At 32.5% G+C, this 72089-nt stretch overlaps 5 protein-coding genes across 9 annotated transcripts; 4 read left to right on the plus strand and 1 right to left on the minus strand.

Moving 5' to 3' along the window:
- The first annotated feature begins 2690 nt into the window (after positions 1-2690).
- LOC112274351 (uncharacterized) lies at positions 2691-4722 on the plus strand. 4 transcript variants are annotated; one of them, XM_090245920.1, is made up of 4 exons: positions 2691-3149; positions 3501-3992; positions 4151-4252; positions 4583-4722. In XM_090245920.1, the coding sequence occupies exons 2-3, from the start codon at positions 3773-3775 to the stop codon at positions 4249-4251; spliced, it is 321 nt and encodes a 106-aa protein (XP_090102046.1). In that variant the 5' UTR covers positions 2691-3149; positions 3501-3772; the 3' UTR covers position 4252; positions 4583-4722. The 4 variants fall into 4 exon arrangements, with proteins under 4 accessions (XP_090102046.1, XP_090102045.1, XP_090102047.1 ...); XM_090245919.1 differs by lacking the exon at positions 4583-4722 and having other exon boundaries at positions 4151-4387; XM_090245921.1 differs by lacking the exons at positions 4151-4252; positions 4583-4722 and having other exon boundaries at positions 3501-3761.
- LOC141044357 (uncharacterized) lies at positions 4715-6421 on the plus strand. Its single transcript, XM_024503777.3, has 4 exons — positions 4715-4903; positions 4996-5182; positions 5417-5564; positions 5752-6421. The coding sequence occupies exons 2-4, from the start codon at positions 5168-5170 to the stop codon at positions 6084-6086; spliced, it is 498 nt and encodes a 165-aa protein (XP_024359545.1). The 5' UTR covers positions 4715-4903; positions 4996-5167; the 3' UTR covers positions 6087-6421.
- Positions 6422-25123: 18702 nt separating this feature from the next.
- LOC112274183 (mitogen-activated protein kinase kinase kinase NPK1) lies at positions 25124-29923 on the plus strand. Of its 2 annotated transcripts, none has more exons than XM_024503421.3 (2): positions 25124-27941; positions 28579-29923. In XM_024503421.3, exon 1 carries the CDS (start codon positions 26177-26179, stop codon positions 27569-27571), a length of 1395 nt encoding a protein of 464 aa, XP_024359189.2. In that variant the 5' UTR covers positions 25124-26176; the 3' UTR covers positions 27572-27941; positions 28579-29923. The 2 variants fall into 2 exon arrangements, with proteins under 2 accessions (XP_024359189.2, XP_073385811.1); XM_073529710.2 differs by having other exon boundaries at positions 25124-27760.
- Positions 29924-39978: 10055 nt separating this feature from the next.
- Positions 39979-43462, minus strand: LOC112274414 (uncharacterized). Its single transcript, XM_024503897.3, has 7 exons — positions 42721-43462; positions 41546-41877; positions 41094-41424; positions 40797-40945; positions 40570-40663; positions 40368-40439; positions 39979-40193 (listed from the first exon to the last, which is right to left on the minus strand). The coding sequence occupies exons 1-7, from the start codon at positions 43291-43293 to the stop codon at positions 40149-40151; spliced, it is 1596 nt and encodes a 531-aa protein (XP_024359665.1). The 5' UTR covers positions 43294-43462; the 3' UTR covers positions 39979-40148.
- An 18496-nt stretch (positions 43463-61958) lies between these two features.
- On the plus strand, positions 61959-65230 carry LOC112273910 (AUGMIN subunit 7). The gene is made up of 9 exons (XM_024502964.3): positions 61959-62222; positions 62312-62397; positions 62516-62577; positions 62816-62907; positions 63054-63179; positions 63570-63660; positions 64282-64389; positions 64545-64643; positions 64804-65230. The coding sequence occupies exons 1-9, from the start codon at positions 62086-62088 to the stop codon at positions 65035-65037; spliced, it is 1035 nt and encodes a 344-aa protein (XP_024358732.1). The 5' UTR covers positions 61959-62085; the 3' UTR covers positions 65038-65230.
- The last annotated feature ends 6859 nt before the right edge of the window (positions 65231-72089 follow it).

Raw genomic sequence — 72089 nt, forward strand, 5'->3', positions numbered from 1 at the left:
CAATAAAGTTTTTTTACAATATTTATTATTATCATGGATTGCTTGAAGATATTATATTGGTTAAAGAGATTCAATTTATATTAAGATTATAAAGAACTCTTTTCAAGATTTTAAAAGTAGACATGAAGCTATCTTTAATCTTTCATTTTTAAATTGATGGATAAATAGAGCTTGTAAAGTAAATTTTAGAGCAGTATTTAAGATATATTATCAACTACCAACAAGATAATTGGACAATTCTTTTGCCATTGGCAGAGTTTGCTTATAATAATATATTACATTTTTCTATGTAATAAATACCTTTCTCTGTTAATTATAATTATCATCTATAATTTGATATTTTTGACTTATCAAAAGTTAATAATCTTTTAAGAAAAGATTTAGTGAATCATTTATCTAAGCTACCTAAAATAATAAAGGTACAACTATAAGAAGCTTAAGAATAACAAAAGACCAAGATGGATACCTATTAGAAGGAGCAACCTCAATTCTATGTTGGCAATAAGGTATAATTGCTTCATTACAATATTAAGACTAGCCATTCTTATAACAAGTTGGATTATTGTAAGGTTAGACCATTTCTTATTTGTAAATAAGTGAATCATGTTGCTTATTGATTATATCTACTAAAGTCTATGAAAATCCATCCCAAATTTTACATATCTTTTTTCAAATAATATAAGATAGTGAATAACTCAAATAGAAGACAAATGCCACTTCTTCCTATAAAAGTGGATAATAATCAAGTATTTGTGATAGAAGTCTTAGATTTAAGACAATACTAAAATAGTTTAAAATATCTTATTTATTGGTGTAGATATAATATTAGTGAATACATATGGAAGTTAAGAAAAAATCTTGCAAATACAATAAAGAAGATTGAGTCTTATTATTGACGACATTGATTAAAATCAAGATGAAAGATAGATTTTTTTTATTATAAAAGAAACAAGATCAAAAAAAGATAGCATTCTACCTTCTATCCTTATTTCTATTTTTGTATATTTATAGCACTAAGGAGATGAAAAACCAAAAATTAGTAAATTCAACTTAAGAATTATCATTTATTAACTTATTTGATTAGATATTGTGATTGTTACAATCTTTAAGACAACATAATCAAGTTGAAGATCCTTAAGAATAACATGTCCTTCCTTGAGTAGATGGTAAGATACAATGCATTTGGTATCATGACCTTCAAAGAGACTCCTAATGTTTGGTGATTTTATTAGAGGTAAGAAAGACTCATGATGGTATTTCAAATGTGTTTTTTGAAAGAATTTATGAATGCTTCAACAACGATCAAATAATACAATAGTCTTCTTGCGATAGTGTGGAATATTATTGATAGCTGAGATGACCTATCAACCATCTTCAAAGACAGCAAAGATCAGACTATTTAGCAAATATAATTCTCTAGATATTAAACTTCTTCAATCTATGATGACCACTCTTTGTAGAACTTATTCTTAGAAAAAAAGTATTATCATGGACATACATATTTATTTCAATAATTACCTATATGATTAAATAAAAGTAGATAAAAATAGATTAATTTCATAATATCTTCTAGAGAAGCTTCAAAGATGCACATTTGATTTTACACATGTTTGTAGGTTAGAAACTTAGTTAATAAGTTAGCCATGAATGACATGTCTTGGTAGGTTGTAGAACAAGCTAACTGTGTGGTATACATATAGAAAACTTATCTTGCAAGTTAAGACATGTATCTCAAAATTTGAATACATGTTGGAGGTCCTATAGAATGTTGTCATATAGCTCCTAGTTAGATAGTATATATAGTAGCAAGAGTGAGGTCTTCTTCACTCTTATCAATACATTTCTAGTCTTTGCTCTTATTTCAAGACTTTTCAATCTTCTTGTTATTGGTAATAGCCATTTTAGTTTAATATTATCCATATAGACAAAATTCATCATATTAATATAAAAATAAAAATGAAAAATTACCACAATCTTTTATCATTAGTGGAATGAAAAAATTCAGTAGAATTATGAGAATAAAATTATGTGACAATTTGATTCACTTAACTTTTAATTATAAAATGTCCTTCAAAAAGTGACTTCATAAATAAAAATGAGTTTTTATTTATGCAGAATGAAAATTCTAAATAATCACCATATTGAAAATGTCGCATTTCAACTCCATTCAAACAAATTTCATGCAAAATTGGCCTATTCTTTGTTTGTAATGAAAATTTAGAAATATTTTTTTTATTTTATGTTTCAAATTTTTATTAAAATATTGGTAATAGCAATAGTAAATCTAACCATGTAGATGTAAAGTAAAATTCAACTTCAACAACTTTTGTTTATATATCACCTCCAGATTCTTCTTTTGAGTTGTATTTTACAATGGATCCTCACAAATCTTCAAAAACACAGAATTCCTGTAACCTCAACAGGTTAAAATTGAGCCCAGCTTTTTATCAATGCAATAACGGGCGTTCCAAGATACGGTCCCTATTTTAGGACTCGTTTGGCTAAGTGATATTTTGAACGTGGTTTGGGTTTGGTTTGGTGGGTATTGGACAGTTTTTATCTGGGTATCGCGGTGCTCGTCGAGGTTTCGAGTTAGGGTCTACGTCTCATTTGCTCCAACTCAGCGACTCCTTTCTGACGATTGGGACGTGAGGTGCTGGACATTTATGCCGGTAGACATTCTGGACGTTGATGTAGATAAGTTTGCTGCACATCGATGCGGGTGCAATGGTACTTGAAGCTGGTGGAAACGGTGATGAGGACTTGTGCTCTGAGAGTAGCGTGGAGAAATCATCGTCTAGGGGCATTAGGGGGTCGTGTTTCTCGGATCGGGCTCGCCTCGTTGGTCGCCTATTAAATTGGGTCGTGGAGAAGAATGGCTGACGGCATTGGAAATTCGGAAGAGCAGATACGAAGCGTGGACGACCAGATTCGAAGCGTGCACGAGTAGATAAGAATAGTGGAAGAGAAGATAGAATGATTGGAAGAGGAGATCAACAGATGCCCTAGCGATGAGGAGAGGAAGCTATTGCGGGGCAAGGAAGCGTAACTTGGGGGCGAGAAAGCGCAACTCCGGGATAGGGAATCGCAACTTGGGGGCGAGAATGCGCAACTCCGGGACGAGAAAGTGCAAATCCTGCAACGACGAGGTCACTCCTATCACTCGTCACTTGTCATTGAAGGCCCATCTCCTCAGGTTCTTTGTCTTTTAATGTTTCCGAGGGGCTGTCGGATTCTTGGGGGAAGTTTAATTTCATAGTTGTGGAATTAGGGATGGCATAGGATTGGATAGTTCACTTCATTAACCTCAATTGTCCCGTAGCCGGTTCTTTGTTGCCAAACTAGGTGTTCTGGGCTATGTTTATTTGTTATTGTGAGTCGTTTGGAGGCGATCCGTCCATAGAGTTGTCCTAGAACCCGTTTGGATCCTCCTCAGTTTGGTGATGCTTGTAAAGGTGCGTGTATATCAAGTTCAATCTTAGATTGTGTTGTGCATGCAGGCCTGGGCACAGAATATGACTGGCTGGTGCAGAAGGTCGTGCCGCCGACTCGCTCTTCACGGGCTGGCGTTTATCCAAGCAGCTCGAGCCATACATAGATGTGGTTACCTGTTAAAGTAGAGCATTGGGATGTAATGAACGAGGTCGAAGAATTTCTAGAAATCGCATATTGAAGGAAGCGTGTGTATCGAATCACTGTCACCGCTCACACTCAGGACACTAGACTGGAGCAAAAGCAAGAGAATCCTCTTATCAATTTTATCCTGGAGGAAATGGTATCTCTTATGCAAAAGAAGGAGCTGCAGTTTAACTTTCACTACAAGCGGGAATTCACAATCCTTAGCAAGAGTAAAGGGAGAAATGACGGATTAGGATCAAGTGAGGGTGCGAGTTCAAGTGCCATGGTTGACGTTTATTCCGGAGGCCCTAGAGCAGATTTCGTAATCACTTTAAGGAAGAAGAATGCCTTGGTCTTCGAGGTCAAGAATGAAGGTCTGGGAAGTGACGGAGTCGACCCCTAGTTTCTCCACCGAGTTTGGACAGACTGCTCTTGCAGATCAAGTTCTATCTGGCCCTATCCCATATTTTCAAAGTGTGTTCCAATTCTTACATTGTTGCAAGAATTTTGACTGAGGTTCCAATAATCGCAGGAGAGGGCAGGTGCGGATTTGCCGTTTTTGGCATCATGCCATCTCATGGTGAAAGGATCATCCGTTGTATTTGTCAGTTGTATGAGTACATGGTTTTGTAAGGTTCTTTTAAACCCCTGATTATCTCGGTAATTTTTCCTCTTGGCTAGATTAGCTTGGAGCTCAGCGTTTATCTGCTTAGCCTTTGCTTTTTCAGCTCCTAATAAACAAGAAACCCTTTTTTTAACAAGCTGCATTCTACTGCCTGTTGATCCTGGTTCTAAGTTGACTCACTCAAGATGATCTTCTTCTCTTCTTCTTACTTGTATCTCCCTTCATCCTCCTAGTGGGATTTTCTCGTACCGTCTTGGTTTTCCGATCTTCGTTTGGCAAAACGACAACATGGAATTCGTGGCACTTCTCATTTTGCTATCCCTTTTCTCTGAGTTGCAGGTGTAAGGTGGGTTATAATGTTCTAACCGATGCAAGAAATTGGTATCTCTTCAAACGGGATAATGCCGGCTGCCTTAAAATATCATATGGTATTAAGACGAGCGCTGAGCCCCCGCGTGTGCTTGCTGCTTTGTCATATTTGGTGCACGCTGCTGCACTGGATAACTCTGAGTTTGGTGACCCAACGGGGAATGGCCAATTTCCCTTAGTTCATGAAGCTGCCCCCTCTGAACATTCCGATGAAAGTAGTGATCATGACATCAATGATTGAACCTTTACAGCACGTGTGAGCCAAAATATCTCTTCCTCTGATAAACGAAGGTAACTTGTCCAGCCAGCTATTCAAGTTTGTTCCATGAAGTCGGACACATAGTCAAGAACAAATGGTGAAATGATAGCAATTGTATTTGCAGGTCTGAAAGACATCGCTGAGGTGGGGCTCAGCTGGCTTTGGAAGATTTCTCCGCTGAGGACCTGAACCTGAAAAAGGCGGGTGGTGTCATAAATAGTGAGGGGTGGAGTGGATGCGTTGTAAATGGCTGTTTGCATGGCCAACCTGTTGCATTGAAGTTTGCCTACTTAGGCATGGAACATGCCGAGGTGAGTCGAAGTTGTGTCATGTGGAAATGTTGCGTTCACATCTCAAAGTGGCTGCTACTTCATCTAATCCGGGGACTGAGGTGGAGAGGTCCTGTTTGTGACAGCTTTACTGACAGATAGTCTTTGGTAGATGCAACGTGGAGCATGCTGGTGTTCAAGTGCACATGCAGTTTGCTGCACTTACCTGTTTGTGATCTTTCTCTGCCCAGCCCATCTTTGGCCGTGCTTGTGCAGGCTCTCCTAAAGGAGGTGGTTGCCTATACGAAGATCGAGAAGCTTTGGGGGATTTTTGTTCCTCGATTAATAGGATATGGAACCACAAATAACGGTCGGGTTGTATTTATCGCGACTGAATTGATTGACGGTGTTGAGCTTGGAGAAGGTAGGATTTCTTGCAAAACTCTCAGATGCGGAGCATCCTACACTCCGTATTCTGGTCTTGAGGGTTTCTCGTAGCTTGGGTATGGTGATTCTATGAAGTATTTTTTTGAAGGGCCAATACCTTTGACCACCTGCAATCTGCTGGCAGAATTGTCATTTATTTGCCTTCTGTGGTGATTATGTTTCAGTGGCGGTGACCCGGGAGGTGGAGACTGCAGCGCTTGAAGCGCTTGCTGCAGTCCATGCATGCGAGTTGCTTCATAGAGATGTTTCCTTAAGTAACATTATGGTTGTGTGGGGAACGAAGCCTACTGTCCGCATCTTGGATTTTGGCTTCTCGTGGATTACCAGCAACAAGAAGTTACAGGAGGCAGAGCGCGTGCGCTTAAAGCGTCTTTTTTTTTCACACATGGTGGAGCAGCGGGGGAAGAAGCAAATGATGCAAGATATCCTTGTATTCTGCCTTGTTAAATGCAAGGCAAGCTCTTGTCCAAGGAACTTTCACTTATCTTGTTACAGCTAGAAGTACCATGTTAATGGCATCAGAGCAGGGTCAACTCTCCATTTGGAGAGTGCCATCATCTGCTTGATACTTTGCGGTGTGTCTAGAAACAGAGGGATCATGAATTATACATTTGCATCCATGCTTGACTTAGTCCAATTTGAACCAGCTGACAGATGCTGACTGGTTATGTGTATCTGGAAAAGTTGCTAAAGGGTCATATGTATTTGAAGAAATTGATGCCAGCAGGCAAGTAGGCATGCACTATTTTTTGTGTTCAAAGAAGTACATTGATAAAACATCATGTGCAGAGGGGATGTTGTTGTATTTATAAATAAAAGATAGATTGTGACTTCTATTGTCAACTGTTATGTTGAAGTTCAGAAAGTGGAAGTTGCTTAGTAATACATTAAGTAAAATCAATAATGTATTATAAAACATAGATTTGTAATATAGAATATGGAAAGGAGAAAGGTAAAAGTTAAGAGAAGATGGGGAGGAGGTGTGGTGATAACCACAAATCTTAGATGTATACATTGCATCATCTTGTTGCTCAGAGGCTAGCAGGTGGATCTAATTGGTCATTTTTCTTATTTTCAAGTTTCAGTAGTAGTGCCAAATCATGTAGTTATAAGTTGCTTAGATGGGCTAGGTGGACTTTGAATCTAAATCAATGCCATGGTGTGTGAAGTATTGTCATATTGTAAATGCTTATGGTATGTAAAAATTAGTTAAAATATATTATATGTTGATAAATTTAGATGTGTGTTAGAGTGGTTAGGAGATTAAATTAAAAGAAGTTGGTATAAGAAATTTAATTTTGTTTTGTTTTGTTTTGTTTTTTTGTTTTTTTGTTTTTTTTATTTGTTTTGATTTTGGCATTAAAAAAGAAAAGAAAAGAAAAGACGTAAATATTTAGTGTAAAGCCTTAGGAGAAGGTGGAAGCCTAAGGATTAAAATTTAAATTAGTAGGACGACAATTGAAAGGGATGAAAGCAAAGCATGGTCGGATGAAAGCAAGGCATGGTCAAATGAAAGCAAAGAATGGAGAACTTCATTCTTATTAGTTGAATACTATGTCCAATGGACTTTGAAGAGGCTATCTGTGATCTTAATATGGGTTTCGATGACTTCAAAGAGAGCAATCGGGAATTAAAAGCCAAGATTATAAAGTTTAGGGTTTGGGTTAGAATTTGTATGTAAAAATTAGAGGATTTGGAGTTAGGGTGAAGAAGATATAGCTATTTGAAGTTAAGATATTAATTCAAGATATACTATTACTCTTTTGAGGATACGATGAATTATATGACAGTTTTTGAAGATTGGAAGGTGCGGTTGGAACAACAATTTCAAGGCCTACATTTTTTATGAAAGAATTGTTGCTTTTGGAATTCATGTGAAGGAGTTATAGGGAGTTGAAGGCGGCGCTTCCAAATCAAAGGTAGTAAGTGAGCGGTTTTGTTTATAGTAATGGTTGGAGACATAACTTGAATTTTTGGACGAAATTTTGGGTCAAGCTTTTTAGAAAATATAACATTTTGTGTTAAGAAGCTATACATAATATATTTCGTAGCATTTGAGCTTATATTTTGTGAAATATGAAGAAAATTGTACTCGATATATAAAAACAAGGATTTAAAGCGATTGTTAGGATTTTCAAGATATCTCAAGATCCGCAACAAATTTGTAGTTGAAATTTATTATAGAAGTTGATAAAAATACATCAGTACCTCATGTAAAATTTGAGTTTGTTTAAACAATCGGATTAAAAGATATGAAGTGTTGAAATTTGGAAAAAATTTCTACATAAGGATATACAAGGTTTTTTAAGATTTTATCATATTTTGGGTGTTGTTGGTTACTTGAGGCTTATGTATTTGGTATAATTGCTCAAAAAGAGAAAATTTATATATAAACTTAGGGCTTCCCTTATTTTAAAGCTTAATTGAGTAATTAATATTAACTTGAAGCCCAACATTTTTTTGAGGTAAATTCTCTCTACCTCGATAGCGTTTAATTAGTTGGATTTCAATGGTTTGGTAATTACAGCAATATATGTTTGAGATTTAAATTCTTAAATTTTTCATTATATATATATATATATATATATAAATTATTTTATTTTATTTTTATTATTTTTTTTCTTACTTATGTTTAAACTTTATCTAAGCTTGAAGTTTCTTTTGTATATCTACCTCGATTCTTAATTTTCTTTCTATTAATAAAAGATTTTATAAAAATAAGGTTAAATTTATAAAAATAAATATATGAAAAAAAAATATGGAAGAAGAAACCAAAGAATTTAGTTAGAAAGGGGATTGTAAAGAAAATCTAAATACTTTGGTCAAAAAAGAAGCATGGGGAGAAGAAACCAAAGTAATTAATCAACAAGGAAAAGCATAGGAAAGAAAAATACAATGGAAGTTGGAATAAGTTAAAGTACAATAAAGAGTTGATGGAGAGGATAAAAAGAGAAGTTGGAGTATGCTAACAAAATCAGAAGGAAAGGCAAGTTGCATAATCTATATTATAATTTGAATTATAAAGCCAATAGAATTTGAACCATTTTTAATTTAATTTTTTTTTATATCATTTAAATGATAATAGCATAAATAAATATTTTTATTCCATTGAAATTACAACCTTTGATAATGGAAAAGTAGGTTACTTCCAAATTCTAAAATTCCGAAAATATAAGAATTTATCAATTCTAAAATTTGTTTTTAAAACCTCCATAATATCTTAATTATATATTCTTTGAAAAAACTAAATACACCGATAAATTCATAATATTTCAAAATAAGAAGATAGGTCTCTTCAAAATATTGAAATTCTTTACAAAAAAAAAAAAAAATCAACTCTACATCTAAAAATCAAAGTGTTTATATTTACCAAATGAAAGAAGCATATGTAAAGTTAATTACATTATTAGAACTACAACCTTTAAAAATAGGGAAGGCGGGCCAATTCAAAATTCTAAAAAAAATACGTGAATTTTTAAAAAATACGTGAATTTTTAAAAAATACACATAATTCTAAATCTTAAATTTAAACCTAGCTAATAATTATAGATATTTTCTAAAGAACAAAATTTATGTAGATTGTATAGGTATTATCTAATATTATATTGATCTCTATTGGATTAATTAAAGAGAATATATACTATCTATTAGATAGCTATTTTTTAAGATTTAAAATTTAATAATTAGAACTTTATGTATACTTCAAATTTTTGAAATTTTCATTCAACTAAAAAAATATTCAATTCTACATCTAAAAGTCAAAGAATATGTATCTACCAAATGAAAGAAATATAAGTAAAGTTAATTGCACCATTGGAACTACAATCTTTAAAAATAGGAAGATAGGTCAATTCAAAATTCCAAAAAAGGTATGTGAATTTTTTGGAAACATATATATAATCCTAAATCTTAAATCCTAATTCCTAAACCTAAATCCTAAATCTTAAATCCTAATTCCTAAACCTAAATCTTAAATCCTAATTCCTAAACCAAAATCCTAAATCTAAAACTCCTAAACTCTAAAATCCTAAATCCTAAACTTTGCCACTATATTTAATAATATAATATAAATTGGCATGTCCATGAATAACACATTGCATAGACTTTGTAATTATAAATCATTAGTATAAGGTACAAACTCATGTATATTTGGTATATCTTACTTATAGAGCCTAAATCCTTCAATTCCATTTACACTCGCACTTATAGCTCCTAAAATCTAAACCTTAAATCTTTAGTCATACTTATAATTTCCAAACCTTGGTCGTATACCTTAGACCCTAAGTATAGTTTACACTCGCATTTGTAGATCTTGAACTGCATCATATTCACACATGTACTAGTAGATCCTGAACTGCATCATGTTCACACTTGTACTAATAGATCTTCAAACTTGAATCCCGTTGACAATCGCATTGATAGACCATCAACCTCTTAAACTATATTCATACTTGTATTGATTGATCCTCAATTCTAAACTTTGTTCATACTCATGCTGATAGATCCTCAATCCTAAAACTTGTTCTCACTCGTACTTGTAGACCTTAAACTTTCTTAAACCTCATTCACACTCGCACTCGTAAACCTTCAATCTTAAACTCCATTTACACTTGCATTGATAGCCCTTAATTCTTTAAATTCCATTTGTACTAGTATTAGTAGACCTTCAATCTCTTAAATACCATTCACACTTGTGGTTGTAGACCTTAAACCTTCTTAAATCACATTTTAGACTCACATTTTTTGTGACTTAGTATCTCTTCAAGCGTAGATTTGATGAAGGTTTCAAATATGTCATTAAAATTAGAAGCATGACAAACATAAGGGCACGTCTACTCAAGATCTCCAAACTAAGAAGCACATAAAAAATCAATCCTCAAACTTGTGTCAAGTCAAAGGCCTTATATCTTAATATTGAGAAATTTGTAGAGTAAGTTATTTACACCACATCAACTAAATGCCCTTTTCAAAACTTTCAAATGCCTCTTATATCATCAAAGTCAACCACCTTAGAAGCAAAGTTAAACCACCTTATATCTTGCAAATTAAGAATTTATAGAGTAAGTTGTTCATACCATTTGAATTGTAGACCTCAAAAATAGAAGAGTACATCAATTCAAAATTTAAAAATAAGAGGGTTGGAAAACCTAAGAACATCCTTGTAATCCTTTCTTATGTGCATGATAAGCCCTCAATTCTATCTTAAATCCTATATTCTAGACCGTAAACCACATTCCATTTAGATTTGAGATTTTCTTGTATATTTATCTTTGTGAGACCTTCTTAAGCGATGATTTTTTTGTATGAATATTAATAATGATTCTAGTTTATTTATTATTATTATTTTTTTATCTTTTTGGTCCCATAAGAATCTGTGGTCGGCTTGACAAGTTTTGTTGAAACAACCTTAATAGTAAAGACTAATAGAAGAAAACATGTTTTCTTCTCTTTTTTTTTTTTTTTTTTTTTTTTTTTTTGACCAAAGAGAGAGACCTTGAAGAAGTATTTCTTGTGGTTGGCTCTCTCCTACTTCCTCCTCCCTCTCCTCTTTTATTATCTTGCCAACGCCCATTCCAAGATTCAAACTTCTATTACTCATGTCCTGCTCTATTATGTCGTTCTTTGCATGACTTGCATCCAAACGAGTATACTATAGCCTAGCCTGAACCTTTATGCGTACCATTCAAACTTGTTATATTTTACAAAAATGGCTAGCTAGATTTTTTATTGTTTTTTAAATTTAGAGATAATCCATATTTTTTTAAAAAATTTATATATTAGATCCAGAGGTAATCTACAATGTAAACTTTTCATTGTTGGTTGGTAAGAAATTACATTGCTCAAGTTGTGCAGTGACTAGGAATCACATTGCAACTTTGTATCAAGAATCAGAGTCATGTTGCGAGTCACTGTTAGATCATATCTTCATTCTAGATCCTCTGCTTTTTTCTATTTGGTAAAAGATGTAGTTTTATTCAAATAGAGCTAATCTAATTTGAAGATAGAATCATTTCTTTCCTTGAATCTTCATATAAAATTTATTTATTTAATATAAAATATCATTTAATCTTATAGATGAGAGTTTTATTTTATTTTATTTATTTTAATTTTTAATTTTAATTTTAATTTTTTTTGTCATTATTATCATCGTTGTCTTCAAAGATTATGGCTGAATATTTCATAGATATTAACAAACAAGATGTAAATTTGTGTATTGAGATATTTTTTTTGTTTTGTTTGAGTTACCTTGCTAAAACTAAAAATACATCCCTAAGTCACATTGCAAGTTGGAGACACAAGTTGAGGTTGCGCTATGACTCAAGATTGAATTGCAATGTGAATTGAGGTCAAGTAGTACCACCAATCAAGGTCTAGTAGCATTGCAAGTTGAGATTGGGGTTGCACCATGAGTTGGGATCAAAGTTGTACCATGAATTGAAATCAAGGTTGCACTTTTAGTTAGGATCAGATAGCACTGTCGTAATATAATACAACTAATAGGTAAAAAAGATGAAAAAATTATTATATTATAGAAGATCTTACTTTAAATATTATAGTAAATTATCTTAGAAGATAGACAATAGTCCAAAAGAAAGTAAAATTAAAGATATAAATACTATTTTTATACAAAATAGGCTTCTAATTATTTTATAAGGCCGTAAATAAGATAAAATAAGATAGATTAGAAAAATAAAGAATATGAGCATATGTAAGAGGAAGTTAAGAGTTGATCTGATAAAAAATTAATTCAAAAAAAAAAAAATAATACCTAGAGAGGATCGATTATCAACTTGGATCAAAATCAGATCCCAAGGCACAAAATTGAGCACCTATGGCAACTTTGGAGGTTTTTTTTGAGATCAAAAAAAAAGAGTTTAAGAAAAGACTTAACAAGATTTCTTCAAGCATTGATTTTGAGTGATTTGAGTGTGTAATGACTTTGTAAGAGCCTTGTAAAGTCACAGTTGTTTTGGATGATTCTAGAATTTGTAAAATAAAAAAGATGTTATATTTTGAAGAATTTTAAAAATTTGATAGTAAATCTATAGTTGAAATATTGAATAATTATGTGAATAGTTGTTTAAAGATTATGCAATAAGTTTCAACTTCATCATATAGTTGAATTGAAGATAATTGAATTTCAAATAGATTAAGGTCTCCAAAATTAGACTTTAAAGGATAGTTAGGTTTCTAATTGTTTTTATAATCTACTAATTAGATTGAAGTGAAATTTACATATAAAGATAATGAACTCAATTTGTTACACATATGTAAAATTTGAAAACGATTGAATGATATAAAAGGAAGATATTGGTGCTAAAAGTTCAACATTCAAATTGGAGTAGGAGGGCGGTCAACATCTAAGTAGATTTTAGGATTTTTCTTCCATTTGGTGAATGCAATTATCTTCAAATTCTATATTTTTTTGCTAATTTAGTTGTTAAGAAGTATATAAAATTTCAAGAAAGATCAAAAATTTAATCAATAGATATTGAGATTTTAAATTATGCTAGGATTAGATTGAATTGATTAGATTTTTGTTTAGAGTTAAGATTGGATTAGGATTTAGGATTTGGTTAAGGTTTGATTAAGATTTAGGATTGGATTAGGATTTAAGGACTAAGTTAGGATTTGCTTAATATTTAGGATTTAGGATTTTTTTAGGATTTAAGGTTTAGAATTTAAGATGTGCTTAAGATTTGATTAAGGTTTGGTTAAGATTTTGGATTTGCTTAAAGTTTAAAATTTAAGATTTGGAATTTGGCCTAGGATTTCATTGAAGTCTATTAAGATTTCAACCAAGATTAAATTAGGACTTGATTGAGATTTATTTAAGATATATTAGTGATTATTCTAATATTTCTTTGAGATTTCTTAGAAATTCTTTTAAGATTTATTGTAGATTTTTTTTTAATTCTTTTAAAGTTTCTTATTGTTTCTTTTGTAATTTCTTTAAAATTTCTATTAAATTTTATTAAAGCTTCTTTAGCAATATTAAGGTTTAATTAGAGTTTATTTAACATTCTAATAGAGTTGAGATTTTATTTTTACAATTTCTATTCTATCTTTCACAACTAGGTCCTCAGTGCATTCTCGAGCAAGACTTTACATAATACAATAGCACTACAAGTTGGAGTCAAGGTCGCCTTACTAAAATTGAAGCATATTTAATTTAATGAATCATGGTGATCAAACCAAAGGATATCGGTATCAATGCTAGGATGCAACTAATTGATTGTTGCAATTGGTTTGAAGTACATTTGGACTCAGCAACTTCATGTGTGTATGTGAGATCCAATTCTTTCTTAGTTTTGATTAAGCATGACAAATTTTTGTGTATTTTTTTTTTCTTGTTTCTTATTCCTATTTTTTGATTTCTTATTCTTTTTAATTTTGATGGTTGTTCTTCTCTATTTTTTGTTTCTCTAATATTTTTATTATTTTTTATGTTTGATTTTCTTTTGTAGTCATTCAAACATGAGAGGTCTTAATTCATGATATAATAGGCAGTTCCTCTCAACATTGGTATTCATTTGTAATGGCCTATTACAACCTTGAATCAGTTCTTGTTAAACTTGATTTTATTGGTCACTCTCTTAGGTTCCCTATTTAAGAGGTTTTTTGATTTGTCCTTGTTTCTACTTGTTTGTTTGTTTGTTTATTTATTTTTTCATCATCATCTTTATCTTTTGGTTGCTTGAAGATGAGAGATCTTGATTTGTAAGGAGCAATCTATTTCAATGTTGGCATTGAATTCCCAACTCTCTTCTTTTTAGCGTAGCTTTACTATGTTCATGGATGTTATGTGGGTTGCTTCAAGCCTTATATAGTTACTACTCACTTACACTATTATTATGTTTTGTGTTTTGTGTTTATTGAGTGCCTCTTCTAGATCCAGAATATGGTCAATAGTTGATTGCTTCCACTTCCTATCAATTACATGTGACATTTTGGTGCCTCTTCTTGAGTTGGTTGCTTCAATCAATCATATGTGACATTATATTTAGAAAAGGTGTCATATTGTATATTGTATTGGTTGTTTGTGTGAATTGTATGACGTTCCAAAAACTTGATCAATTTTTTGGAATCAAATTCTAAGGAGCTCTTAATAAAAAAAAATCTACAAGTATCCAAAGGCTTGGCTTGTATAATGGCATCAATATTCAGTGTCATGAATTGCGGCTAAGTTTGAGTTCAATATTTGTGTGACCAAGTTTTCATCAACTTAAAGAAAGGCAACCTAGTCTTTCAATAAAATGACAAGTTTTTCATGATATTGATTTAGTGGGTTCATAGAAAAACCCGATCTTTAGGATGGCAATTTATGAGGCTATAGAACAGCATGTTGTATGTATGTACACACAAAGCTGATATATAAGTATTATCACATGAAATAAAATAATGCTTGTACATCCATTCTTTCAACTATGGTAATCTTGCTGTTATAGTAAAACTCTTAACTCTGAATGAACAAAGGAAGGTTAGTTGTTTTGGACTTTATTATAGATTTTTTTTTGTGAAACATGGACTTTCCTAAACTTCTCAACACACTTTCTAAGTAATTCCTTCTTTCTTTGGTTACGGCCTTTTTTACTTATACGGAGAATCTACTCCAAAGAAAAAAAGGATGCTTGATCTTTTTTTCCTTGCAGTCACTTAAGCCTCCTTCTTTACCTAAGGAGTGAACTACTGTATGTGAGCTAAAATAAATCTCCACTAGTTGGAAGTTTATTCTAGTTCACAGTGAGTGAATTAACTTTGTGAATTTTAGTGGTAATACCTGTTAATTAAATTCTAATCAAACCACTATTTATTCTTCTTAAAAAATCCAAGCAATCAAGCCAAAACTCTACAACTAATTCACTTGCATAATGATAGATCATTCACCAATTTAATGCCATAATTCTTCCATCTTTAGTTAATTTTCCTTATTTGTTCTCTTATCATTAATTATTTATTTATTTATTTATTTATTCTTTAATTTAATTTAATTTATTTTTTATTATTATTATCATCATTATTATTATAATATGAACAAATCTTCGGAAGGAGAGAACTTCACGTCATAACCGAGCTCTCCTCGCCTAATCACGGAAACTGAACACAATGCTTGATTGTACTACCTTTGTAGTTCAATGGCGCTCCATCAATTAAGGCAGAGCAGATCTCTTCAGTGTCATCCGACCGAGCGCTTGCAACACCACTAGGAAGTTACCCTGATCTGGAGAAGATGACTGAACGTGAAGTTGCCACTTGCACTCCCTCGCATCCAAGCTGGATGCACCATTCCGCTACCGAGCCAAGATCTAGACAATGCCGTGATTGCAACTGGGTTTAGGTATCGCCAGCAACCATCATTGCCGCACCGTGCAACACCTTTGAACCTTCGTGGTCACTTCGCTGGATAACTAAGATCTTGACTAACCGTCGTAATTTGTAATGAGCCCAGCGACACAAAAAGGGAAGAGACAACTCGCTCCGAAAACAAGAATTGGTACCGCCGCACTGCCTAGCAGCAACATCCAGACAATTCGGCGGCGTCGCTGTACACCAACCGCAACCCGCGGAGCCCTCACACAAAAACCAAAACCAACCAGAAGGAAAAAAAATATCCGTAATGCCCTGCTGGCTTCCCTCACCACTGATCGACATCGGCTCAAGGTGTGCACTTTATATCGACAAGGGCCTTCGTCAGTAGCCTCGCATGAAGAAGTCTTGATTGTTCCGTGGCACGGCCGCATCAACATTGATTGCCCAATCCACCCTTCTCCACCACGTGAGGGAAACGGAAATTTTTCGGAGCGCTAGGAGCCATGAAGCGTGAGGAAGAAAAAAAAAAAAAAAAAAAAACAAACAAACAAACAAACAAGAGAGTTAAGAATCCGGGCCCCTATGGACGAGGAGGCTGCCGCCATTTTATTTGTTCATATTTCATTTATATATAATATATATATATAAATATATGTGTGTGTGTGTATATATATGTGTGTGTGTGTATATATATGTATATATATATATATATATATATATATATTAAGAATTACTAATATTTTTTTTTTATTATTTTATTATTTTTTTCCTTTTTCTTTTGACAAGAGATACTCTTATTGGCCATCATCTAATGTTAGCTACCAAAACCTATTCATCATGGAATTTTGTCCTAATAAATTCTATGTTAGGTTGCATATTTGCTATTAGCAATATGTTTCCTATTTCTTCAAAAAATTCTACTACTAACTCACCAATTCTGTAATTTTAGGCACAATAAGTGCATTTTTTAAACTAAATAACCAAGTGAGTCAATTTAGTGGCTCACATATGGTGACCATTTGGGACAATTCAAAGAGGTAGAGAATCCAAAATTCTTGCTTTGAAGGCAAGTTCTTATTTAAAGTTAGGCATACTAGATTGTATATTCTAGCCTGGCCATACTAGCAGTGCTATAGAACCAAAGCAAAAGTATTGATATGGAAGATCATGTGTGGTATTAATGCACTTATATTTTCTAGTGCTACTTCTCTTGAATTAGAAGACTATTGAGAATTCAATCTATTTAATCAAACAAGGTGACATAATTCTATAGGATAAGAAAAGAGACAACAAAATAAGAAAAAATAAAATAAAATAATTCTAAGTACAATTCTAAAAGTTAGTGCTACATATTTCTTATCCAAAGAAAAGAATTGAAGTTTGAAGCCATGAGGCATGTATATCCTGTAAATTGCAGAAGTTGGCGACTTTCCTACTCTAACACTAGCTCATATGGATAGCTACTTTTATGGATCAGATTTGATTCCCAGCTACATCTGATATAACCACTTTTGTAGCCAACTGCCCAGCATTCTAAGAATGCTAACGAATTCCAAGTCATTTCTAAATCCTATAATATATATATATATATATATATATATTTTTTTTTCTAGGAATTTTTATCTAATAATAAGTAGAAGAAATGATATTCTAATAGAACTAAGGACCACATAAAGAATAATTCTTGTCTTTTTGATGGATCAAGATCCCTATTTTCTTGATAAAAATCAAGTTTGACTAAGTTGTTTATTTAGATCCATACTCATTTAGGTAAACAAAGAGTATAATGGTTATTTTCTATGCAATGGATTTTTTACACCTTATATTTCTTACATCTATTTTGTGATGTTCTTATTGGAAATAATTTAGGATTTTGTGTTTCTAACTATAAAGAATTGTTTTCAAATACTTCTTTGATATGATAAGGTCCTAATCACACAGTATTAAATTTACCAAGAAAATCCATTCTTCTGGCATCTTATAACATTACAAGCATCTATGGCTGCAAAACCCTCTTCTTGTGTTTCTTATCAAAAATAATTTTTCTTCTTCTTTGAATTACTTCCATATGTTGAGCCACAATCCTTTGGATTTCATCAAGGCCTACAAATTGTTCTAATCTATTCTTCAAGGATTGTTGGGTAGTTAATCTTTTATCTATTACTATCTCTAGAGAATTGATCTCAAATTCTATCGGTAATATAGCTTCTATTCCATATATTAAAGAAAATGGAGTGCCCTTAATTATGACCTTGTAGGTTGTATGATAAGCCTATAAGGTTGCAGATAATTTTATATTCTAATTCCTCTTTACGTCTTGTATTCTTTTTCTCAAGATATTTACTAAGATTTGGTTCACTCTTTTCATATGACTTTTAGTTTGTAGTAGGTAAAGAGTAGTCATACGATGGTTTATATTAAACCTATTAGTCATCTCATCTATCTCATTGTTTAAAAATTGTGTTCTTTAATCACTAATCAAAATTTTGAGACAATTGAATCATGTTATGATTTGTTCATATATAAAGTTAGCCGCATGGATAGCATCGTTGGTTTTGACAACTCTTGCTTTTGTCCATTTTGTTAGGTATTTTATGGCCACTACGATATATTTCATTCCTCTTGAAGAATTAGAATGAAATCCTCTTATATAATCAATTCTCTATTTTTCAAAGGAAACTAAAGGCAAGGATATGTGGAGAGGAAGTACCATACATAAATTATTTCTGGCATAACATTGGCAAGTATTATATCTTTTAGTATAATCATAAGCATCTTGAAACAAGGTAGGTCAATAATACCTCGCTCTCATTGCGTTTTTCACCATCGGTCTACTCAAGAAGTGTCTCCCACATGTGCTATCATGGCATGCTATTAGTATGGCCAGTACTTCATCTGCTACTATATATCGTCTAAATAGACCATCTACTCCTTGACAATATAATTATTTTTTTAGAATATCAAATTAAATATTCTAATTTTCTAATATTCATGTTGAAAATAATTCTCTTAGAAATTGATTAGAATTCAAAAATTTTGCAATGTAGCTGTATCAAGTAGGATGGACGAAAATGATAGAAAAGTAGAATAGGAGTAGGGCTTAATTTGCCTTCCAACTTTAAAAGATGGTTGGCTTGGTTACATAATTTTTTGGATTTATATTCTACTTTTTAGTTAAATTTTCTAAATAATAATATCCATCAAGCTATACGACCATTCAAATTTGCTTTATTGACTAGATATTTGATGGCCATATGGTCAACAAAAAATACAACAAAATTTAATAAAAAGTAATATCAAAATTTCTTTGTAGATAAAACCATGGCCAAGCACTCTCTTTTGATGGCACTATAATTTTGCTCTGCTGCATTTTACTTCTTGTTAGTAAATTCAATAGGATAATATTTATGCCCACCTTCTATTGATTGCTATAATGCACTACCTACTGCTATAGATGAAGCATCACAATAGATGTAGAAGAGAAGATCCCAATTAGGTGGTTTTAAAATGGAATAGGAGCTTAATATCATTTTTATCCAATCAAAGGCAACTTGACACTCTTTTGTCCATTCAAACTTAACCAACTTTCTTTTGAGGTTGGAAATGAGTGAAGTTTTTGTGGCATAATTGAGAATGAATTCTCGATACTATCTAAGATGTCCTAAGATCTTTTCTATCCTCTTAAAATTTATAGGAGGTTGTATTTTAATTTTGATTTCTATTTTTTTGGGTCGGATTTTCTTCCCTCTTTGGAAACTAAATAATCCAACAAAACTCCTTTTTGGATTACCAAATACATTTTGTTGGGATTTAAAGCAATTTTTATTTTTTTACACCTTTCTAAGGTTTCTTCTACATATCCTAGATGGTCTTTGCAATTGGATTGGGTGCTAAAATCATTTATAAATACCGTCATAGATTTGTATAGAAAATCCAAAAAGGCAAAGGTCGTGGCTTGTTAGAAGGCAGAAAAGGCATTATAATGCCCAAAAGGCATGACCAAAAAAATAAAGGTACCCCAAGGAGTGGATAAAAGCCATTTTATGGTGATCTTGTGGAGCTATTACAATTTGATTATAACTAAATATCCATCCATAAAATTATAGGTTTTGTGACTTGCCACCTCCTTTAGAACACTATTAATGAAAGGGAAAAAATGGTCTTTTTGGGTGTATTTATTGACTTTTCTATAATCTATCCATGCTTTTAATTTACCATTCTTTTTCTTCTCAAGGACCATAGGAGAGAACAAATTTGTTATTTCTACTGGCTTAATAAAACCAACTTGTAACAATTTTTTCAACTCTCCTTTAATAATCAATTGGAGTTGAAGGTTTATACATATTTCTTTTTGTCTTATTACCTTGGCACCAAGAATGAGGGGAATATGGTGCTTAGCCACCTCAAGTAGTATATCCTTCAAATCTTTGTAGGACCATGTAAAAATATCTCAATATATTATGATTAAATCATAATATTTAGACATCTCTTCTTGGTTTAAATGAGCTCCAATTTTAATACTTTTGGACTCTTTTTCTTTATGAAAAATATCTATGAATGTCGACTTAGATTCTTGTATTGGAGATTATTCTAAAGAATTTCGATACTAGGTTCAAGTTGTGTGCTTGTTATTAATTTAGTTTGTTGATGGTAAAGAGTTGTGATACAATGATTTATATTAAATCTACTAGTCATCTTTTCTATCATACTATTTAAGAAGTATGTAACTTGATCACTAATTAAAATTTTTTAGAGAACCAAATTGACTAATGATTTGTTCATACATAAAATTAGCTACATGGATAGCATTGTTGGTTTTGACAGCCCATGCTTTAGTCTATTTTGTTAGATATTTTGTGGCCAAAACAATATATTTCATCATTCTTAAAGAATTACAATGAATTTCTTCTATGTAATTAATTCTTAGTTTTTTTTAAAAAAACAATTAAAGGCAAGGATATGTAGAAAAGAAGTACCATATGCAAATTATTTTTTGCATAACATTGGCAAGTGTCACATTTTTTAGCATAATCATGCACATCTTAAAATATGATAGGCCAATAATATCCTATTTTCATTATCGTTGTAGCAGTTAATCTACTCGAGAAGTGTCTCCCATATACACTATTATGGCATGTCATTAATATAGCTAGTACTTTATCAACTACTATACATTTTCTAAGTAGACCATTTACTCATTGATAATATAATTATTTTTTTATAATAGCAAAATAAATACTATTAACTCTAATCTTATATTATACATATTTAGATAACTTTTTTGAAAACTATATATATATATATATATATATATATTATAATATGATTGTATCAAGTAGAATGGATGGAAATAATAATAAAAAAAATCATCTACCAAGTTGTCATCAATAAGAACAAGATTTAATTCTCCTTCTAACCTTAAAAGGTAATTAGCTTTGTCATATAATTTTTTAGTTTTGCATTCCACCTTGTAGTCAAATTTTTATAATAATAATATCCATCAAGTTATATGACCACTTGAATTTGCTTATTGATTAAATATTTGATGGCCATATGATCAACAAAAAATACCATAAAATTTAATAGAAGGTAATGTTATAATTTCTTTATAGAAAAAACCATGGCTAAGTATTTTCTTTTCGTGGTACTATAATTTTGTCTTCCCACATTTAATTTTTTTCTAGCAAATGCTATAAGATAATCTTTATATCCTATCATATAAACAAAGATTGGTATATGTGAGTGTAAAATTCATCCTTCTACCCAAATAATAAGATGGCCTCAATTAAGAGTTGTTTGTAATGGGTAGTGTGAAGTAGAAGATACAATGAACAAGAACAAAAGAAGAAACAATACAAATAAGTGAAAGGAATGTATACAAGCAAATATACACTCCAAAATTGGTCACAATTTGTTCACGAAGTTTTTATCTAGTAAAAAGTAAAAAGTAAAAAGTATATTTTTAGGAAGTTAATTTTTTAAGCTTTCCAATGATGTAAGAAACATGTAAATCCGAATTACTATGAGTAAGTTATAAAGGTTTAAAAATAACAAATAAATAAATAGAAATTAAGTGAAAATGTTTTATTTCAAGGATAACTTGCTTATAGATCAAGGGTTCGAGCCTCACCAAGACTCACATGTAGTATATATCAGGTGTCTAAAGAGGCCTTGAGGCCTTAGTCTTATCTTCCTACCTATACCCAAGGTGCTACAACCCATATAGGACTTATACACCTTCCTTCCTACAAGGACTAGATTAATTGCTGGTCTTCCTATTTTTTACTAGAAAAAATTATTTTTTGTATTTTTGACTTCACTATGGTATTTTAAAATAATTATTACTATTCAAAAATGAATAAAAATATTAAACCAACGTAGATAATTACCTCTAAGACTTACTAAGACTCCATTTCTTCCACTAATATTCTAATTTTCTATTTTTCTAAGGATTTCTACACTACTTACTATATATTATGATTTAGAGCATTCTAAATGCATATTTTTATCCTAAAATAATAAATGAGTCAATTTGATGACTCATATTATACACAATATATCAAGTCCTATAAACCAATTATAAAGTATGTAATTTAAACCAAATACAAATGCACATCCAATACACTCTTTAATGCCCCTCTTAACTAATTAGAAGATCCTTAAATTAACTAAGACTATAAAACACATATCATTAAAGATGAATAATACAATGAAGTAAATGCTAAAATATACTCTTCTAAATTAGTATTATAGCAGCTAGACCACTAGAGTGTATGATAAAAATAATGAAAGAAATCTTTAATCTTTATTTAGAGATGAGATATGACTAAAAGATTTCTTACAACAAGGACAAATCAAATTCTTTGATAAAATAATTGAAAGAGGTGGTGTGAAACATGCCAAATGCCATCCACATTAATATTGATTACACAAAAGCATGGTAGCAGCCTCTTTCTTTTCATTACATATAAAAAATAAAATAAAATAAAAAATAAAACTATTTGGGATAACTATCAATTTAAGATGTATAAAATCATTAACAGGAAGATGACAAGGAGCACAATTTTTTGAATGTTCTCAATACCTTTGTCTATTCTTATCTTCTAATAAAAAAATACCACTAAAAATAATATTTGTTATATATAGAATTATGTCTCTTGCCTGAATATTAAACTATAGGTACCTTATATTGCAAATATACATAATCTCTTTTAAAAAAAAATTACAATTAAGATCAATAAGCTCTATTACAAATGCAAGCATAACATAAAGTGTTGCAATATTAAGTAATAGATAAGTTTTCTATAGCTGTAGGCATGGCTTGTTCAAAGAACTTTGTCCAATCATATAAACATTGAGTCCAAACATCACGATCATCTAGGTCTACAACTGGAGCTAGATTCTCACATATTGAGCTTAGTAGAATTGGCTCTTATCCATATAACAATTGATAAGGACTATAAGATGTCAAAGATACTTGTCTATTGAAGCAATAATCTATCACAATCTATAACAATATCAAGTACCAACCATGATGGTTGCTATGAAATAATCCATACTTTTATAATCTATGTTTGATAGTTTGAATAACTTGCTTAATTAGGCCATCTATATTAGGATGATTTTTAGATGTGGTATAATGACCTATCAAAGTTTAAATTTTTTTAAGAAACTCTCTTTCTTGATCTGTTAAGATTTCAATAGGTGCTCTAAAACATGCCAATACTTAATCAAGAAAAGTCATAGTTGCCAATTTTGAAGAATTTTGTAATAAAGTAACAAGTTCAATCTACTTGCTAAAATATTCTATCCTTACTAACACATATTTGGCTCTACGTGAGATAATAACAAATAATCCAACAAAGTCCAAAGACCAACAATAACACAAATCTATCATAAGTAATGGCTTCAATTAAGGTGATAAGGTGTTAAAGCTTCATCTAACTCAATCACACACTTCACATCGAGACACATATGTGGCCACTTGTTGATACATACAACTCTACAAATGTTGATTATACAACATAAAATGTATCTTGTGCCTTCAAAATGTCCAAGTTCTTCATGTACTTGGCATTATTGTATAATGTGTATTCTTGCTTGAAAATGCACTAGGCACATAGCTTTGGAAGGTAAGTAGAAATGAAAGAATAATCCAACCAAATCTAATAGAATCTAAAATAATCTTAAGTAAATCTTATTAATCTTAATTGAACTTTGACCAATCAAAAATAAATTTAAAAGAAGCTATAAAAGAAATACAAAGAAGTTCTAAACTAATTCTAAAAAAAAATTCAAATACTTCTTTGATATGATAAGGTCCTAATTACACAGCATTAAATTTACCAAGAAAATCCATTCTTCTGGCATTTTGTAACATTAGTTTATTTTCTTGTCTTAATAGTTAGTAGGTTAAAGGTTGGTTAGTAATTTTACCTTCTAGGCTATAGAGACTTTTAGAAAGAGCATAAATTGGTAAAATCAGGTTAAAAGTGATAAATAATTAGCATGATTGATACTAAGGTTAAGTTAAGGATAGGATTGGGCTAAAAAATCCCAAAGATAGATTAGATTGATATCCGGAGGTCAACCATTTGTAAGACAAGGTCAAAATCAGACCTCCAACCACTAAAACAACCATCTAAGGCAAAATATGGGAGGCATTTGAAGATCAGCAAATAGGATTGGAGAGCTTGTTCCAAAACAAGTCTTAAGTAATCATCTAACAATGCGGTTGAAAGATATCTCAGTTTTTGTACAAGAAGGTATTGAAAGTTGATAATTTGGGATTGGATAGAGTTTCTATGATATCTGAAGATCTACTTGTTGGATCAAAGTGAAATTTGGCATAGTTTTAGAAGGCTTGAAGATCAAGCTACACACGAATTTTGAGTTGAAGTTAATGGTTGGAGAAGGAAAAATCACTAGTAGAACATTTGCATCAACTTTTAAGTTGATGGCCAAGTAACATCAATGTGGTTTTTGGAAATTTTCTCACAATTTGTAAATTGAATTGGGGTGAATTCTTTTTGAGCACATAAGAGACATATAGTGGCATTTGAGTTGCAAAATTTTGCTCCAAATAGATGGTTAGATTAGGAGCTACAGCTTGCTAAAGCTTGCTAATTAGAATTAGAGCTTGGAAAGAAAAATCAAATGTATCAGAAAGTGCAAACTGACAGAGAGGGCAAATGCTCTCAGCTTGTAGGTTGGTGTAGGTTTTCTTCCGAATTGGCTCAGGGGCGAGGGCGTTGTACACAGGGTCATGCAGCGTCGGACATGCTGCTAAGCGTGGCCCTTGGCAGAGCAGACACAGAGGACTGCGCACCTGCCCGATTGGAGCTGGCTTCCCGTGTCTTGGCTGAATGTCGAGGAGCTGAGCGACGCCGACGTGCGATGAAATGAAATGTAGAGTGAGGTGCTTAAGAGTAGTGAGTGGAAGTACCACACTACGCTATGAAGCCTGTGGTAGCATTTTGATGGTTTCGGTCGGGAAGATTTGCCTGGCTCTTGGATCCGATGTGCGTTGTGAATTTGGCTTTGGAGGGCTTTGATTGGTAAGAGACATCGTAAAAGCTATCGGCTGGGGCTTGGTGGGAGGTCTTAGGTTGGCTATATTGGGTTGCGTTGCGTTGTCGCAGTAGTTGCGGAGCCGGGCGGCATTTGGAAGCGGTATGAACCTTGGCGAGTGCGAGGGTGGATGTTGAACATGAGGTCGTGTACTTGTTGACGAAGCGAGGATCTGAGGATAAGAGGCGTAAGCTTTGGGCGAGCGGCCAACATGCAGGCTGTTAGTCGCCTCGGCAGCCCGCGGGTAATTCGATGGCGGAAAGGGGAGTTGATCGGAGCAGGGTACACTTAGCTGCCTGCCCTGTCCAAAGCGATGTCAGGCCTGTGGACTCTTCCCTTTACCTGCCAATGGGTGGGTAAACACGCTACAGGCTTGTGACCTCGCGACGGACTCTGCAACCCTGGCTGCCTTCTGTCTTCGGGAATCTTCGTGGTTAAAGGCTCCAAACGACGGGAGCACGCTGGGGCTGTGTGCCATTTGGCGACGTTGCTCCGAAGCTTGGCAGTGGTTGTGAACGCTATCTCCCTCTCTGGGAATAATAGCTCCCCTAACGCCGCTCCTGCAGGCCGAATCCGTGTCACCGAAACGCCCTGAGACATTGACGTGGTTTTTGGCTCGGTTGGTGTGTCGGAGAAGGATGTCCTTCTGCCTCCTTGCTGACGTTGCTGGGCCCTGCGATATTTGCAGGAGCATATGGGCGAGTGTACATGGGCTTGAACCTGGACTCTGGCGAGCTGATTGCAGTGAAGCAGATGTGCATTGCACATAATAACGCCACCAAAGGTAGGGCTCAGTCCCACACTCGCGAGCTGGAGGAAGAGGTGAAGCTTCTTCAGAATCTGTCCCATCCCAGCATTGTGCGTTATCTGGGGACTGCGAGGGAGGAGGAAGCTCTGAACATTTTCCTTGAATTCGTTCCTGGAGGATCGATTGCCTCTCTCCTGGGAAAATTCGGTTCCTTCACGGAGACGGTCATGCGGATGTATACTAGGCAGCTGCTCCTGGGATTGGAATACCTCTACAATAACCATATCATGCACCAGGACATCAAGGGTGGGAACATTCTGGTGGACAACAAAGGGTGCATCAAGCTTGCTGATTTCGGTGCGTCTAAGAAAGTCGTTGAGCTCGCTACCATCTCCGAAGCTAAATCGATGAAAGGAACCCCTTACTGGATGGCTCCCGAGGTCATTCGGCAGCCTGGCCACAACTGGCAGGCCGACATGTGGAGCGTCGGGTGCACCGTCATAGAGATGGCGACTTGCAAGCCTCCCTGGAGTCAGCAGTTTCAGGAGGTAGCAGCGCTGTTTCATATAGGAACTACCAAGTCTCACCCTCCCATTCCCGACCACTTGTCTGCGGATGGGAAAGACTTTCTGTTGAAACTTTTGCAAATGGAGCTTCGGTTGAGGCCGAGCGCTGCAGAGATGTTGAAGCATCGGTTTGTACAGAGCTATGAGGTATGTAGCGGTCGGGAGGGTGGCGAGGGCGGTCGAGTGTCGGAAGGGGATGTGCGGCCGACAAATAGCGGGTGCAGCGTGAGAACGCCAATGTCTTTCCTGGATTCCTTGAAAGGTTCACTTCGGCAGGGTGGTGTGGAATTGTGGGATTCGGGTGGTGAGTCTGTGAAGGAGCCCGCGTTTTCCTTCAAGGATCCTCAAGCGTCGTTCGAAAGGTACTTGAACACGGACAGTGCTGAGATCGCTCACGCCGAGGATCTGAATTGTTCTATGCGTTTGGACTCTGTACGGATGGATTCTCTGGGGTTAGGTTCTGTGAGAGACTCTGTCAGGTTGGCTTCCTTGAGGGACTCCGTGAGGTTGGATATGTCGGATTGTTTGCAAACTTGTCGTTCCGGGCAAGTTTTGCCTCGTGGAACCATGTGCGTAAGAGCCGCTCTGTGCAAACTGGGACCTTTCGGTGAGGTCCTGGAGATTGAGGAAATCAAGTGCATTCAACCTATTGTGGAAGTAATCACGGCCGAATCCTGCGAGCATCGGAAGGCGGATTGTTTGTTGAGCAATCTTGAAAGGTATCCTGGAGGGCCTGGGTGGTTTCGCTGGTTAGTTGGATATGTTGTGAACGTAAAGTTAGAGCGTTAGGAGGAGACACGCCCTGTCTGACGCCTTACGTGACCTCCACCCTGCGAACGACGTCTTCATTTTGTGTTGGGCATCACCTGTGAGCGTTCGGGTGCTTGGCTCTCCTTGGTGGGTGGCGTGATCGCTTGGAGCTGTGGTTTCGGTGGATTATGCGTGTGTGCTCAGCAATGTAACGACCTCCATCGCCAGGTTGAACTTGTACTTGAAGCTGCAACAGCAGGTCAAAAGGATTTAATTTGTCTTGGGAATGTTGATGACTTTGGGGAGTGGAAAAGGAGTGGCTGGGCAGGGGCACAAAATTCTCAAGCAGGGCGTTTCAAGTTGTGACACTTGTTTGGGAAAACTTGAGTCCCAGACGACTAGAAGCCAGGTGTGTGGGATGACTAGAGTTTGCCATCTAAGATTACTTTGGAAGTTGGAGAGACTCTTCTTGGAATGGGTTCTTGGGATGTGTATTTTTGCAGCAGTTTAGGTCGAAGTTGTAGATTGCAGATAACTAATGCAAAGTGTGTGTGTGTGGAATGCACAAGTTAGTTATTAAAGGCTAGGAGCAAGGAGCCAGTAGATAGGGTTGTTGCATGTGGTAACTAAGCATGTGAGTTTGGTATTGTGAGGACTTGTTAAGAAGGTGTTGGCAGTAAAATGAACAGAAGTGATCATTAAAGAAGCAAGGAGAAGAGTCAAAGTAGGATGGTTGGGGCTTGAAGTATAGGTAACATATTTTAGAGGTTTCAGTGAGCGGTTTCAGTGAGCCACTGAAACCGCTCTAGATTACAACATAGATGGCTCGGAAGGAGCTGGCAAGGGATAGGTGTGCACGCTCGTAGCAAACAAGCTGCTCCCCCTTGTTACAAGTAATGCAGAATTGTGTCGTGTAGATTCAATTTAGCGGCCTCCCTGGTGGAGACCTTCGGATCCTTAACGTTTATGCGCCTAATTGCTTCAGCTTGAGGACAGCCTTGTAGAACGAGCTACTCACTAGACTGCTGTTGGATTGTCGTTGGCAGGTAAACGGGGACTTTAACATGGTAAAATGGCCTCAAGACAAGTCATCCTTTTGTAGTCGCTTTATATCCGGTGGTGAAAAACTCTCATGGGAAGAACTAAATGTACAGCTTCAGCTATCTGATCCATTCAAGTTCAAAGGCAGACTTTGATTCTCTTGAGATAATTGCCACATGGATGGTGCAGAATTATGGGGAGGCTCGACTGCCACTACGTCTAAGGCCTCCACGACGTAGTACGCAATTATTTGATTCTAGGTAATAGTACTATATCTGATCACTTGCTAGTCCAAATAGATCTTATTCTACACAATGACGGACGCAAACACGACAGTTATAAAATGAACATGTGATTTATGGGCGATCCAGCTGTGATAGAAGCGACGCTCAGAATCTGGGCAAAACCAAGACGAGCTCTCTCCACTTTCTTCACTTGACTCCACAAATCTTTTCAATGGTATAAAAGCTAATGTAAGCAAAAAGCAGATGCAGAAAGCCAAATAGAACAACTGGGTTGGGAGGAACTAATCCGAGCACAGGAACGGCTACAAAGTGACCCTGCAAATGAGGCCTTCCAAATACAAGAAGATAAAACTTGCAGTGCTTTGCTAGCTATTGAAAATTTTAAGCAAGGAAGATGGCTCCAAGCTTGCCTGCGGTGGAAGACTACGAGTGATTCCATGACAAGGGAGCTCTTCTCTGTCGTCAGGGATAAACCAGCTTGCTCCATCATGCTTGAACTCCGTGGCTACAACGAAGAATAGATTTTGGGCAACCCGACCATTGAAGGAGAATGTCTTGCCTATTTCTCTGCACTCTACCAAACCAAGCATAGAGATGCAACCTCCCTACAAGTTGAGCGTGAGATTTTAGAAGCCTTACCCGCAAGCGTAACGCCGCTAATGATGTTCTTCCTTCGCAAGGCAGCGTGTGCCCTTGCCAAAGACTGTGCTCTTGGCCCAAATGACGTAGCAATCGATTATTTCGTGGAGTACTAGGATATCTTTAGGGAGGACTACTCCCATGTGGTCGACGCAGCCCTCACCAGGGGCTCCTTCTCCAATAGCATCAGCAAAGGCCTGATCACTTTGCTACACAAAAGAGGAGACACGACAATTCTTGGAAACTGGTGGAAACTGGAAACTGGTGACCCATCATGCTACTCAATGTGGCATACAAAATATATGCGAAGGCACTGCAAAGACAACTCTAGGATCACCTAGGTGGCATTAACAATCACGATTAGAGAGCTTTCTTCCCATACAGATTCATATTGGACAACATACTTCTTACACATGAGACATTGGCGTGAGCAAAAAAGTCTAAACAAAATGCAATCTTCCTCAAACTAGACTTCTCTAAGACATACAATCAAATGAATTGGAAATTCTTACTCATCATCATGGCTGAAATGGAATTCATCTTAAGGAATTCATAAGCATGGTTCAGCTCACCTTCACTGGGGCAGAGGCGATGATTCATGTCAACAGCTAAGCTACTGCCCTCATTCTTATCCTTTGAGGAGTAAGCAAAGGTTGCTTCTTAGCGCTCTATTTGTTTCTGATAGTGAGAGGAGCCTTCAACGCCAAAGTCAGGTATTTGTTTCTGATAGTGAGAGGAGCCTTCAACGCCAAACTCAGGTATTTGTTTCGGATAGTGAGAGAGGCCTTCAACGCCAAAGTCAGGCAAGTCCAACAAGTCAAATGGATTTAGGGAGTAGACTTACCAAGATCAACAGCCCAGCAACTCATCCTGCAATTTGCAGAAAATACTTCCTTCACGATAAAAGCTGAGAGGAATTTAGTTGCCAACCTTGTTAAGATCTTGTTCACATTCCGCAAAGCCTTTGGCTTAGTCATTAACTAGTCTAAATCTGGAGTATACTAGATTGGCAGGAAAACCACCCCCAGCATGAATCCAGATTTATGATTGAATTTGGTTGGAAGGTAACTTAATCAAGTTACCAGGCACCTTGTTTGGACTATCCCTAACCACATTTGACATGGATAAGTTTCTACTTAACAAAGTAAAGGAGAAATTCAACTATTAGAGCATAATTAAACTCTCATTGATTGAAAGATGCTTCATATTGTACCAAATTTTGATTTCAATACTCTAGTATTTTATAGGCCTATGAGCTGATTCTAAGAAGGTGATCAAGCATATATGAAAAGTCTCCTACAAAACTACATGTAAGCTAGACATGAGCATGAAACACGGACGTTGTCATGATGTAATATGACTATATAGTGAAATTATAATCAAAATTGAATTTCTAATTAATATCTAATTATCTTAGTTCAATTATAATTTGAGGTATCCAAACGTGGCTTTTATAAAAGCCTCTTAGGTTATTTTTTATCTTAATAGTTAGTAGGTTGAAGGTTAGTTAGTAATTTTACCTTCTAGATTGTAGAGACTCTTCTACTACCTTAGAAAGATCATAAATTAATAAAATCAGATTAAAAGAGGTAAAAATAATTAGTATAGTTGGTACTAGGATTAAGTTGAGAGTAGGATTGGACTAAAAAAACCTTAGGATAGATTAGATTGATACCCGAGGGTCCACCGTTTGTGAGATAGGGTCGAAATCAAACCTCTGGCCACTAAAATGATGGTTTAGGACAAAATAGGGATTCATTTGAAGATTGGAGAATAAGTTTTGAGAGTTAGCTTGAAGTTCTTTCCAAAGGCATAATGATTGTTTTTGGAGGGTTTTAGAGGACTTAGCAATTGTTGTTCAAAGTCAGGATTTATATTGGTGATTTGAATTTTTTATAATATAATTAGGGCTAGAAATTTTGGCTAGTTTGTGCAATTGGTATAACATCTACGGTTGAAAATTTGAAACTGTTTGGATTATTAGATGTGCTAAGTGTATACAAAATTTTGTGATAATCTAATGGTTTGGTTTAGAGATATCTGGTTTATAGCACAAGAGGATTTTGGAAGTTGGTAGTTTGAAGTTGGATAGGGTTTTTGTGATATTTAGAGATCTATCAGTTGGATCAAAGTGAAATTTGGAATAGTGTTGAAGGACTTGAAGATCAAGGTGCACAACAATTTTGAATCAAAGTTAACAATTGAAAAGGAAGAAATCAGTGCTAGGATTTTTGCTTCACTTTTCAAGTTGGCAGCCGAGTAACAATAGTACAATTTTTGGAGGTTTTCTCACAATTTGTAAGTTGGATTCGGCTAAAAATATTGGATCATATAGAAGACTTACATTGACAATTTCATGCAAAATTTAACATCAAGTGGACGGTCAGATTGGATATTACAGCTTGTTAAAGCTCATTGATTAGGATTGGGATTTACAAGAAAAATCTAAATTGCTGAAATATGAAAGTAACAAGGTAATTGGGATTTATGTGTAGTTAAGGCTACTAAAAAGAGTGTTTTTAGCACTTTTTAATTGAAATTCAGATTATATTCTTCTCATATGGATGAAACCTATTAGGATTTTTTGGATACTTGTGAAATACAATCTCACCTTCCACAACTAGGTGCCCGATGCATTCCCGAGCAAGATAACATGTAATACGACAATGTAAATAGCTTGAGGTCTATGTATAGATAAGAAATAAGCCAAATATTTGAGTTTCATTAATCTTAAAGCCATGCTAGCCACACTTCTTAACAAATGATTGGTTAAAGCTTATAAGCTCAAGCAATCAAACTTGCTTCTCTTCTTGGACTATTAATTGTCTTGATTCTAGCCCAAATAAGGTGACGAATGGTTATAAGATCCTTTGTGGTGCATGGTGCCAAACCACCAAAGTGCCTTTAGATCCAAAATTTGGAATTGCATCACCTGTACTTCGAAATCAATAAAAGCCTATATCTAGTAGAAAAAATCCAACTCCTTTAATTCTATCTTAAATACAAATCTATGATATGGCTTAGAATTTGAAAGCACCATTTACTTTGCTTTCTCAAGATTTTAAGCCATGTAACAATTTTTATGTAGATTATAGAGAGTAAAAGATTATTGGAGACAAATCATTTTTGAGTATCTATTTTTGTCATGGATACACTGTACAAAAGACCAAACAAGAAGTTGAATAAAAGAATTTCAACAATAAAGCTAACAACAACTTAATTAAACTAGGTGAATACAAAATTAACACCAAGAGAGGTCAATTAAAGCTTCAAGAAATGTATTATGAAGATTGAGGATCTTTTCAACCTCAATTCCAATATATACTAGGTATTAGAAAGCTTTTTGAGAAGTTTCCATATTGCTTAAAGATAAAACAATCCTATGAAGCTTCTTAGACTTTCTTAATCCTCTTAGAACTTTTTAAAATCTGTAGGAATATTTTTTAAATCATTTAGAATTTTCTAAGAATATTTTTAGATTATTCTATTAAAATATTTTTAAAATATTTTTAAAATATTTTTGAATCTTTTAAAGCTTCATAAATAGCTTCATCTTAAGGATGAACTTACATAAGTTGCAAGAACTAGAATGATTGACCTAGTAGTTATGATATGAAAAGCTCTAATTCTTGCTTTACTTTAAAATTCATGATCTAAAGACTCCCTAAATATTCTCCAATTTGATATATTAGATCATAAATTAGATACTCCAAACTTTAAGATCACTATGAATAATATTTATATTCTTTATTATATACAATATCTTAGTAGTAGCTTCATAGAAAAGTCATCATAAAATAGATTTAGGTTTTTGAGGACAACATCAATGAAACTCTTGTACCTTTTATGGCATATTAATTAGATTTATTATTGATTCCTACATATATTCATTAATATCATATTAGTGCCAATGAATAAAATACTCTAACTTATTTATTCTTCACCAAGAATCAAGGACATTTTTTATCTCATATTCTACATGATTACCTATTTCAATACAAGGTAGTGATGGTTGCATTCTTCCTAGAATATTTGATTTTGAATAAGCTTCTAAAAAAAAAACATAAAAGACTATATATACTTTCATGGATATAGGTAATTCTAACCAATATGTCATTAGATTGATTTGCTTTTGAATACAAAATGGTCTCAATCTTTAATAGTATAACTTTTTGTAAGGCCAATTGGTCTTAATATTTCATGAAAGAAGCCATACTTTATCTATAACTTAAAAAATAAGAGATTATTTTTTAAATTTTTTTAAAGATGATTTGTAAGAATCTTAAGTTGCTTGTAAATGGAGCTTCAAAATTATCTCGAATTATGACAATTATTTTGTAAGATCTCTAATTGTTAAGTTTTCATCCTTTGGTGTACCTAATAAATCAAACTTTGTATAGTAATCATAATTGGAGTAAAATGGTGTTTGCTAAATTAAAATATGAAGAGTATTATTATAAGCAAAATTTCTTAAAGATAAATATGAGATTTAATCATCTTATTAATAGTTGATGGTACATTACAAATATTATTCCAAAACTTGATTGACTTATTGTATTTGACTGTCAATTTAAAAATAGAAGATAGAAGATAGATGAAATTTTGATATTTACCTTCAATATTTCAAAATGAGTTCCAAAATTTTGATAAAAATTGAAGTCCTTGATTAAAAATGATATCATCAAGTAGGCCATGATATCAATATATATTGTCAAGAAAGAGCCTTGCCATTTCTTTTCTAAAAATTAATTTTTTGCATGAAACAAAATGTACTATCTTTGTAAGTCAATCCACAATAATATGGATGACATAAAATATAGTTGATGGTGGTTGATCAGTGATAGAATTTATTGATATTGAAGATCATAGTTGCTTCAGAATTGAAAATGGCTATAGAAGTTCATAAGCTCGATGTCTAAAATTCTTGGATCTTGAACAAATATCAAATGGGAGGATAAAGTTTTTTACAGTCTTTTATATTTAAGTTCATCAAAAATCTCTAGAGTTAAGTTTTAATATTTTATTAAATCCAAAATATCTTTCAATTGAGAAATCATGGTAAGATTGAAGAATACAAAGTCATATTAATCCTTCTAGAATATATAAACAATCTTCAAAATACAAAAGATCTTCTACAAATTTAAACTTATTGTTATTATGACATTGCTTGATATTATGAAATAATGAATTCTTAGCTGACATTGTACAAATTTGTTCAAAAAATACTTATATCAATAAGTATAATCATAGAAGTCGCATAAAGACAAAATTATTTTCGCTTTAAGAAAGTAGAATATTATTGATTAAATGCTGCTCTTTTAGCCTTTGGAGTAAGATATGATCTCCTTGATAAAGCATTTGATAGTCTTTTTTACTTCTTTAGTCAATATATAATCATAAAATCAAAATAAAATAATGACATATTCAAATGAGCTTGAGGCAATTCAGAATCCAAATTAATATGAAATATTCTAAGTTTTACAGTTTATATATACACTCATAGAATATGTAGTGCCATCCAACAAGTGATGTCATTTTTACAAAGAATCTATAATTGCAGCAAGCTCTTCATTATAAATCTTATAATTGATCTTTGTAGATGAAAATATTTTAGAATAGAATGCAATATGGTGGAGCTTTCTATCTTTTCTCATTTGTAATATAATAGCTCTTAATGCAAAGTCAAAAAGATCAATCTCCAAATAAAAGGTCTTTGTAAAAGTTTGGATGCATTAAGATAGGAGCCATAGCAAAACTTGCCTTCAAATCTTAAAAAGCCTTTTATGCTTGAGATCTCTATTCCAATTTGTCTTTAAATATCAACAAAATGAGAGGAGTAGCAACTTAGGAGTAATTCTTAATAAATATCCAATAGAAATTAGTAAATCTAAAGAAATATTATACATCCTATATTATCTTTAGAATTTCTTATTATATTATAGTTTGAAGTTTCTTTGGATCTATCAATAGATCTTCATTGAATATTATATATTTAAGAAACTTCACTTTTATTTGATAGAATATATATTTTTTTTTTAATTTGGCATATAATCTTACATCTTATAACTTTTATAAAATTAATCTCATATATTTTTTATATTCTTTAGGAATCTTAGAATAGATTATCATATCATCAAGATAATAGATAACAAACTTGTCTAAGAATTTTACTAAAATATCATTCATCAAATGCTAGAATATAGCTAGAGTATTTGTCAATCCAAAAGGCATGACATTATATTCAAAATACTCATACCTTGTCTAAAATATTGTCTTCTATTTATTTCCTTCTTTAATCTGTACCAAATTATATATTCTATAGAGATTTATTTTGGCATAGATCTTGGCTTGATCAAATTTCTCCAAAAGCTCTAATATCAATAGTAATAGGTAACAATTCATCACAATTATTTTATTAAGATCACAATTATTAATATATATTTAGAAAGTTCTATCTTTCTTTTTTATAAAAAGTATTGATACAACTGCTAGAAATATGGAATGCCAAATAAAAGACGTTACAAGATTTTCATTGATATAATCTTTCAATGCCAAAAACTCATTTTGTGATAGGTTGTAGATTTGATCAAATGGTAGTTGAGTCCCTTCTTGAAGATTGATGGTACAATCATACGGTTGATGTTCTAGCAATATGTCAAGATTCTTCTTTTTGAAGACATCTTAAAACTCTTTATATTACTTCTATATGTACAAGTTTTGACTTTTTTATTGAAATAATTTTATGAAGCTTGAAAAATTCTTCATCTAAAAAGCAAGCAGATACTCTTGAATCTAATTAGACATTTGTTTGAAGTTTTTGCAGGCCAAGAAATAAAGGTATAATAAAAAAATAAGCAAGTTGGGCAAAGAAAGAAGGACCTTGACGAATTTGAGGTATTAGAATGGATATTTTTATTTTCCTAAATAATCTTATTCCTAGTCCTAATTGTAGGTTGTTGCTTTGGACAATTTTCAAATTTGTGGCCTTCTTTGCCACAATACAAGTATAAACCTTATTCAAATTGATCCTTCTTCTCTTTTGTTATGAGAAGTTTGAACCATACTACATGAATTTGTATATCTTAAGCTCCAAAGTGTAGAAGTAATGTATTTGTTGAAGCAATAGAATACAAATTTTTAGTTTTTTGCTTTCTCAAAGTCCACAAATGTTGATCTTGATGACATTAAAATAATTGATTATTACACTTTACAACTTGATTCATAGCTTTATTGAATGTTTGATGATCAAGTAATGATAATAATAGGTCTTTTATATCATGCCTTAGTTTCCAATAGAATTGGCTTATAAGAGCTTGTTCATCCTAATTGATGTTAAAAGCCTATTGCCTAAAATCAAATATATAAATTGATGTAGAGTGTGATCCTTGACTTAATGAGCGAATTTTTGTTGTTTCTTATTAGACCTTGTCATGTTCTCCAAATACCTTTACAAATGCTTCTAAAAAAGCTTCGAAGTTGCTCAAGATTAGAAATTTCTTCTTAAAAAAAGAAAAAAGGAAAGATAAGGCTTGTCCTATAAACAAGGTTCCAATTAAATCAATTTGCAATTCCTTTGTTGAATAACATTCAAGTTGTAGAAAAGTTATCAATGAAATTTGGTTAATAAATCCTTGATATTTGAAGTGTATCATTAAATATTTCTAGAAGATTAATCCGAAGCTTCTTATATTATTGAATAAGTGAGTTTTCTTATTGATGTACATGTACGAATACCTCTTTGGCTATAAAAGCTTGATAAAGTAATTGCACCATATACTAAACTACTCCAAGTCTTACATCTCTATAAAATCTTACAAAAAAATCCTTCAATTTCAATAATTCTACAAGATAAATCATTTAGTATGTTTATAATAATATCTAATTTGGATTTAAGAGACTCAACCATATTAACATCTTTATCTCTAGCCATCTTCAAAGAAAAAAATAGAAATTTCTACACAATATCAATTTAAAAGAAGCTACTCCGCAACCTATAAAGAGCTCAAATGTCTTTAGGAAGAGAGATAATCTACTCTCTATGAAGAAGGATTAAGCTCTAGTATTAATAAGAGAGTTACACTTGACAAACTATTATGGATACACTATACAAAAGATCAAATAAGAAGTTGAACAAAGAAATATCAACAAAAAAGCTAGCAAGAACTTAATTAAATCAAATGAGTACAAGATTAATACCAAAAGAAATGAGTAAGAGCTCTTAGAGATGTATTGTTGAGATTGAGGATCCCCTTAACTTCAATTCCAATATATTCTAGATATTAGGAAGTTTTTTGAAAAGTTCTCATATTTCTTGAAGACAAAGGAGTCTTAGAAAGCTTCTTGCCCACTTCTTTAATTCTCCTAGAACTTTCTAAAATCTGTTGGAATATTTTTAGAACTTTCTAAAAATCTTTCTAGAAGCTTTTTTAAAATATTCTAAAAAACTTTTGAAACCTATTAGAACTTGATAGAATATTTTTAAAATATTTTCATAATCTTCTTATTGAATATTGATAATAACTTTAGTTTGTAATCAAACTCACATTCCAACTTTCAAATAACAAAGAAATTAGGTGGCATGTAATCTATATGGCCATTCAAAATACCTATAGACCAATGCTCCACATATACAATACTATTGCCGGCTCAAACAATTAGATCAAACTCTTTCTTCAAGAGCTTGATATCACTTTATTATTCATATAATGAAATAGTAGCAAGTTCCAACACTCATATGAATAGTTTGTCAATCTCTTAATTGATAAATTCCATAAGAAATCATTTATCATGATGCCGACCATTCAAACCTTAGCCATTGTACCAGATGTTCTAACATGGCTCACATCATCATCTATGCTTTAGACTGCCTAAAGCCTTGGCATCATGAGTAGTGAGCATATTTATTGCATTCCATGCAAGATGAAGGTTATCAGTATGGTAAAAGGATTCTACTAATATCTAATATGCTTTTCCTACAAATCCATTAGAGGCTTATATTTTGACTCACATTGTTTTGGTTGGCTTAGAAACATCTCTATTTTGACATACATCACCAAGAATGTTTGTAATTGTCTCACCAATGTAGAGATTTCAGTGGATCTATACAACACCAAGTAAAGAAACTAAGTCCCTTTTGACATTCTTTTTAATTGGACAAATATTTGGCATAAGAAGTGAGCTAAAAAAGAAGCTTCATTAATTTAGAGTATTTATTACAAAGCTTATGCAGTTAACAAGTGGTAGAAGAAGATCAGTTCCAAAATAGATCCTTTGTACCTATTCTGTCCTAGCATCAACAAGTCAATAATTCATCAATTCTAACATTATTCCAAAACTTAAAAAAGGAAGGAATTATATTCATCTATTATGCATGATTTACAAAGCAACCATAACAACCCATGAGCATGCTTTAAACTAAATTGGCACATTTACATATTTATTGAAAACCTATCTAAACAATTCTGCAAAGTACAATTCATCTAAAATCTCTTAAAAAGAATCATGTAATGGAAATTATGGCTAAAGTATAATGCAATGGTATTCAATAGAAATAGAGAGCCACTTGAAAAAAGTCGCTACATTGATTTGGCAAAGTTTTTAGGACTATGCTTGAATTGATTGGCACAAATTGTTTTACCAATTGCTTCAATAATTGTTGGAAAAAGATCACATTGATAATTCTAGACTCGATAATTTTGACACCATTCAAGAAAACAATAGAATACTATGTTCTAGGTCCAATAGAATTGTCTAATGGCAACACAATACACCTTGAGATTAGTCCCCATAAATCCACCAATAAAGATGGATTGTAATATAAATTAATTTGAATCACTGCATCAATCTTAACCAGGTAGTGGTTTCTCAAAGTATTTACAATTTCATCGATTTAAATTACTGAGTTCATGGAATTGCTTTGATTGAAATCTAACCTTTCATTATTCTGAAGTATGCACAATGAGCTGGCAGAATCAATTAGAAGATTTTGAGATGAAATGGCACCATTGTAAAACAAGTTATAGAACAACTATAAATATTAAATAAAAATATATTAACGCATAATTTTACGGTCTCTCTAAACATGTAAGTCATTTCATATTTATTACATAGTACTTTATGACTAATTAAGTAACGTACCAAAGAGAAAATATTAGTATAAAAATCAGCCTACACAATTTGTTATTAAACTAGCAGATTGGAACTGCGATGTTGGGGTGACTTGAACAAAGAACAAAAAGATAAAAAAAAAATATATATATATACAGTGTAGATGGCGAACTAGACTCTTATAATTATGTGACTCAATAATATAATGGGTTAAAACTAGTATTGAACGCGGTTAGCAGCAAGAACAAGTTTCTATTGGTTAGCTATTGGTTAGCTCTCCAAGAACAAGTTCGGAAGAGACTTTAAACAGAAAACTAGAGCCGACTCTGATAAGGTTAAGATATTTAGAATCGAATCAGGTTAAGATTTAGAGTTGACGGCAGTTGACAAGCAAACCTAGGAAGTTTCAGATGATTAGGACAATTGTGAAGACAAAATCTTATAGATTAAAAACGGTTGCTACAAAAAAATGACGATGGTGTCATTGTGCTATCCCAGTAACCGAAAGATATGTTAAAACACTTCAGAGAAGCCACATCTTATCAGCGAAATTCCCTGTGACTGCGACTAAAAAGGAAATTTCCTCATTCCAGCTGAGTGCGATCCAACTCATTTACAATTTCATCGAACTGCAACCAATCACATAAAGCAAATGCACAACACCCGTCAAGATCGCGAAGGGTAATACGTACAGAGAAGATTACTTTACCTACATAAACCTACACATAGATTCGATCTTCCGCAGTAAACCTTAGGTCCAAAACAAAAATGCCACTAAAATATTAGTATTACTGTCAACGTACCTTCTGAATATGACGAATAAAGTAATCACCAAAGCGTTTCGTGACCTTAGTGTCAGCAATATGGATCATGTCCTGTATAGGAATGCCATATATTAGATGCCAGAGACAATAAAACTCAGAAGATTGCGAACAAGGTTTTCATAAAACTGGGAGAAACAAGTGTATCATACTTTATCGTACGTTGGATAAGAGAATAACTCACATCATCAACGTAAAAGTCCACATCCGCGTTAGAGAGGACAGTGCCGTCATAGTTAATCACATGTGTTTTGTGCTTGTACGTGAGCAACGCCACCCTAATAGTAACATACAACTTAATTAATACATAGTGAGGTAACGATGTTTTCCACGTCATTCAATATATGCCTATCTCAAGAACACACCCAACCAAAAAGCGTGCTCGTATGAAGAGGAAAGGGGAGAATGAACCTAAGAGTGGGCTCGTCAACATCCATGAAAGATGCAAGCTTGGCAATGGAGATGGTAGTGTAGAGTTTCAGGAAACTCCGGATGCTAGAAAGAAGCTGCTGCTGTCGCACTTCTGACAAAAAGAGCTTCAGCTGTAATCTGTACGCATCCTGCATATTGAATGAAATCACAAATTCAGTAAACAGGACAGGCGAGCAAAATCTAAAGAGAAGGTGAGCCACAGTATCTCCAATATCCAACTTCAAATTTTCATCTTAGGTTAACCATTCATCAACATGCTTCATTACTGATCCAAACCTGATTAAAGTTGATGAGAGGTTCATCATAATTCGGTGGAGATGGAGTGATGAACTTGGGACAGGCGTAAGAAAACAATTCATCAAACATGGCTTCATCACTGCGTTGCATTCGCAACATCTTTTCAGCATACTTCTCTCGCAACTGATTGTTGACATTCTCCTCAACCAATTTCGGATGAGGACAAAGCGACAGGCAAATGGCGAGAAGGGCATACATCTGCTCATTCTTCTTTAAAATCTGGTCATACTGGGATGAGCGCTGGTGATATTGCTTGGTCTTGAAAATGTACAGTAAAATTTGATTGAAAGATTTTATAGAATCCACATATCTGATATCAAATGAAAAGTATGTGAGCAGAGTAGTTTCACAAAGTATTATTGATATAAATGTGACATCGGCAAGAATAGTGAATCATAGTATTTCATCAGAACGAATATGAGAAACAATACCTTCGCAACATAAGATTGGCAAAACCGTAATAGTAGATCGTTGTAATTTGACACCCGATGACAGTATTAAACACACCAGGCTGATTAATATCAATAGGTGAGAGCGCGCGAAGACCACTGTGATAGTCACCTAACAAGCAATGAACCCGCAGCAGACCAACAATGCTGAAGTACCCGAGGACTTTCAGCACGTTCGTTCCTCCATGATAATCGTAACCATCGGTAGCTGTGAAGGTGACGTTTCCGTCTTTCTCTTCCTCAAGAATTTGCAGTATCATCGACTTTTCAATCAATGCTTGAAGGTAGTTCAACACTCCGACGACGTTCCACACCTGCTCAACCCTCCAGTAACATCCGACTCAATGATTTGCTCGAAGAACATGCTATAGAGGTAACAACGTGATAGATTCAACAGGCTGACACGATTCCTTTGTATTTTTATTTTTTTGGACTGTGAAACTTCTTGCTATTCATCATGTGTAAGGAAGAAGCCAAATCTGGTGCTGTAATGCCGATTAATAAAAATCAAAAAAATATATCTTCTTTCCAAATAAAAACATGCGTGATTTTAAAGAGAAAAAAGGGTCCTAAATACTGTCCTTTAAGGAATAATTACTACACTCATTAACATGTGTTGACACACTAACAACACGGACACTTTGATTGAATGGTGTAGAGGAATAGGCAGAGGGATGTGTCTAAGAGATCCCAAAATGAAGTTTAAAACGGCCCTAATAGGAAAGCCAAGGATAGCTCTCCAGACTCTACTCTTGAGTGCAAAATGAGCATGAAGAAAGAAAAGTGTGAGTTGTAGGGTGTTTCTTGAGCTAACACAATAACTCGTGACCAGAATTCCACAGTTTAACTCAACTGAACCCCTGCCGCGTTCTCCGTGCTTATCACTAAACTCTACATTTGGACTAGGAAATCAATGCCTGCGAGCAGGCTGGTGAAACCCTAAACTTATCGAAGATTCGGCTCTAATACACACTTAACATCCGCTGGCCGCATTAAAAGCTAGTCTAGGAGTGGTAATAAGCAAAGTTTAACTTCTATACCCAGTAAGAACCACACAATGACTTTCAGCTCAGGTGAAGGAAAAAAATGTAACTGATATTAAATTATTATGAGTGCCATGAAGCATAAGGTGTAGAGGAAGGAAAAGAGAAGTGCACCTCATCAATTTCCCTCAGCACCGCCAGCTCTTGGTCGGTCTTCTGCTTCAGTTTAGCCCGGTATTGACAGAAGGACTGAAACTGGTAGATGAACTCGTCTACCATGTCCCATAACCATTGATTAGGAAGCTGCATATTGACATTGCCATGTAAGATAACCTGAAACAGGTTGCAATAGTTGTCCCACGAGTCGCAGCGCTGCTCGAGAGTGGGCTGAAGACGCGCGTAGACATGACGAAACCACATTTCTTTGTAGAGGAGGCAGAAAACGTGATCGTTTTCGACGTAGGGAGCAATCATCTCTACCGCGGGCCATTTGCTCTGCTTGAATAAGCGGTCACTCAGTTTCTGAAAGCTGCCCTCGTACATCTGGTGAATCTCATACACATTTTTTTCGCGGATATGGCGGTAGAGATAGACTACAAAGGTTCGAACGACATCGGGAACATAGTTGGTGGTGTCGAAACCGGGTTCAAGCGGCTGCAGGTCACGGAAGCCGTCACGAAACTCGGGGCGATCATCGTAAGAGTCATCGTAACCACCGCCAAAGTCACGATTGCCATCATAAGCCATGGCAAGGAGCAATGAAGGGAGGGAGGGAGACAGAGCAGGAGAGTGAGAGAGAGAGAGAGAGAAAGAGAGGAGTGAAGAGGAGGAGAAGAAAGGACTCCCCCTGGCACGAGAGAGAAAGGAAGGAAAGAAGGCACAATCACCACCACCGCCACCACGAGGGGGCAGGAGAGAGAGGAGAGAAAGAGAAAGAGGATATGAGAGGGAGGGATCAGAGAGACAGGGAGACGGGGAAGGGAATTAGGGCCTTCCTTCCTTGGACAGGAGGAGGAGGAGAAGCATCCCGTCCCCCCTCCCCTGCCCTGCCCTAATTACCATTCCCCATCCCCCATTTCCCCCCAGTTCCCCCCTCTTCCCCCCCCTCCCTCCATTCCTCCCTCCTCGGCTGCTGCTGCTGCAGGGGGTTAGGGGGTAGTCCAGCCCTAATCCCCCCCCCTGGTCCCCCGCCCCTCTCCTCATCCCGTTCCCGTCCGCTCATTCCCCGTTCTCTGGCGTCTATCCATCCCACTGAATTATCATCCAATAATCCATCCATCCATCACCTTGCTCTTCTTGCTGGGCTCCCAGGCCTGAACCAACTCCTCCTCCTCCTCCTAATCCTATTCCTGCTTCTTTTCCTTGGCTCCGAAAAATCATCGCATTCCAGTTTGTGTAACATCTATCTATCTATCCATCTATCAAACTGTGTTCCCTTGTTCATGTCTCCCTGCTAATTTCCTATTTTTTATGTATTTGCTATCCCATGTGATCCTCAACCACATGCAGTTTATTTTACAGAGAAAGCTCTGAAATTGCTTTCAGTACACATCAAGAATGGTTGTCTTATAATTCATTAATACTCGCATTGGGGAAGAAACCACACACACACACAGTAAAAATCGTCATAATATCAGAGAACCATGTTCTAGATTTTATATTTATTGATTACATTCTTAAGTGTTTGGATGGTATATTTATCCATGATTAGACATAATAGATAATGCCTATGTTTGAAAAATGTTGTAGAAATTACTCACAGATAAATTATAAAAATTTCAAATTAAGGTCTCAGGAAAATTTGAAGAAATTAAAAAGTCGTGGTCTTTATAGGAAAAGAACTACAATATAAATTGTAAAGAAAGTGAGGGTAAAAACATATAGTTCCCATAAGGATTTTTTAAATTTCAAATACAATATCGATCTATTACTGAAATATGAAATTCATTGGAATTTAAAAAGTAATGATGTTCTCAAAAAGAGAATTTGTTGAACTTTCTACTATGGCACAAAACTTAAGGACATGTAAAGAGTATTTGAAGATTGTGTACTTTGAGAATTATAAAACCTAATTCACTTTGAATTTGCTTTATTAAGTTAAAACAACCAGAGAAATAGTATCCTCAAAGTTTGGAGTAGTAATATCTATATTCAGGTAAATGAATGTACATTCTGAAAAATTGGTAAATGAGTTTTTTCCAATAAATGGAATTTTTACTATTCAATTTTTTTAATGATCTTGTTTGGGTTACATTTAATATTTTTAGTATTCAAAACATTTATAGTAAATTTTATTTCTATTCTTATAATCATGAAATTTAAGGAGAAGTACCAGAAAATAAGTACAAAAATAAAAAAATAAAAATACAATTCAAGTATTGATAAAGCTATGTCAAAAAGTATACTTAGAAAAAAATTAAAATATCATCCTTTTCTATTAGTCATGGTGTTTTACATTTGTTGACAAAGTGACTAAATTGGATGTACCCCTATACATGGTCTATCATCTAATAACTAAACTTAATACATGATTTTTAATTTAAATAATAATAATAATTAAAAAAAATCATATTTATGAATTTGCTTTAGATTCACTAAAATATTTTTTTTAAAGCTTACCTAAAATAACTTTATAAATAATTGAAGTCATTTTCATACTTATTTATCTTACAGTTCTATAATACAATAATCCAATTTTATAACTTTATGTATAACATGGATGTTACTTGGGCTCTTAGATTTATTGGCATGGAATAAGGCCTTGGAAGATCAGACCCAATACACATAATGATAAAAAATAAATAAAAAATAAAATAAAAAAATAGTTTATTGCTTGGTCAAAATTACATGGCCTCCACTCCAATATTAGCTAACTTGTGGTGCTACTGCATGGAATCTATCAAGTATTGTGTTACTTTTTAACTATCTGCTAAGTGCTTTTTTCCAACCATTAAATAACCATCTACCTTACTGTGTCCTTGTTAATTTTGACGGCCTTGTAATGGTACCTTATCTCCTTGCTTACTACTCTTTTCACGTTGTATTGTCAAGATACTTTAGCAAGTATCATCTATAGGTGGGTATAGATTCTTTGGACAAGTAATATTGTTGAATGTGGATATGGTTACTTTAGGTAGGCAACAATGGACTCTCTAATCAAATTATGTATTTTTAAAGCCATTGTATTAAAAATAATAATAATAATAATAATAATATGTGGTTGTTGCATATTTGTATGCACTAGTTTTATAAGTCATTTGTCTTTTTAATAATTTTAAAAAATTAAAGTGACTATTTTAATGATTTTTAAAGAGATTTTAAAATATTTTTTTATTATTTTGGATTATAATTGTTTATTTTTATATTAACATACACATTTTCTTAATACATTAATTAAAATTCAAGTGCATTGGCTTTAATAGAATATTGTTTCATATTAAATAAGATATCTTTAATGAACAAAATTCTTTTGTCTTTTTAGATTTTCAAAAAATATGAAGATATTTAGAATTTCATTTTTATTTTATTTTAATAAATTACAAACATTCCAGATTATCTTTGAAAAATTCAATTAAAAAAAATCAATCATAATTTCAAGGACATGAATCACAAACAATAAAAACCTTTATATACTCTTGTATCACTTAAGAAGAATAGATATTAATTCAAAAGTAGTATAGTATTAGAATTAGAATAGCTATTATCAAAGATAATAAGACTAGAAATTCTTGAAACTAACATAAGAATAAAAAAGATATTAATAACAGTAAAGAAGGTTTTACTCTTACTTCTATATATACTATCTAATTAGAAGTTATTTGGCAATATTCTTTAGAACCTTTAACACGTGTTTGACTTATAAGGCAATTTTCTTCGATGTGTGCCACATTCATATATTGAAGAAGTCCAAGATATGAAAAATTATATTTGTAATATATATATATATATATATATATATATTTGTAGGTAGTTGATAGATCCTTTCAACTATTGATAGTATCTTACACTAGGATGTGAAGGCCACTTTGATATTTTGATAATTGTTGAGACCTTGGTAACTTCTTTCAAATAAAATATTTGAAATACCATCACAAGTGGTTTCTACTTCTAATAATATTACCAAATATTAAAAGTCTCTTTGGAGGTTGTGATATCAAATACATTGAATCTCATCATCTATTCCAAGAAGAATATGTTCTTTTTTTAAGGTCTTCATCTCTATTATATTGTCTTAAAGGTTCTAAAAATCACAATATATTGTTTGATAACTCAACAAATAATAGCTTATGAATTGAATCTTTTGGTTGTTGATTCTCTATCTCTTAGTGCCACAAATACACAAAAATCACAAATAAAGATTAAAGATAGAATAAATTCTCTACTAAACCTTGTTTTTTTTATAGCAATGATTGTCTAACTTTTATTTTGATTTTGATAGGTGTCATTGATGAAAAAAATCAATATATATATATATATATATATAAGAATTTTATTTAAGATTATTGAATGGCTTCCATATACATTATCATATTACACGTGTTTTTACTTGGAAATGCATTAGGCATCTAGTTGTGGAAGATAAGTAGAAATGCAGCAACATTCCTACTAAGACTAATAGAATCTCAAATAAACTTTATATAAACTTTAATAATCCTAATAAAAATTTGAAAAATCTAACATAAATTTTAAAAAAGTTATAAAAAAAACACAAAAAAATCTTAAAAAAATATAAAAGTAAAACTTTATTGGAAATAATAGAAATAAAAACTTTTAAAAAAATAATAAAGAATACTTTAAAAATAATAAAAATAAAAAATCTAAATTAATCCTAATAAAATTTTAATTTAATCCTAATTAAAATCCTAATGAATTTTAATCAAATCTTAGATGAAATTCTAACTCAAATTCTAATTAAATCTTAACCAAATCTTAGATTAAATCCTAATGAAATCCTAATAAATCTTAAATCCTAAAAAAAATTTAAACCAAATCCTAAGCAAATTCTAATCAAATTCTAATTGAATCTTAACCAAATATTAGATTAAATCCTAATAAAATCCTAATAAATCTTAAATCCTAGAAAAAATTTAAACCAAATCCTAAGTAAATCCTAATCAAATTCTAAATATTAAATAAATTCTTAACACATCCTATAAAACATTGAAATTTTAACAACTAATGATTAAATTATTAATATCAACTCAAAATTTGTATACTTCTCAATAACTTAGTTAGAAATAAGCACAAGAAAGATGAAATTAATTACACTTATCAATTGAGAGGAATGCAAGATTATTCTTGAACTCAAACTTTGAAGTTTTATGAAATTTAGATATATTATTTTTTAATATCATGAACAAGAAGATTTAAGGACGTACTTAAATAAAATTACTTAATAAAATTTAAATCAATAGTCAATATTGATTTCATTATCTAAAGATGAAATTGCTTTGGCTTTAAAAGAATAATTTGTTGTTGATTAAAAATTGCATTTCTTTCTTTTGGTATAAGATATGATTGTCTAAAAAGAAAAACTAATAATTTTTTTTAATTCCTTAGTTAAGAAGTTATCTTGAATTCAAATCTTACTAGAGACATAGTCCAATAATTTTGGCAATAACTAAAAATAAATTTTATTATTAAATACTCAAAATTCTTGTGATTTATGTACATGTCGACTAGACTTAAAACCTCTTTTAGATAATGATGCCATTCTTAAAATAAAACCATATTTATAAAAAATAATTTATTTTAGATCTTGTAGTTGATCTTAATTACTAAATTTTTTTAAATAGAATTTTTTTGAATATAATTTTTCATTTTTTCCTATTTATGACAATGCCATACTAAAAGCAAAGTCTAATTTATGTATTTCAATAAAAAATATTGTAGAGAAGTTGACGTGATATAAAATTGGTATAAAAATAAAAATTAGGTTCAAAGCTTTAAATAATATTTTTATTTTTTTATAATCTATTTAAATTTTTCATTAAAAATTATATATTTAAATAGAAATCCAATTTTAAAAAATTCTTATTAAAGAATAATTACTAATTAAAAAATTCCAAAAAAAAATTGGACATCTCTTATTATTTTTGAAATCTTCTAATTTGTGATAGTTTGAATTTTTTAAAGATCTATCATAAGATTATCATTTAAAATATTATATTCTAAAAAATAAACTTAAATTTTTTGAAATAAATTTTTTTTCATTTTAGCATATAGTCTTTCATTTCTAAGTTTTTGTAATATACAAAAAATATGAATTTCACACTTTTCAATCTTTTTAGAGTAAATTAAGAAATTTTCTGAATAATTGATAACAAAAATATTTAGAATTTTAAAAAAAAGTTATTTATAAGATGATGAAAAATAGCACATATATTTTTGAATCAAAAAATCATGTCAATATATTCAAAATATCCATATTTGGTTTAAAATAGAGCCTTCTATTCATATCTTTTTTTTGATACTTATAAGATTGTGGTCTCTTTGTAAATCTATTTTAATATAGACTTTAGTTTGATTCAATTGATAAAAAAGTCTTGGTATCAAGGATAGAAGTTGTCTATTTTTCATGGTGATCTTGTTGAGTCTTTAATAATCTACATACATTTGCAATTGTAAATTTTTTTTTCCAAAAATATGATAGGAATTTATATTGGAGATGTTAAATGACATAAGAAGTTCTTAGCTAAGTTATTTTCAATGTTCTTGTTGAGTGTAGAATTTTTTTTTATGATAAGCTATAGATTGGTGAAAATGGTGATTGAATTCTTTCTTAAAAATCAATTGCACAATCATAAGGATGATGTTTGTAAAGGATATTTGTATTTTTTTTTCTAAAAATATTTTAATAATCTTGATATTCACATTGGATGCTACTTGAAATCTTTCAACCATCAAAACAAAGTATTGCATAAATAATAAAAAGATGACCATTCTTTTGTAGCATATATGAAAGCTCTTGTATATATCAATAAGAATTTGGTTGTACTAGAATTATGAATTTCTAACTTAATAATAAAAGTTTTGCTTATGTTATTAAAAAAATTAAGGTTATAAGAATTTTAATCTATTTTAGGATTATACTTCTCAAGCTACAATAAACTTAAAATAATTGGATTAGAAAAAATTTCAATAACATTAAATATTACTAATTTATTATGACCATTATTTGCTATATCTAGATGATCACTTTTATAGATAATATTTCTAAAAGACAACAAATGGCCATTTATGACTTCTATATGCACATGCTTAGTTTGCTTGGCTACAAATATTTTATGTTTTTTAAATAAAATTTGTGTCTATTAAATAAGCTAAGATTCTTGAATCTAAAAAGGTACAGGCTTTGGAAAATTTTAGTCTCGAATAATCATCTATTGTAAAATAAGGTAAAAGATTTGATGAGAAAATATGACCTATAGTAGATATTGCATAGGATTTTAGTTGCACAATTTCAATTGTAGCTAGATAAACTACTTTTTTGACACATTGTCTTCTTTGGTAACCATGATTGTCATTTTGTAATTGTATTGCTTCTTTGGATAATATTAAGTAATATACTTAGGTTTTTCACTATATAAGTATAATCTTTCTTGATAATGTCAAATCTTTTCTTATTCACTAAGAAGTTTAAAACATATCATATCAATTTTTATTAATTTCACCTTTAATAAATAAGTTTTTGAAAACTTAGGAATTTTTTTTACAACAAAATCTCTAATAATAATTTTAATAAAATAAAATTTTATTTTAATTTTATTTTAATTTTTTTTATTATTTAAAAAATATATATGTATATATATATATTTGAATATAAAAAATCAATACTATTAACTTAATACTTCTTATTTTAGTAAATATTATTTTTTCCATTACATTTATGATATACAAATATAAAATTTTGTACCTCAAATCAACTCATAAATATTCTTACTGTTTTTTTGTTTAAATTTCCAAAATAAATATATTCAATATTTATTTTAGATCTTATAATTATATTATTATAATTTTTTTAAATAATATTTTTTACATTTATCTTATTAAAACAATGATGTTATAATTCATTGACTTTCTTTGAAAGCTTATAATATAAAAGTTTTTTGGAACAAAATTTTATACTATTACTTATGATATTCTAAAAATACATTAAGATATGTTTCCAAAAATCTAATAACACTTCTAAGGAAGAAATTTTAAGGTTGTTGCAAAATTCAGTGCAAATCTAAATTAAAAGATTGTTTCAAAGATTTTCCTAATATCAATTTATAGCAAAGTTTTAGCTTTAGCTACCATATGCAATAATTATAAAGAAAGAAACAAAGACTAAGATGAAAAGATCCATCTACTAAGAATGATAGAATACTTAAGGATTTGAATAAATGAAGTTAAATGGTCATATTGCAAGTTGAATCCTCTTCGAGATCTCTACTATATCTAAAAGTTTTGTTATATACAAAGATAGAACATAGAAAATATGTATTCTTATGTAACTTTTGTAAGCTTTTATTTCATGCCAAAAATTTATTTTTAGTTTATTTTATTTTATTTTATTTTTCCTTGATATTATTTAAATTTTAAAATTTTCTTAGGTGACCATGTATTATTTATAGAAGAGATATTCTAAATTTTTTGATGATTAATTATTTGTTTATATAGCCTTAAAATGAATAAACTAAGATGATTAATTACTTTTATTTTATTTGAAAGCCAATGATTTATTTCATTTCTATATTTAAAAATTAAAAAATAATTTAAAAAAATGATATTAGAAACTTGATTATTTTGATAATTCTTTTTATTGAGTTGTTTTGGTGACTCATTATTTATTGTTTGCATCTCCTAATAAGGTATCATCAAATATTTTATAATTTAAAAAACTCAAGATTTTCAATCTTCTAGCTTCTACTACAAAAGGTACATGATTTTTGGAGGTTATTTTTGGATTTATTGTCTCCTATATATTGAATTAATTTCTAAAAATGAGATATACAATCATATATTTTTTCAATGAATATAAAATAAAAGGTTAATTTTAATTCAAATAGTTATAATAAAAATTAGTTTTACTAAAAGATTGTAAAGAAATTTTGGATTCTAAGGCACAAATTAACATGATTGTGAGATAATTGCAAAAAATTACATCTATATTATAAAAAGATAAGTATAATTTGAATAAAAGAATAACAATGGAAGATATAGAGAAATGAATATGAGAATGAAGAAATATAAACAAATAATAGTAGAGAGAGAGAAAGAAAGAGAGAGAGAGAGAGAGGTGAATGTAAGGATGAAGAGATATAAACAAATAACAATAGAGATAGAGAGAAAGAAGTGAGTGTGCGGATGAGGAGATATAAACAAATAATAGTAGAAAGAGAGAGAGAGAGGTGAGTGTGAAGATAAAGACATATAAACAAATAAAAATAAAATAAGAGAGAGAGAGAGGTGAGTATGGAGATGATGAGATATAAACAAATAACAGTAGAGAGAGATAGATATGTGATTGTGGAGTTGAGGAGATATAAAGAAATAACAATAGAATGAAAGAGAGAGGTGAATGTGGAGACGAAGAGATATAAACAAATAACAGTCAAGAGAGAGAGAGAGAGAGAGAGAGAGATGTGAATGTGGAGATGAGGAGATATAAATAAATAACAGCAGAGAGAGACAGACATGTGATTGTGTAATTGATGAGATATAAAGAAATAAGAATAGAATGAAAGAGAGTGGTGAGTGTGGAGATGAGGAGATATAAACAAATAACATTAGAGAGAGAGAGAGAGAGAGAAAGAGAGAGAAAGAGAGAGAGAGAGAGGTGTGGAGATGAGGAAATATAAACAAATAACATTAGAGAGAAAGAGAGAGAGGTTAGTGTGGATATGAGGAGATATAAACAAATAATAGTAGAGAGAAAGAGAGAGGTGAATGTAGAAATGAGGAGATATAAACAAATAATAATAATAGAGAGAGAGAGAGAGAGGTGAATGTAGAGATGAAGAGATATAAATAAATAATAATAGAGAGAGAGAGAGAGAGAGAGAGAGAAAGAGAAAGAGAAAGAGGTGAGTGGCAAGATGAGAAGATATAAATAAGTAATATTAGAGAGAGAGAGCGAGAGAGAGAAATGAAAGTGGAGATGTAGAGATATAAACTAATAATTGTAGAGATGAAGAGATATTAACAAATAATAGTAGAAAGAGAGGTGAGTGTGAAGATGAGAAGATATAAAGAAAGAACAGTAACGAGAGAGAGAGAGAGTGAGAGAGAGGTGAGTGTGGAAATGAGGAGATATAAACAAATAACAGTAGAGAGAGAGAGAGAGGTATGTATGGGGATGAGAAGATATAAAGAAATAATAATAGATAGATAGATAGATAGATAGATAGAGAGCGGTGAGTGTGGGGATGAGGAGATATAAACAAATAATAGTAGAGAGAGAGAGAGAGAGAGAGAGGTGAGTGTGGAAGTTAAGAGATATAAGTAAATAACAATAGAGAAAGAGAGAAAGAGAGAGAGAGATGAGTGTAGAGATGAGGAGATATAAACAAATAACAGTAGAGAGAGAGAGAGGGAGAGAGAGGAGAGTGTAGAGATGGAGAGATGTAAAAAAATAACACTAGAGAGAGAGAGAGAGAGAGAGAGAGGTGAGTGTGGAGATGATGAGATATATATAAAAGAAATTGAGAGAAACAGAGAGAGAGAGAGAGTGAGAGAGAGAGGGAGAGGTGAGTGTGAAGTTTAGGAGATATAAATAATTAACACTACAGAGAGAGAGGTGATTGTGTAGATGAGGAGATATAAATAAATAATAGTAGAGAGAGAGAGAGAGAGGTGAGTATGGAGATGTGGAGATATAAACTAATAACCGTAGAAAGAGAAAGAGAGAGAGGTGAGTGTGGAGATGAAAAGATATTAAGAAATAATAATAGTAGAGAGAGAGAGAAAAGAGGTGATTGTTGAGATGAGGAGATATATACAAATAATAATAGAGAAAAAGAGAGGTGAGTGGCGGGATGAAAAGATATAAACAAATAATATTAGAGAAAGAGAGAGAGAGTGAGAGAGAAAGAGAGGTGAGTGTGGAGATGAGGAAATATAAACAAATAATAGTAGAGAGAGAAAGAGAGAGAGAGAGAGAGAGGTGAGTATAGAGATGAAGAGATGTAAACAAATAACAATCGAGAGAGAGAAAGAGAGAGGTGAGTATAGGGATGTAGAGATATAAACAAATAATAGTAGAGAGAAAGTGAGAGGTGAGTATGGGGGTGTAGAGATATAAACAAATAACAATAGAAAGAGAGAGAGAGAGAGAGAGAGAGAGAGAGATGAGTGTGGAGATGATGAGATATATACAAAAAAAATTGATAGAAAGAGAGAGAGAGAGGGAGAGGTGAGTGTGGAGATTAGGAGATATTAACAAATAATAGTAGATAGATAGATAGAGAGAGAGAGAGCGGTGAGTGTGAGGATGAGGAGATATAAATAAATAACAGTAGAGAGAGAGAGAGAGAGAGAGAGAGAGAGGTGCGTGTGGAGATGAAGACATATAAACAAATAATAATAAAGTGAGAGAGAGGGAGAGAGAGGTGAATGTGGAGATGATGAGATATAAACAAATAATAGTAGAGAGAGATAAATAGGTGATTGTGGAGTTGAGGAGATATAAAAAAATAAAAATAGAATGAAAGAGAGAGGTGAGTATGGAGATGAAGATATATAAACAAATAAAAATAAACTGACAGAGAGGGAGAGAGAGAGAGGGGGAGAGAGAGGAGAGTATAGAGATGAAGAGATGTAAACAAATAACACTAGAAAGAGAGAGAAAGAGAGGTGAATGTGGAAATGATGAGATATATACAAAAGAAATTGAGAGAAATAGAGAGAGAAAGAGTGTGAGAGAGAGAGAGGGAGAGGTGAGTGTGAAGTTTAGGAGATATAAATAATTAACACTAGATAGAGAGAGGTGATTGTATAGATGAGGAGATATAAATAAATAACAGTAGAGAGAGAGAGAGAGAGAGAGAGAGAGAGAGAGAGGTGAGTGTGGAGATGTAGAGATATAAACTAATAACTGTAGAAAGAGAAAGAGAGAGAGGTGAATGTGGAGATGAAAAGATATTAAGAAATAATAGTAGAGAGAGAGAAAGAGGTGATTGTTGAGATGAGGAGATATATACAAATAATAATAGAGAAAGAGAGAGGTGAATGGCAGGATGAAAAGATATAAACAAATAATATTAGAGAGAGAGAGAGAGAGAGAGAGAGAGAGAGAGAGTGAGAGAGAAAGAGAGGTGAATGTGGAGATGAGGAAATATAAAGAAATAATAGTAGTTAGAGAGAAAGAGAGAGAGAGAGATTAGTGTAGAGATGATGAGATATATACAAAAGAAATTGAAAAAAAGAGAGAGAGAGAGGGAGAGGTGAGTGTCGAGATTAGGAGATATTAACAAATAACAGTAGAGAGAGAGAGAGAGAGAGAGAGAGAGAGGTGAGTGTAGAGATTAGGAAATATTAACAAATAATAGTAGATAGATAGATAGAGAGAGAGCGGTGAGTGTAGAGATGAAGAGATGTAAACAAATAACAATAGAGAGAGAGAGAGAGAGAGAGAGAGAGAGAGGTGAGTGTGGAGATGTAGAGATATAAACAAATAATAGTAGAGAGAAAGTAAGAGGTGAGTATGGGGATGTAGAGATATAAACAAATAAAAATAGAGAGAGAGAGAGAGAGAGATGAGTGTAGAGATAATGAGATATATACAAAAGAAATTGAGAGAAAGAGAGAGAAAGAGGGAGAGATGAGTGTGGAGATTAGGAGATATTAACAAATAACAGTAGAGAGAGAGAGAGAGAGAGAGAGAGAGAGAAAGAGAGAGAGAGAGAGAGAGAAAGAAAGAAAGAGAGAGAGAGAGAGAGGTGAGTGTGGGGATGAGAAGATATAAAGAAATAACAATAGATAGATAGATAGAGAGAGAGAACAAGGTGAGTGTAGAGATGAGGAGATATAAACAAATAATAATAGAGAGAGAAAGAAAGAAAGAAAGAAAGAGAGAGAGAGGTGCGTGTGGAGATGAAGACATATAAACAAATAAAAATAAAGTGAGAGAGAGGGAAAGAGAGGTGAGTGTGGGGATGTAGAGATATAAACAAATAACAGTAGAGAGAAAGTGAGAGGTGAGTATGGAGATGTAGAGATATAAACAAATAACAATAGAGAGAGAGAGAGAGGGAGAGAGAGAGAGAGAAAAATCAGTGTAGAGATGATGAGATATGTACAAAAGAAATTGATAGAAAGAGAGAGAGAGGGAGAGAGAGGAGAGTGTAGAGATGAAGAAATATAAACAAATAATACTAGAGAGAGAGAGAGAGAGAGAGAGAGAGAGAGGTGAGTGTGGAGATGATGAGATATATATAAAAGAAATTGAGAAAAATAGAGAGAGAGAGTGAGAGAGGGAGAGGTGAGTGTGAAGTTTAGGAGATATAAATAATTAACACTAGAGAGAGAGAGGTGATTGTGTAGATGAGGAGATATAAATAAATAACAGTAGAGAAAGAGAGAAAGAGAGAGAGAGAGGTGAGTGTGGAGATGTGGAGATATAAACTAACAACCGTAGAAAGAGAAAGAGAGAGAGGTGAGTGTGGAGATGAAAAGATATTAAGAAATAATAATAGTAGAGAGAGAGAAAGAGGTGATTGTTGAGATGAGAAGATATATACAAATAATAATAGAGAAAGAGAGAGGTGAATGGCAGGATGAAAAGATATAAACAAATAATATTAGAGAGAGAGAGAGAGAGAGAGAGAGAGAGAGTGAAAGAGAAAGAGAGGTGAGTGTGGAGATGAGAAAATATAAACAAATAATAGTAGTCAAAGAGAAAGAGAGGTGAGTGTGGAGATGAAGAAATATAAACAAATGATAATAGTGAGAGAGAGAGAGAGAGAGAGCGGTGAGTGTAGAGATGAAGAGATGTAAAGAAATAACAATAGAGAGAGAGTGAAAGAGAAAGAGAGGTGAGTGTGGAGATGAGGAAATATAAACAAATAATAGTAGTGAGAGAGAGAGAGAATGGTGAGTGTAGAGATGAAGAGATGTAAAGAAATAACAATAGAGAGAGAGTGAGAGAGAAAGAGAGGTGAGTGTGGAGATGAGGAAATATAAACAAATAATAGTAGTGAGAGAGAGAGAGAGAGAGAGAGAGAGAGAGAGAGCGGTGAGTGTAGAGATGAAGAGATGTAAACAAATAACAATAGAGAGAGAGAGAGAGGTGAGTGTGGGGATGTAGAGATATAAACAAATAATAGTAGAGAGAAAGTGAGAGGTGAGTATGGGGATGTAGAGATATAAATAAATAACAATAGAGAGAGAGAGAGAGAGAGAGAGAGAGAGATGAGTGTAGAGATGATGAGATATATACAAAAGAAATTGAAAAAAAGAGAGAGAGAGAGGGAGAGGTGAGTGTGGAGATTAAGAGATATTAACAAATAACAGTAGAAAGAGAGAGAGAGAGAGAGAGAGAGAGAGAGAGGTGAGTGTGGAGATTAGGAGATATTAACAAATAATAGTAGATAGATAGATAGATAGAGAGAGAGAGAGCGGTGAGTGTGGAAATGAGGAGATATAAACAAATAACAGTAGAGAGAGAGAGAGAGAGAGAGAGAGAGAGAGAGATGCGTGTGGAGATGTAGACATATAAACAAATAAAAATAAAATGAGAGAGAGATGCGTGTGGAGATGAAGACATATAAATAAATAAAAATAAAGTGAGAGAGAGGGAGAGAGAGGTGAGTGTGGAGATGATGAGATATAAACAAACAATAGTAGAGAGAGACAAATAGGTGATTGTAGAATTGAGGAGATATAAAGAAATAACAATAGAATGAAAGAAAGAGGTGAGTGTGGAGATGAGAAGATATAAATAAATAATAGTAGAGAGAGAAAGAGAAAGAGAGAGAGAGTAAGGTGAGTGTGGAGATGAAGAGATATAAGCAAATAACAGTAGAAAGAGAGAGAGAGAGTGAGGTGATTGTGGAGATGAGGAAATATTAACAAGTAATAGTAGAGAGAGAGAGAGAGAGAGAGAGAGAGAGAGGTGATTCTAGAGATGAGGAGATATTAACAAATAACAATAGAGAGAGAGAGAGAGGTGATTGTGGAGATGACGAGATATAAAAAAATATTAATAGAGTGAGAGAGAGAGAGAGGTGAGTGAGGGGATGAAGAGATATAAGCAAATAACAACAGAGTGAGAGAGAGAGAGGTGAGTTTGGAGATGAGGAGATATAAACAAATAACAATAGACATAGAGAGAGAAGTGAGTATGAGGATGATGAGATATAAAGAAAGAACAGTAAAGAGAGAGAGAGAGAGAGAGAGAGAATGAGAGAGAGGTGAATGTGGGAATGAAGAGATATAAATAAATAACAGTAGAGAGAGAGCGAGATGTGAGTGTGGAGATTAGGAAATATAAACAAATAACAGTAGAGAGAGAGAGAGAGAGAGAGAGAGAGAGAGAGAAGAGAGTGTAGAGATGAAGAGATGTAAACAAATAACACTAGAGAGAGAGAGAGAGAGAGAGAGAGAAAGAGAGAGGTGAGTGTGGAGATGATGAGATATATACAAAAGAAATTGAGAGAAACAGAGAGAGAGAGAGAGTGAGAGAGAGAGGGAGAGGTGAGTGTGAAGTTTAGGAGATATAAATAATTAACAGTAGAGAGAGAGGTGATTGTGGAGATGAGAAAATATAAACAAATAACAATAGATAGATAGATAGATAGATAGAGAGCGGTGTCATATTGTAAATGCTTACAGTATGTAAAAATTAGCTAAAATATATTATATGTTGATAAATCTAGATGTGTGTTAGAATGGCTAGTAGATTAAATTAAAAGGAGTTGGTATAAGAAACTTTAATTTGTTTATTTACTTCTTTTGATTTTGATATTAAAATATAATATATATACCAGTAATAAACCAGTAATATTAGAGAGAGAGAGTGAGAGAGAAAGAGAGGTGAGTGTGGAGATGAAGAAATCTAAACAAATAATAGTAGAGAGAGAGAGAGAGAGAGAGGTGAGTGTAGGGATGAAGAGATGTAAATAAATAACAGTAGAGAGAGAGAGAGAGAGAGAGAGAGAGAGGTAAGTGTGGAGATGTAGAGATATAAACAAATAATAGTAGAGAGAAAGTGAGAGGTGAGTATGGAGATGTAGAGATATAAACAAATAACAGTAGCGAGAGAGAGAGAGAGAGAAAGAGTGTGTGGAGATGATGAGATATATACAAAAGAAATTTAGAGAAAGAGAGAGAGGTGAGTGTGGAGATGATGAAATATATAGAAAAGAAATCGAGAGAGAGAGACAGAGAGGTGAGTGTGGAGATTAAGAGATATAAACAATTAACAGTAGAGAGAGAGGTGATTATGGAGATGAAGAGATATAAACAAATAATAGTAGAGAAAGAGAAAGAGAAAGAGAGAGAGGTGAGTGTGGAGATGTGGAGATTTAAACTAATAAACATAGAGAGAGAAAGAGAGAGAGGTGAGTGGAGAGATGAAGAGATATAAATAAATAATAGTAGAGAGAGACAAACATGTGATTGTGGAGTTGAAGAGATATAAAGAAATAACATTAGAATGAAAGAGAGAGGTGAGTGTGGAAATGAGGAGATATAAACAAATAACAGTAGAGAGAGAGAGGTGAGTGTGGAGATGATGAGATATATACAAAAGAAATTGAGAGAAAAAGAAAGAGAGAGAGATGAGTGTGGAGATTAGGAGATATAAACAATTAACAATAGAGAGAGAGAGGTGCTTTTGGAGATAAGGAGATATAAACAAATAATAGTAGAGAGAGAGAAAGAGAGAGGTGAGTGTGGAGATGTAGAGATTTAAACTAATAACCATAGAGAGAGAAAGAGAGAGAGGTGAGTGTGGAGATGAAGAGATATTAACAAATAAAAGTAGAGAGATAGAAAGAGGTGATTGTGGAGATGAGAGGATATAAACAAATAATAATAGATAGAGAGGTTAGTGGCAAGATGAAAAGATATAAACAAGTAATATTAGAGAGAGAGAGAGATGAGAGTGTGGAGATGAGGAAATATAAATAAATAACAATAGAGAGAGAGAGAGAGAGAGAGAGAGAGAGGTGGGTGTAGGGATGAAGAGATGTAAATAAATAACAGTAGAGAGAGAGAGAGAGAGAGAGAGGTGAATGTGGAGATGAGGAGATATAAACAAATAATAGTAGAGAGAGAAAGAGAGAAAGAGAGAGAAAGAGGTGAGTGGCGAAATGAGAAGATATAAATAAGTAACATTAGAGAGAGAAAGAAAGAGAGGTAAGTATGGAGATGAGAAAATATAAATAAATAACAGTAGAGAGAGAGAGAGAGAGGTGATTGTGGAGATGAAGAGATATTAAGAAATAATAGTAGAGAGAGAGAGAGAGAGAGAGAAAGAGGTGATTCTGGAGATGACGAGATATAAAAAAATAACAATAGAGTGAGAGAGAGATGTGAGTGAGGGGATGAGGAGATATAAGCAAATAACAACAGAGTGAAAGAAAGAGAGAGGTGAGTTCGGAGATGAGAAAATATAAATAAATAACAGTAGACATAGAGAGAGAGGTGAGTATTAGAATGAGGAGATATAAAGAAAGAACATTAAAGAGAGAGAGAGTGAGAAAGAGGTGAGTATAGTGATGAGGAGATATAAACAAATAACAGTAGAGAGAGAGAGAGAGGTGAGTAAAGGGGTTGAGAAGATATAAATAAATAACAGTAGATAGATAGAGAGAGAGAGAGAGAGAGAGAGAGAGGTGAGTGTGGAGATGAGGAGATATAAACAAATAACAGTAGAGAGAGAGAGAGAGGTGAGTGTGGAGATGAGGAGATATAAACAAATAACAGTAGAGAGAGAGAGAGAGGTGAGTGTGGAGATGAGGAGATATAAACAAATAATAGTAGAGAGAGAGAGAAGTGAGTGTTGGAATGAGGAGATATAAACAAATAACAGTAGAAAAAGAGAGAGAGGTGAGTAAAGGAGTTGAGAAGATATAAATAAATAATAGTAGAGAGAGACAAACATGTGATTGTAGAGTTGAGGAGATATAAAGAAATAACAATAGAATGAAAGAGAGAGGTGAGTGTGGAGATGAAGAGATATAAACAAATAACAATAGCGAGAGAGAGAGAGAGAGAGAGAGAGAGGTGAGTGTAGGGATGAAGAGATGTAAACAAATAACAATAGAAAGAAAGAGAGAAAGAGAGAGAGGTGAGTGTAGGGATGTAGAGACATAAACAAATAACAGTAGGGACAGAGAAAGAGGTGAGTGTGGAGATGAGGAGATGTAAACAAATTTTAGTAGAAAGAGAGAGAGAGAGAGGTGAGTGTAAAGATGAAAAGATATAAACAAATAATAGTTGAGAGAGAGAGAGAGGTTAGTGTAGAGATGAGCAGATATGAACAAATAAGTATAGAATGAGAGAGAGAGGTGAGTGTGGAGATGAAAACATATAAACAAATAACAATAGAGAGAAAGAGAGAGGTGAGTGTGAGGATGAGGAGATATTAAGAAATAATAGTAGAGTGAGAGAGAGAGGTGAATGGGGAGATGATGAAATATAAACAAATAACAATAGAGTGAGAGAGAGAGAGTTGAGTGGGGAGATGATGAGATATAAACAAATTAGAATAGAGTGAGAGAGAGAGAGTTGAGTGGGGAGATGATGAGATATAAACAAATAACAATAGAGTGAGAGAGAGAGAGTTGAGTGGGGAGATGATGAGATACAAACAAATAACAATAGAGTGAGAGAGAGAGAGAGTTGAGTGGAGAGATGATGAGATATAAACAAATAACAATAGAGTGAGAGAGAGAGAGAGTTGAGTGGGGAGATCATGAGATATAAATAAATAACAATAGAGTGAGAGAGGTGAATTTGGAATGGGGAATTAAGAATGGTTGGAGAAGTAAGAAAGTGAGTGTGTTGGTGTGTGTGTTGCTGGGATTTTGAGTTGGTCTCTTTCTCTTCTTTGGAGCAATGAATTGGGCGGGGGTGCATGAGAGAGAGCGAGAGAGAGATTGGGGACGGACGACGTGGCTTGCGCATCATGATGCCATCCTTCCCTGCCCTGCTAGCGTGGAGGAGGACAAGGAGGAGAAGAAGAAGAACAGCAGCGGCAAGCGAGGGGAGGGAAGGGGAACACACTCCCATCAGTTCATCCATCCACGATGGGAAGGGCAGGGGCAGGGGGAACCCTGATTTTGAAAGGGAGCGGGTCTCCGTCCGTCCGTCCGTCGACATCGTCCTCCTCGCCCTCCGTCCTCCTCCTCCAACATTGCCGAGGGAAGGAGGGAGTGAGTGCGAGAATGCGAGAGAGAGTTGGCACTGCTTGTTGCTCTCCCCCCCCCCCCGCTCTATTCTCTGTTCCTATGTCTGTGTGTCCCCTCCCCCAGCTCTCTCTCTTTCTCTCTCTCTCCGATTGTCTTTGTGCCGTCTTCTTCTTCTGATTTACCTGCTGCGCCTGCAGCCATGAGCGTTACAGCGTGCATGGATGATGTGCATCACAAGCTCTCTCTCCTCAACTACCCTCGCTCTTCCGCTCCTTCGCAATCCCTGCTCTACGCTGGCTTAGAACGCTACGCACTCCTCGACTGGCTCTTCTTCAGGTACTTTACTCCCTCCCTCATCCCCTCGCCCTCCCTTCTTTCCCATACTCTGTTTACCCGCTTTACTCCCTCATCGCATGGCATTGCAGGTTGCTCGGCGACAAGTCCCCCTTCACTCAACAAGACCTTCTTGGTGAAGGAGCAGACCGCGACGAAGAAGCTGCACGAATTCAGTGTTAGTTTCTTCCTCCTTTGACTTCAACGAGCTAATTTTTGTGAATCCTGTATGAGCAAGTGTTCTTTTCGTCTCATAGTGCCTGCACAGTTTGTAAATCGCAACATTGTGTTGACAGATTTAGCCGAAATTGCCAAATACTTGGGATTAACTCCCACAGTAGACCCAGATGCAATCCAGGTCAGATTTCTGGTTCTTGCGAGCATATGTAGTGCTGTTCTTTATGTTTTATATTAAGGACGTTTGTGATTTTCTTCTTTTTCACAACTTGTACCTTTATTTTGGAAATGTTTATCGGTTTTCCACTAAAAAAATGCCAATCTCTGTGGTGTCTCCAAACTTCTACTGTTGCCAATCTACGTTCTTTATACCAATGGATATTTTTTGAAACAGTTCTATCAAACTGATGACGATACAGGGGAAAGGGAGCTATGAAAGTCGAGCGGAAATGCTTCACTTGATCGTCGAGCTGGTTGAAGCAAGCAGCGTTACTGACAACCCTGAGTGGAGGTGAGGCAGCGGTTTGGGTGTTCAGGGTTCTTTCCGTGCTAGTTTTATATCTGAAACTGACATTTTTCAATATTCTGTGATTGAATTTAACGTAATATTGCTACAATTGGATGACTTTGTGAAACTAACCTTGGGCGGGAGAACAGTGTTGATGATCAAGTGGCTAAGGACATCCTCCTTGTCGATGCTATCGCCGAAAAACAGACTCAAGTCTTCTCAGATGAATGCAAGCTCTTTCCCGCGGACGTGCAAATCATGTCCAACATCGCAATGTATTCCTTCTTAGCTGTCCTTGTTCTAGTTTTCTTTTGCTTTCCTCAAGGGCTTATAGTGGCTCAAGGAAGCAATTGCTTGGTGATTCTGATATCAAGCAGGATGTAATTTTTCCTCCTGAAAACCAAATTTTGGGTCTCAATTCATAGATGTGGTAGTTCATTATCAACTTAATTGCGCAAGTTGCGGTTCTGGATTGTACTCATCCAGACCAGGTTTAGGATTTCGTAGACCCACCAGTGACAAAGTCATTTGAATTCATATCATAATGTATCGTTAGATACCAGCTGACTACACTTCTGAACTCTTAATATGTGGTAGTTCATATGATTTTCATATGGTGATCGATATCTGTGCACTAACATCAGCATTACCGTTTCTCAATGCAGGCATGACATAACAGACTTGGAACGCCAGCTCTCGGAGCAGGTGAAGTCCGTAGAGCGATTGCAATCTTCAGTTGCTGAACTGTCTGCTAAGGTAATTATAACTTTGTATCTTAGCTGCAAACTCTGACCAGCAGTTTCTGGAATTTGGACATGTCTTCATCTGCAATTTCACTATTTTCCACTCAGCTCTAAACAGGGCCTTGCAAGCTTACACACATGTTTTTAGTTTAATTCTGACATTCCATGTAACATAAGAAGATCCAGCGTCATCTACCCCTACATTTCAGGTTTATTTCCCCAAGTCTAGATACTTCCATCCCTGGAGCCATGATTGATTCATTCACAAGTTAAAGATTACTTCATGAACGAGAAAGTATTTACTGTGTTGGAGAGTCAGTCATTAGATTACTTGAGCTGCTCAAGAGCTAAAGAACGTTCAGTTGTCTACAATCGGAACATCCTGCGCAAATTTTCGAAGAAGCATAATGTTCTTGAAGATTTTGATTTTTGTAGTCTGTACCTTACTACTTCCTTGTATCAAAGTTGTTTATGTGGCTGAACTATCACTACAATATTTTTCTGATTGAATTCAGTTATCTTCGTCTCGAATCGTCAAATAGTATCACTGCCTGTAATGCTTATGAGGATGGGGCTTTCCTTATCAAAGGAAGTGTGTGCTATTTAGAATGAGCCTTAAGAGAGGGTTTTGCAGCAAAGTTATAATCCCAATGAAGACTACGTGGATGCTGAAATAGAATTGCGGGCACGGCTAGCGACGTTCCTAGATTCAGCAAAGTCCTTCAACATAATCTATGCCAAGGTACAGTGGAAGCGTGATGCAGTTCTCCAATAAATCTTGAGATTTGGTCCATTGTATTAGCGCAGCTGTAAGCACGGAGGGTTCATGCACGGCCATTCCCTTACAGCACTTGGCTCCTCATTGTGGTTGTTGTGATTGTATGATGTATTGAGCAGGAAATTCGGCCATGGACGCATATGATGGACGTTCCCCAGCTTCATGGACTTGGACCTGCTGCAAATCGATTGCTGGATTCTTATAGCCAATTGCTTAAGGTAAAGTTTCGTTTTCTTATGGTGGTTAGGGTGAGGAAGCCAATGAAAAAGAGGCAATCCGGTTCATTTTGTTATCATGTCTAACGAACCTTGTTAGTAAGGTAGCAGTAAGTGACTCGCATACATAGCACTGATTTAAAGGGTTCTTGCACCCTTGCAGCTCTTACGAAATTTGCAAAAAATGCGCGATTCATATTCGGCTGTTGCCGCGGGATCTGATGTCGCTAATGACGCGATCTCAGCATCCACAGAGGAATCCTCCCTAGTGAAGCTGGTAGCTGAATGCGAAGAAGCCCTACTACTTCTGAACAATGGGCTTAGCATACTTTCGCTGTCACTTGAGCGTGACTACATTGGAGGAATACATACTGATAAGCCAGCCTCTCCGTTGTGACTGATATCAATGAGAGGAACCTAAGTGATCAGCTTTCTAAGAGTGTCAGGTATTTTAATGCGGTAGCTACTTCTCAGATGCATTTTGCAGTGGCTCCCTTTTGAACTCGTCATTTTGAGTTCTCCTTGGCACTGATATTTCATGGTCATGTATTGGTTTCGGATCCTATATAAGTGCATATTCTGTATTGTAATGATGGATTACTACAGAGGGGTGTTGGTTTTCTCTGGTCACTCTTTTCTTAGAGGCTGGAACTTGACTTGAGAAGGAATCGCCCCTAGGGATTCACCTTCATAATCTATACAGAATGAAAGAACGCGCTTAAACTGGAGAGCACCAATGTGACACATTATTTATAGGTTAAGAAGCTAGTATTAGCACTTTAGTGTAACCATCAACAATGTTAGTGTCGCTGGTTTCTGTGAGTTTTGTCTCCGCTGTTCTTCTTGGTTTCTGTAACGTCCTCTGTTCTAAGGATACTAAACTATACAATACAATGGGTGATACTGACGTAGTATCTTATATAGAAGACTTGCTGTTTTCGACTCTATTTCATCAGTGGACTTGGGACAGTACCCGTTAACTTAATGTGCTATTTCTTATTGTAAAGTGGAGTGGTACTAATTCTCAATTAGGGAATCCCAAATCGGCAATTTCGTAATGTGTTTATGTTGATACAGTTTACTTTCTGTCACCATCATAGTGCTTTTTCTGAAAGGACAAATGACTGAGGAGCTTTAGTTCTGTTTTCTCTAAAATTTCTCAAATGTAACAAGTCTCTTGACCAGAAATTGTCTATCTGTACATGACAGAAACTTTTAGAAACAGTGGTAAGCAGCTGGCACAAGGTTAAGCAAAACAGCAGACCGACCCATTCGAGGAATGAAAAATTTCCATTGTGTTGAAAACGTGATGAAACTTTGGATGACAATTCATAAAATGGCATTTTCTCTTAAGAATTTGAAGCAATGATTCTTGCTTTATAATGTTCAAATGAAATACGAAAGTATTTTTTTGGTTTCACTATGATCAATGCTACATTTTGTTGCTAAATTTAATACTTATAACTTATTCCTGCAATTTTAACATTTATTCATTGAGGTTAGAATGATATCAGAAGCTTAGTCGAAAGTTGGAGTCTGAAATTTTGAAGTTTTTATAAAATTTAAATACTTATTCACAAGTGGATGAAGAATTATTTCTTGCTGATGTCACTTTGTATTTTAGAAAATAATAAAATCTATCTAGTACCAAATTTGAAGCATGTTGTACAGAATCAGTATTTTTTCAAAAAATGTTTTGTTAAAAATATTAAAAGAAAATATGTGAAATCATGTTCGAAATATGATCTCCTGTTATTTTTATTTTACTTTTTGAACTTTCTATGACATACCAGAATTTATTATTTTAAACAATTTACAGATTCAAAGTACTACCATCTTTGGTGTTAAAATTTGAATTTAATGTCATTTTAATAAACAAATACCATAGTTGATTTAAAAGCTAAAGGAATAAGTTTTTGAATGGTAAAATTTATGTTAATTAATTTGCAACATTCATAGATAGAAAGTTATGGATTATGAATTATGTTTTTGAAAGACAAATCTAAATTTTATTAGTATCTATAATTTTTTTTTTTTTTTTTGAACTTTTCTTTCACTATGTAATTTAAAAACCTGCATATTAACACAATTGATTTAACAAATTTTTAATACTTATCTGCAATAAAAATATTTAATCAAAACCATAATAACACTGAATAAAGGTTTCTAATACTAAATAAAATTAACAAGGTATCCACATAGTATAGTTGTAGAAAGTTAAAATCTACATATTTGTTTAAGGTTAATATGAAAAACATAAAATTATCCAAATTATTGTATATTTTAATTAGTTTTTACTAATTTTTATTTTTTTATATATACATACACAAACACAAATATATATATATATATATATATATATATATAACTCTTCATTTGAATTCATTGACTAACCAATAAAATTAATGTTGAAAATCAATATCATTGATATTTTATAGAAGTTTAATTTTTGTAAGAATTCAATTTTTTTATAAGTTTTTAAAATAAAACTTAAATTAGTAACTATGATATTTAGATTAGTAAAACTTAAAAGATGGACTCAAATGTCATATTTAAGGAATTTTTAAAATTATTTGCTTCATATACTAAGCCACCTTAGACTTTTAAAATCACAACATGAATGTCAAAAACTTCTACAAGTCAGATTTTCTAGAAAAGTTTTAGGAATAAAAATATAACATGAATTGAGTCTAAGATTAATTAGTCTTAGATGAATCTATCACATTTTAAAAATAATTAAAATTCAATGTATCAATATTTACATTCAAATTTAAAAGATGAATTGCAAAATTATTTGTTTTAATAATATGTGAAATATTTAAAATATAAATAAAATATAAATAAAACTAAATAGATATTATATTAATACCAAAAAGACTATACTAAAAACTAAAATGTTTATAAATCAAGTATCTAAAATGCAACTTACTTCCGTTTTGGTTCTTCAGAAGTAAAAACACTTGAAAAAATTACTACAAGTACATTGCACATCTCTCTCTCTCTCTCTCTCTCTCTCTCTCTATACATATATATATTTATTTATTTTACTTACACAAAGCTTTTTCAATATTTCTTAGTGAAGGTATATTATCTATCTAATTCATTTCTACCCACTTATATATACTTCTATGAATTTTGTTTATTTAGATGGTCAATTTTTTTGTAACAATATCTTTCTTTCTTAGAACAAGTTTTATGTGAAAAAGATCAAGTTTTAGGTTTTTTCAACAATTGAATAAGTCTAAGATTTGTCAAATAGTCTTTGTTACAAATTCTAATCTTCAATTTTTATGAAGGTGATTGATAAGTCCATTGAAGCATTATTAATGTTCTATACCTTGTATCATAAAGTAAATAATTATATATATTAAAAGTTAAAGTAATAGAGTTTAATTTGAGGTATTAAGTAATATTATTTTAAAAATAATAAAATATTTTCATTAGAATTTTGAATGTAATATATATATTTTCTATAAAAAAATATTCTTTATTAGAAAAATAATATGAAAAGAGGTTTAAATATACTAAATTAGAAAATATCAAGTGAATAAGACGTTGAACATCTAATTTTCAAAGCAACATTATGAAAAGAGTATTAAAAATATTGGCATAGAAATTACTATGTAATTATTTTTAAAAAAGAGTATTGAAAATATATCATTTTTGGCTATCTTAAGTAGAATATAAAATTTAAATATTCTTAGATATCTCCAAAAAAATATTAATTTTAAATATTTGAAATTAAGATATAAATTGTATTGGAAAAAACTTAACTAACAAAGATAGCATTGACCATCAATTTGTAAATAGTATCAATTAATATTCATATTGTATTTTTTTAAAAGAAATTAATTATGTTTTAGATAAAGATTTGTGTGATCATAAATTAAAGATATGTGTATTTTAGATATAATTAAAGAATATTATAAAATTATAATATATAATATATATATTTTTAGTATAATTTTATATATTCAAAAATTTGAGGATTTCTAAAAGAACTTCATATATCTTTTCTTAAGTGTATACAAAGATAAGACAAAGAAAGAATAAAAAAATTTAGAAACTTAATTTACAATAGACTAAAATTGTGAGCATTTTTACATAAATGAAATATGCCCAAGTTTATAATAAGCAATAATTAGTAATATAAATCAATGTCTCAATTTTTTTTATGATACTAAATTAAATATATATATATATATATATAAATTATTTTTAGAAATTTAAAATGATATATAATTAGAATCCCATATTTTGAATCCCAACAATTCTAAGCAAACTTAACAAATTATAAAAGAATCTTAAATTATAACAAATTTTTAACAACTTCTAAATAAATCTTAAAATAATATTAGAAATCCTAATCTTAAAAAAATATTAATAAATTCTATTTCTAATTCTAATTCTAATACTAATAATTTATTTAGAATAATTATAATAATCAATAAATAATAAGAAGCAAAGAAAATCTCAAGGTAAGTTATGTTATCTATTCACACAATTAAGAACTTTACTTTTCATGTAATTTTTTTCCATCATTTTATTATTTTTTGTTTTTATAGCTATTTTGTAGTTTGAAGAACGTTAATAAAGAAATAATTGTTTCTATACTATTTGACAAATGACTATAATATGTATTTCTTTGCTTTTTAAATTTGTATTTATATTGATGCTTTGTAATTTATAATTGTGCTAATGAAGATTTTTATTATTTGTGTTAAAAAAAATTATTCTTATTCTTGGCATAGATAATATTAGGATTATTATAGAAATTGTTTAGTTGTGCCTTTGGTTATATTGATGGTGCACTAGGTTGCATATTCAAGTAGAAAGCATTGAAAGGCAATGTCAAGTTCAATTTAGGTAGACTTTTTCTATATTATTTTTGGTTTTTTTTTAATATATATTTGTAAGCTAAAAATTTATTACTATCTTTTGATTAGAAAGTGTCTAAGAGGATAGTATAGTTCATATAGTAGAATGAATAATTATGGAAATTTGTATTGTAAGAACACTATTGTCCTTTGACATAAAAAAACCTATGTCTTTTCAACATCTTTGCTAGCAACAAATTGTATCTTATGTGCCTTCTACTTTGTCTTCTGTTTCAGTAGTAGGAATTGATATAAGGCATTTTTAAAGAGAACAATTTTTATAGTAGAGCTTTTCATTGCAGTAGAAGGTCTTCGAGCATGATTTATAAGTAGTAATAATAAGTTTTTTTTTAATAATTTAATTATTTTTACTAAAAATTAGATATTTTCATAATAGTTATATAAAAAATTTTGTATTCTAAAGAGCTTATATTATGGTGGTACCAATACTTATTAGGAATAAATTTTCCTAATTGAGTGTTATATTGGTCCTAAGCTAAGTTGCTAAGGTTTTGGTTGTCTAATGCATCTTGATGAATTTCAAAGTTAATTCTTACTAAATTTTTTGTAAGTACATTTCTTAGTTGAATATTTATAGAAATATAAGAAAGTATAATTTTCTAGTCTAAAACTTTCTTTTTGATAAAGTGATGGTGTATTTTAATATGCTTGGTTTTCATATGAAAGCCTAGGCTTTGTACTAATTTTATTAATTCTTAATTTAATTTTATTAATCCCATTTCATTACAATGCATAGTAATAGATTGTGGTAGTAAGAAAGTTAAATTTTTTTGATGTATTTCAATATTTTTGTAGGTAATAGAGGCTATTGGATTCATTATATAAATTTTATTTAGTAATTATCATAATCAAATGCCTTCTTCAGCATAATCACTAAAGATAGAATATTCTAGGTCTATTAAGAATTATAAGATTATAAGTTGGTATCAAGGATAAGAATTCAAAAAAGATATGTTAATAAGTGAGATCATTTTTTTAAAAAAAGACATAAAAAAAGAAATAAGTAAATATATATATTCAAAAAAAATTAAAATGGCCATTATTAAAGGATAAAAAAATTAGAAATAATTGAAAATAGACTAGAAGCAAAAAAAGAATTAGCAAAAATGAGGAAGACTTCATTCTTTCCTCAAAACATCACACTATCTAACTAAGAGCTAAGTAGAAACATTCTATAGGACCTCCAATACTTATCTAATTTGTATAATATATATCTAACTTATAAGAGAAGTTTCTTATATATATGCCATATAGTGAGCTTGTACTACAAGCTACTAGTATGTACAATATATGACTAACTTATTAATCAAATTTTTCATCTATTAATTAACTATATATATATATATATATATATATATATATATATATATATAAAATCAAAGCTATGTCTATAAATCTTCTAAAGAGCTTTTCTATAAGTTATTATCAATTTTTTTTACTTTAATATACTTCTATTTACTCATAATATCTAAGTAATTATTAGTATAAATATGCATGTTTATATTATTATCTCTTTTTTTACAAACAAGTTCCATGAAGAGCAATAATCACATATTGAGGAAGTCTAAGAAGCAATGAATTACATTTTTTACATACTTTAATCATTTTTTCTATTAAAGATAGTTAATAAGTTTTTTTAACTATTAATAATATCACATTCTAAGGCGGGAAGATTACAGAGTTATTTGCATATTATTCAAGCCTTTATAACTTTTTATAAACAAATAATTAATAAGACCATCAAGAATTATTCCTACCTCCAATAAAATTATCAAACATCAAGAGTTTCTTCCAAGGTTGTCATATCAAATGAGTTGTATCATGCCATCTATTATCACAAATATATATATATATATATATATATATATATATATATAATCTATTAAAAAACCTATATTATTAGGTAGAAGTAAGTAAAAGTATATAAAAATAGATTAATTTCATAACACCTTCTAGAGAAGTTTCAAAGAAGCATAATAAATTTTGCTTTGACTTTACACATACTAATAAGTTGATTGACAAGTTAGCAACTTATTCAATAAGTTAATCACATGTTGCTAGCTTGCAAAACAAACTAATTATCTCACATACATATAAGAAACTTGCCATGTAAGTTAAAATATGTATCTTGCAAAGTCAACATATGTAGAGGTCCTATAGAACAACACTATTTAGTTCTTAGATAAGAGTATATATGGAGGCAAGAGTGAAAGCCTTCTTCACTCTTTTCAATGCCTTTCTAGTCTTTAGTCTTATTAAAAGACTTTCTAGTCTTCTTATTTTTGGCAATAACTATTCTAGATTAATATTATATCATCTTTAATTGATTTTTTAGTTCTTTTCAGTGATACAAGAATGTACTAAGGATTTCTTTCTTTGAGATTCATGTCCTTGATAGTTTGACAAGAATGCTAACTTATTGTTTTTATCTTGTTTTAAAAGTGAATGAGTTATCCTACTTCTATTGTTGTATTTTGAAGGTTGCAAACTATCCATCTTCAAACAAGCAATCTTATTTTCTAACACTAATATATTATTCAATAAAAAAGAA

This window comes from Physcomitrium patens, chromosome 21, assembly GCF_059467195.1.
Source record: "Physcomitrium patens ecotype Gransden chromosome 21, ASM5946719v1, whole genome shotgun sequence".
Classification (NCBI taxonomy): Eukaryota; Viridiplantae; Streptophyta; class Bryopsida; order Funariales; family Funariaceae; genus Physcomitrium; species Physcomitrium patens.

What these genes read in the sequence shown, in the direction of transcription:
- LOC141044357 (XM_024503777.3), top strand. An exon ending in CGGTGTTGAGCTTGGAGAAG is followed by an intron (nt 5,565 to 5,751) that starts GTAGGATTTCTT and finishes ATTATGTTTCAG; the next exon opens with TGGCGGTGACCCGGGAGGTG.
- LOC112273910 (XM_024502964.3), top strand. Translation starts at nt 62,086, where the DNA reads ATGAGCGTTACAGCGTGCATGGATGATGTGCATCACAAGCTCTCTCTC. An exon ending in ACTGACAACCCTGAGTGGAG is followed by an intron (nt 62,908 to 63,053) that starts GTGAGGCAGCGG and finishes GCGGGAGAACAG; the next exon opens with TGTTGATGATCAAGTGGCTA. An exon ending in TCAACATAATCTATGCCAAG is followed by an intron (nt 64,390 to 64,544) that starts GTACAGTGGAAG and finishes TGTATTGAGCAG; the next exon opens with GAAATTCGGCCATGGACGCA.
- LOC112274183 (XM_024503421.3), top strand. Translation starts at nt 26,177, where the DNA reads ATGGGCTTGAACCTGGACTCTGGCGAGCTGATTGCAGTGAAGCAGATG.
- LOC112274351 (XM_090245920.1), top strand. Translation starts at nt 3,773, where the DNA reads ATGGTATCTCTTATGCAAAAGAAGGAGCTGCAGTTTAACTTTCACTAC. An exon ending in CTTCGAGGTCAAGAATGAAG is followed by an intron (nt 3,993 to 4,150) that starts GTCTGGGAAGTG and finishes CAATAATCGCAG; the next exon opens with GAGAGGGCAGGTGCGGATTT.
- LOC112274414 (XM_024503897.3), bottom strand. Translation starts at nt 43,293, where the DNA reads ATGGCTTATGATGGCAATCGTGACTTTGGCGGTGGTTACGATGACTCT. An exon ending in TGCTGAGGGAAATTGATGAG is followed by an intron (nt 41,878 to 42,720) that starts GTGCACTTCTCT and finishes AGGGTTGAGCAG; the next exon opens with GTGTGGAACGTCGTCGGAGT. An exon ending in GTTGACGAGCCCACTCTTAG is followed by an intron (nt 40,664 to 40,796) that starts GTTCATTCTCCC and finishes TGTTACTATTAG; the next exon opens with GGTGGCGTTGCTCACGTACA.